The 72,089-nt window shown below is 41.9% G+C and overlaps 1 protein-coding gene and 1 long non-coding RNA gene across 2 annotated transcripts; one reads left to right on the forward strand and one right to left on the reverse strand.

Annotated features, from left to right (window-relative positions):
* Positions 1-2,672: 2,672 nt before the first annotated feature.
* Positions 2,673-20,723, reverse strand: col1a1a (collagen, type I, alpha 1a). The gene is made up of 49 exons (XM_044050160.1): positions 20,462-20,723; positions 18,238-18,429; positions 18,030-18,052; positions 17,718-17,753; positions 16,677-16,769; positions 15,177-15,242; positions 15,039-15,083; positions 14,238-14,291; positions 14,096-14,149; positions 13,939-13,992; positions 13,786-13,839; positions 13,622-13,675; positions 13,099-13,143; positions 12,945-12,998; positions 12,807-12,851; positions 12,458-12,511; positions 11,838-11,936; positions 11,630-11,674; positions 11,363-11,461; positions 11,071-11,124; positions 10,817-10,924; positions 10,166-10,219; positions 9,969-10,067; positions 9,802-9,855; positions 9,619-9,717; positions 9,445-9,498; positions 9,287-9,340; positions 9,048-9,155; positions 8,896-8,940; positions 8,225-8,323; positions 8,026-8,133; positions 7,620-7,781; positions 7,452-7,505; positions 7,222-7,329; positions 7,068-7,121; positions 6,850-6,903; positions 6,591-6,752; positions 6,304-6,411; positions 5,982-6,089; positions 5,816-5,869; positions 5,446-5,553; positions 5,254-5,307; positions 5,060-5,167; positions 4,921-4,974; positions 4,691-4,798; positions 4,307-4,586; positions 3,943-4,133; positions 3,510-3,752; positions 2,673-3,391 (listed from the first exon to the last, which is right to left on the reverse strand). Exons 1-49 carry the CDS (start codon positions 20,541-20,543, stop codon positions 3,245-3,247), a joined length of 4,341 nt encoding a protein of 1,446 aa, XP_043906095.1. The 5' UTR covers positions 20,544-20,723; the 3' UTR covers positions 2,673-3,244.
* On the forward strand, positions 18,423-23,499 carry LOC122784806. Its single transcript, XR_006362223.1, has 2 exons — positions 18,423-18,484; positions 23,449-23,499. It is a non-coding gene; the product is annotated as an uncharacterized LOC122784806 (long non-coding RNA).
* Positions 23,500-72,089: the final 48,590 nt, after the last annotated feature.

The raw sequence follows: 72,089 nt of genomic DNA on the forward strand, positions 1-72,089 counted from the left end.
ACGTATCCTCTGTTCCTGGGTAGGTGGCTCCCTCAAGGTGGACAATCAGTGTCTTTGTGAAGCCAAACTGATGCCAGCAGTCTGAGGCTGAATGCAGGTCCTGATCGCAGCCCCCCGGCTCAGCTCAGCTCAGCTCAGCTCGGCTCTGTTAGAGCTGTGCAGATGCTCTGCTGAGCTGCGAGAAACATATGGATCATTTGGGATTAAAAAAGCATCTCCAGGACAACTCAGGATGCTTTAATGAGAGTTGGATTGTCGCGCAAACGTGTGTTTTCTTGGTGGATTAAAGGATTTTTCCATGTACTAACTGGATCTAATGGCGTGGAGGAAGAATCAGCAGCTCTTTGAGGATCGCCTGACGACGACAGAAAGGTAGGCCTCTGTTCTGACTCACAGACGCGAAGGTTTTTACACGATTGACTCGTCACTCTGGGTGATGTGGTTCAAATGTCAGTGTTTCCCCGTCCTGTCATGTGTCCTACGATGACATGAGACATTCATCATTACAACACTGTGCAGCGACGAGTATCATGTATGTGGACTGTACGATGATGATAAGACTTATTAATCACAGGCTACACTTCAAGTCAGTTCCCCAGTTTCAGACACTGTCTGAACAACAGCTATGTTAGGTTGCAAGACCATAATAATGGGCATCTGTAAAAAACAACAACATAGAGGATACAACCACTGAAAGAACCACTGTTTTTGTTTCATATCTGGTATGAATATGATCTATCTTTCTTCACTGGACATTAAATGGCAGCTAAAAGGAAATCCATTTGAGATCATTCTCACCACTTAATGTACAATTTGCACCAACTTCCATTCCATCCATACACAGTTCACTACCAAAGATGTTCTGTCACCTTATTCATGCACTTCTGCACAATGCATGCAAAAGAATGTGTCACCCTGAAACACACACACACACACACACACACACACACAGAGCTGCTGGTGCTTCAGGTTAAAGCAAATTAAATTGCATTCTCTTAAAAGCAGGAGCAGTTAAAACAAAGAATGTTCTTCATCATGTCAGAGGACATGGGAAGAGGTGAAGGAGGAAAGAGAGGAAAGAGGCAGAGGACGAGGAGGAGATCTGACAATCGTGTCATCGGGGCGGGGTGCGACATGCCAAAAGATGTTTCCCTTGATTTCCTGTTTTTCTAACTCTTTTTAAACGTGTTTTTACTGCACAGTGGATTCGGAGCTGTGTTGGAAGTTTTTGTTTCATATTTATCTATTTATACTTTCAGAGATAATCTATTCACTGTTCACGTCCTCATCTGTGTTTTTATGTAAATATCAAGTCTTGCAGGTCTTGGTGTTTAGAATGATTTACATGTTAACACAGTTTTGATTGTTTTAGAAGTTGCTTGTGCAGGTGATTCAGTGAAATAAGACATATATGGATTTTTTAGAGCTATATTAACAGTGGTGAGAATGTTTCCTGTGTGACTGTGAATCCTGATTCTGCTGCGTTACAACAATCCAACCAATCACTGTGCAGCTTTTCCACTCACTCACTCGCTCAGCTGTGGAAGAGCGCTTCAAACTAAACTCGAGGCCTTTATCAGTCAGTGCAGTGGTTTAAAGGTGCAAGTCCCGGGAAGGGAGGGGGCAGTCAGCCACTCACTCAGGGAATTAGGCAGAATTCAATGTTAGACCACTTAACATGCTTTATTTCAGCATTCAAAATAATTAGAAACATCTCAATTTATTATACATATACAAAATAGGTACAGATCCTTGTGGTGTTTTGCCCCCGTAGGTGTGTCTGTCTGCCTTCTCTCACAAATGTTTTGCTGATGGCTCTCTTTATGTGCATTTTAAAAAAAAAACAACAACAATTCTCAAATTTGTTTTTGTTTTTTTTGTTTATGAGAATTTTTACCCTTCGCACAAGAAAACAAGAAACTGACCACAACAGGTGTGTGGATGAAGAGGAGGAGGAGCAAGAGGAGGAGGATATGAATGAAAGAAGAAAGGTGGACAGCAGGTTCAAAACATAAGAAAAAAAAAAAAAAGAAAAGTCGATCCACTTTTCACTCAAACTCAACACAGCTTGAATTTCACTGCCAGCACCGAGAAGACTGAGAACAGAAGAAGTCTGTTTCACTCTGGACACGAAGAATAAAAGCTGTGGTTCTCGTTTTTAGCACCAAGAAGACTCCGCCCACATCACAGTAATCTTTAAACTACAAAACAGTATAACCATACTGGATGGACAGGAGAAAGAGTAGCACCTCAGGTTTTTAGCTGTTTGTGCTTCTGTTCAAGTGTTAGCAAACATGGACGACCCCCCCGCACACCCACCCACTGCCGTAACTACCTCAGGTGCTTCTAAAACACTGGGCCCTTTTTTTTTTGTCATCGCTGGCATTTCTTGCTTGCTGAGGTAGCCATATGATTTTCTTTTTCTTTCCTTTACAAAAAAGAGGTTTAAACCCGTGTTTCTCTGCTGGTGGTTTTAATGTGACTTTTGTACGTAGATGAAAAAAAAAGGTGGAGAAATAGATCGGAACAAACAAAAAGAAGCTTCTGCGACAACAAACAAATCACAACAGTTGCAACATCAGTGGATGACGAGTAAGGAGTTGTCAGTCTTGTCTGGGGCAGATGGAAGGGGGGGTGAAGGGGGGGCAGAACAACAGAGACAAACATGGCTGTCAGTTTCACCGTTTATTCATCATCACCTGAAACGTGGTACAAAGCAATTGGGTTCTGTCTGTTGGGGCTGTCCTTTCAATCCTCTCACCGCAGTGGTGTATAAAAATACAAAAGTCATCTGTGTGTTTCAGTTGGTTTCTTTAAGCTCCAGAGAGGCCTGGTTTGGCTGGATGAAGAGGGGAAGTCAATTTTTTTTACACTTTACAGAAGCATATATTATTTTCTTGTTGCCAGTGAAACAAAATGTCTTCTCTACAGGATCCTTGGTGTTGGTGATGGTAAAAAAAAAAGAGAGTCAGAAACAAAAAAAAGTAGTGGTCCCAAAAACGATGATGCAGACACTGCCACACCACCGCCATCTTGCTGAAGTGCAGGTTTTAGGCAAAGTGGACCATCGGAACAACGGCCGAATGGAAGCTCGTAGAATCAGGAGCGAGGGGGGTTTTCAGAAAAATGGCATTTAGAAGAATGTTTTGGTGAGGGGTTTTTTTTTTTAGAGAGAGATGACTGTTAGAAAAAAATAAAACACACTCACACACACAACAACAATTTCAAGTCCAGATTTCTCTTTTTACAAGAAACAGACAGGTCCAACTTCAAGCCCAAACTCTTGGTCTGGAGCACCAACGTCCATAGGAGCAATATCAATGATGGGCAGGCGAGATGTTTTCGTTGTCTTGTAGTCGATGACTGTCTTGCCCCATGTACCGGTGTGTGACTGGAGGAAGAAAATAAAAATACAATGAGTTCCAGACAAGATTCAAGGACAGGAAGACTTACAATATGTCACTTCTGGAATCTAATTCCTGTCAGAGCATCAACTCAAGACTCCTTACCGTGCATCCATCCTCCAGGACGCTGTAGGTGAAGCGGCTGTTGCCCTCGGCTCTGATCTCGATCTCGTTGGAGCCCTGGAGGAGCATGGCCTTCTTGAGGTTGCCGGCGGAAGCGTCCATGTAGGCGACGCTGTTCTTGCAGTGGTACGTGATGTTCTGGGATGCCTCAGTGGACATGAGACGCAGGAAGGTCATCTGGATGTTGACATCCTCGGGCAGAGAGCCTTCGCTGCCATACTCGAACTGTGGAGTGGAGAACAGTAGGGAGACGTTACAGAGGGACGAGAGGCAGCGGCGGAACTGAGAGGAAAGGTGACCTTAGGTAGGGCCAGAGCCCATGATTGCACTACAGGTAGTGAGTGGATTTGACAGGAGAAGGCAATTAGAAACGGAGAAGAGGTAAAGAGGACAAAACCAGATTTAGCCCGTTTACCTGGAAGCCGTCGGTCATAGCCTCTCCGAACCAGACGTGCTTCTTCTCCTTGATGTTCTTGCTGACATACCAGTTCTTCTTGGCAACCTCGCTCTGAACTGGAGATACGCAGGTCTCTCCGGTGTCCATGTTACAGTAGACCTTGATGGCATCCTGAGTGCAGCCCTGGTCGGGGTCAATCCAGTACTGTCCTGAAGATCGAGAAGGTCAAAGAGGAAAAAGTCAGGGGGGAATTCACAATTCTATGTTGCTATTTGTCTAAATTCCCTAATTCCTAAATGACGTCCTAAAGCTGTCATAATCCGCTCATTTCATTTCCTCTAAAGGTGTAGGACAACAGCTATTCCCCAGTCCTACAACTTACCGCTCTTCCAGTCAGGGTGGCACATCTTCAGGTCACGGCAGGTTCTGGCTGGGTTTTTACGGGTGCCGTCAGGGCTGCGGATCTGCTCGATCTGCTGGCTGAGGCTCTTCAGGGTTGTGTCGACCTCCAGATCACGATCACGGAGAACGTTGGCATCATCAGCGCGGTACATGCGGAAGGGATCGGGTGCTTTCTCCTGGGGCTGGGCAATGAAGCCAAGGTCGAATCCACCACCAGGGGCACCGGGAGGTCCAGGTGGTCCAGGAGGTCCAGGAGGACCCTGAGAATGGAGAGGAAGGGGGACAAGGGAGGAGAAACGAGAACTTGAGTTAGGAGACACAAATTATACAGCTGATGAATGGACAGTTGGAGAATTTGACTTACAGCAGGTCCCATCTCTCCAGAGCGTCCACGAGGTCCGGGGGGTCCAGTAGGTCCAGGCAGGCCAGACATACCATCCTTACCAGGAGAACCAGCAGATCCAGATGGGCCCTACACACAGCACAGAGGAAAACTCATAAGATCCCACGTACCACTTTGACACGGACAACAGCACATATGAAACCTTTGAACCTGCACTAAATAGTTTAAGGTTGTGTGGTGTAAGAACTTACTCTAGGTCCAGTAGCTCCGGCAGTACCAGCAGGTCCCTGCTCTCCACTGGGTCCCTGGGCGTTCACACACAAAAACAGGAGTTAGAGGGTTGAAGTGGTTACATGAAGTACATGTGGACTTGAGGACGAAGTAACCTACAGAAGGTCCAGGAGGTCCCTGCATGCCAGTGAATCCTCTGTGTCCCTTCATGCCTCTCTCTCCAGCCTCTCCAGTCTCTCCCTTGTCTCCACGGAGTCCATGAGCTCCCTGTTTGTAGGAAGAAGGGTTTAAGGTGTTTTGTTTTGTCTTTGTCTGTGTGGTGTTTCATCGGTAAGTGTAGTGTTATTACTTACAGCAGGGCCACGAGGTCCAGCAGGACCAGCAGGGCCAGCGGGGCCAGCAGGTCCCTGAAACATGTAAAAAAAACAGGCAGGTTGCAGTGAAACACTGGTTCATTTTCATCAACACAATGTAAGATAGATTCACATCAAATAAACAGCACAATAACTAAATTAAATATAATTCAGGGTGGCTTCATTACTCACAGACTCTCCACGGTCGCCTGTCTTGCCAGCGGGTCCAACAGGTCCAGGGGCACCAGAGGGTCCAGGGGCACCAGGAGCTCCAGAGGGGCCAGACTCACCACGGTCTCCCTAAAAAACAACACACACACACAGTACTTCACAAGCTGTAATCTTTTCCTGAATCATTGGACCAGTTTTAGGTCATTGACTTTGGTCTAATGAGCGTTTGTAGCACAGCTTCTTTTAGCCTGCTGACCACAATAAATGGTCAGTTACAATCGTATTATCTTGTTAGTTGTTAAATTCCTACAATGAACTGAACTGATCCTTCCGAATGTCACTTTTGTGCAACGGAAACAGTCTAACGCTGCTCAGATTGTCCCGCACTCACCTTGGGTCCGGCAGGTCCATCGCGACCAGCTGATCCCTCGTTTCCGGGGGCTCCCTGGAACACACAGGAAGTTAACAGTTTATAAATATGCACTGTTTATATAATTATACACACATTACTATGTAAAGAAACAGATTTGTTTTTAGATACAAATGTTTTGCCGTACCTCGCGTCCGGGCTCACCAGGGGCTCCAGCCAGTCCAGGGGGTCCCATGGGTCCAGGGGGTCCACGCTCACCACCGGGGCCTCCATGTCCCTGCTTTCCAACCTCTCCCTGTGGGTGACACAGACATTTACGATACAATTCTGTAGATGCTAGAGTGGCATGACATAGGCTGGGCTTTGCCTTGCAGTGACTTTTAGACTTCCCTTTCCTGGATTTGGATTTTTGGTTCTATTACTTGACTCACTAAGGATATTAGAATGTCCAATCCTGTTTCTATCAGATCAACTCTGCACAGCTTTGTAGTTCAGTAAACAAAACTTACGGAAGGTCCAGGCAGACCGGGGAAACCTCTCTCTCCCCTCTGTCCGGGCAGACCAACAATACCACGCTGTCCAGCAATACCCTGAGGTCCAGGCAGACCACTGCTACCCTGCAGGTGGAGACAGAGACAAAAAAAGAAAACAAATGTTAGATATCTAGTTGCAGCAATAGCACATGAAGCTCTGGTTGTAAAAAGGAAACTATAGAGACATTGAATCTCACGTCAGTGTCATCATTGCAATGGTATTCCAGTGTGTTCTACAGGTTTTTGCAGCAAAGATAACTTACAGAAGAACCCTCAGCACCGGGGCTACCCTTCTCGCCAGGAGGTCCTGGGGGTCCAGCAGGTCCAAGCTCTCCAGAGCGACCAGCAGGTCCAGTTTCACCACGGTTTCCTTTGGGTCCCTCTTTGCCAGCGGCTCCAGCGGGTCCAGGAGGTCCAGCGTTGCCCTGCGGAAGATGAAGATGAATTACAATGTTCCTAAAACCGTCCTGGACACTATTTATCTGCATCAGAAACAAGCGCTAACAGAAGAGAAAGACTTACAGATGGGCCAGGGGGTCCAACACGGCCAGCAGCACCAGGGAAGCCAGTAGCACCCTAAACAGAAAGAGATCTATTGGTTAACTGAGGCTGAATAAATGGCTGTATTGAGTGCAAACAGTATAAAAACAAAACTAAATCATACACAATAGTAGATTGTTGTCACCTCAGACAAGTTGGTATAAATGTAAATGTATTAAAGAGAGGGGGTGGTCACTTACAGGAGGTCCAGCAGGTCCGCGGGCTCCCTTGGCACCAGTGTTTCCAACGGGACCCTGAATGGACACAACACAAGTCACGAGTCAGTCAATGCGGGAGAATAAGACTATTGCATCTTGTATGGAAAAATGGGTAATGATTATATAGTTTACAAACCGCAGGTCCAGCGGCACCAGTGGGTCCAGCAGCACCAGGGGGACCAGCATCTCCCTTAGCACCATTATCTCCAGCCTCTCCCTTAGCACCAGGTTGACCCTCATTACCCTGAGTTGTAATGGTGGAGAGGAGAGAAAGAGAGATTAATAATTCTGTGTACAATCTTCAAGCAGCAAAAAAAAAAATCAGTTGTAAAGAGAGGCCAGGGCATTCATGGAGAAATGACTTACAGGGGGTCCAGCGAATCCAGCAGGTCCGGGTGGTCCAGCCTCTCCACGCTCACCCTGAGCAAGAAAAGACAGGAAAGGTCAACCAAGAATTCAAAGGTTTCAAAGTCAAGCAGATCTGAATTGAAGGTTTATTGTCTCCTCGTCTGAGGGACAGTCAGAGTCTCTTACAGGGGCTCCACGGGCTCCAGCAGGTCCAACAATACCAGGAGCACCAGGCTCTCCCTTATCTCCGGGAGATCCAGCAGGTCCGGGAAGTCCAATGGGTCCAGTCAAGCCACGAGGACCATCCTTACCAGGAGCACCATCACCACCCTTAAGTCCTTGGTCACCCTATTTTGGATTGTGAGAATACAGGAGATGATCAAACATCAGATACTGTTATGTTGGAATGATTCTGTAGATGATTCTACAGAAGACCAGACTTTAGTCTTGATACTGGGGAGCTATTGTGGCTCTTGGTGTTTGGTTTAAACTGGTGAAATCCATCATAGTAGAAGGTCTGATCTAAGCGTATATAGCATTAAAGGTATAGATACTGAGAATATTCGGTGAAAATACTGAGGAAGCGACTCACTCTGTCTCCCCTCAGTCCTGGAAGACCAGCGGCACCGCGCTCACCAGGCATACCCTGCAGGCCAGGAGGACCCTGAGCTCCGGGAGCACCGGGAGCACCAGCATCACCCTAAAGGAAGAAGGCGAAGTGACACAGGGTTAAGGATAAATAAATAAACATGGCAGAATACCCACTCTTTTTGATATCTGCCAGGGTTTACCTTAGCACCCTCATTTCCAGCAGATCCAGGGGATCCACGGGCACCAGCAGGTCCAATTGGGCCAGAGGCACCGCGCTCACCGGGGAATCCTCTGTCACCCTGAGGGATTAAGAGGGTTTGCAGAGAGTTAGAAGTGTTTAAGTCGAGTGCAGGAGTGGTCAAACCAAGTAGCTTTCATCTGTGAGTACTGAACTCCTAGAATTACTTCTCATTGTAGACATTTTATGATCAGACAGTTAACAACTGAGTGTGTTTCTTTTAAGATTTATCTGGAATTGAATAAATACTGTGAGCAAGGCTCTTTCAGTAACAGTCTTAGGACAATCTGGGTTACCCCATCTTTTTTTACATAGCCAGCAAACATCTCTTAGTATTAGCCTGTTAACCTAGCATTAACAACACTTTGTATGCTAACAGTTCTTTGCCTTCAATGCCTTCAATCAAAAGGACTGGGTTATTTCACTGTATTATTATTTACAGTCACCTCCATTTTAACTTTAACTGAAAATATAAAAGCAATAATTTATACAAACAATATGGCATAGCTTTTTAATGCCTTGTAGCCAGGTTGGTAAGCATGGATTATTTATCACCTAAGGTAACTCTCCAATGACTCTCTCTCTCTTGGGGGATAACCTGAAAGTATTTGAGACGATGACAAAGTGGCTTACTCTAGATCCAGCGGGTCCAGGGGCACCGGCCTCACCAGGCACACCCTAGATAGTCCAGGAAATGGAGAGGGAGGCAATACAATATGTCAGCTCATTAGAAAGTATACATTTGACCAGTTTATACAGGTTGCTCATATTTTTTTGATCCGTACCTGCTCTCCGGGCTTTCCACTCTCACCAACAGCACCCTGGGGTCCGGGAAGACCCTGGAATCCGGGACCTCCAGCAGGTCCTTGCTCTCCTCTCTCACCAGCAGGGCCCTGATGATGAGTAAGAGAGTGACCATTAGAGAGTTGTATTTTGCTTTCTCCATGTAGTTTGAAGAGACCTTAAGCCTTATGGGTGACGATGCTACAGAGCTGGGGCAAGAGTGTGACTTTGTTGTACTTACAGCAGGTCCAGAGGGTCCCTGGGCTCCAACATCGCCGTCCTTTCCAGGGGCACCCTGCATAGACAATAGATAGGCTTTTAAACACTCAGGTTCTACGAAGAACAAAAGACTTGTAGAGTGCGGCGGATTTATAGAGTAGCTAGTGGTAGACAACTTACACCAGGTCCAGTAGGTCCCATCAATCCTCTCTCGCCAGGCTTTCCGGGCTCACCCTACAAAGCGGATTGAAAAGCAGGATTACCAGACATGTGGAGACCATTTCATCAGTTGCTTGATTTCAAGCAGTGGCTGAATTACATGCTACTGTGTAGCAGTTGTGACACATTACTCACAGCAGCTCCCTTGGGTCCGGGGAATCCCATAACTCCAGGCTGGCCTCTAGCTCCAACAGAGCCAGGGGGTCCAGGGCGGCCATCTTGTCCAGGGGCTCCCTGGATGATTATTTCAGAATAAGTCAACATGATTTATGACAACATATATTGGTAAGATTAGGATCCATGTGAACATGAACTTACAGAAGGTCCCAGTTTGCCATCAGGTCCAGGGCTGCCAGGGCTTCCAGTCATACCCTGCAAATCAGAAGTCAGAGGTCAAAGGAGTGGCTATGCAGTAATAAATGATGTTGTCAAAAAGTATGTAATAGATAGTTGTCATTGATTATGTAATTGATAGGTTATCTCACCTTGGCTCCGGGCAGACCAGGCTCACCAGTGCGTCCAGGCTCACCAGTGGCACCTTTAGGTCCAACAAGACCGGGGGCACCGCGCTCACCGTTGGCACCCTGTGAGTGGCAGGAAGAGGGCGAAGTACGTTTAATTTTTGGTACACCTGAGCTGTGTGGAAGCTTCAGAAAAAACAGAGTTTGGATGTTATACTTACTCTGGGTCCAGCAGAACCATCAGAGCCAGGGAAACCACGACCACCAGGACCACCCTGTACAAAGAACCAAAACATCTTGCTTAGTCCTGTGAGCAGAAGCTAATGCTGTTACATGAGGACGGGCTAAACATTAATATTTAAATTCAAGTCCACTTCAATATAATTGTCATGATCAAACCCCTCACTGAAGCTGCAGCACAACAATGTTCGTACTTCTCCCTTACTCAGATATCCACAGTATATCCAATATGAGCAACAAACACAATGTTTGCATTAACAACTTCTATCTTTACGGACTCAAGCAATGAATGGTTGAATGGTCTTGATGAGATACAAGGATGCTGTGTCACATATGAGTATCCTATGTATCCTTGTTCCAGGTGTTTGCAGATCATTTTATCACATTTTGTTTTAGAAAATGTTTATGATGTTAAGTTTGTGTCTGCACAAATGTAAAAGGGTGCAGCAGTTGCCTTCATATAATAATTTAAAAGAGAAAAAATGAAATTAAGCGTATTGCATATGGACAATCCAAGCTGTAGTAACAAGACACCACCAGAGGGTGCTTCTCTCACTTTTCCTCCATTATAATATAGTAAGTGATCGATCATATCTCATAGTATATAATACAATCAGGTAAATTTTACATACACGCTCTCCGGGAGCTCCACGGACTCCTGCAGCACCAGGCTCTCCTCTGGCTCCTCTCTTGCCCTCCTCACCAGAGGGTCCGGGGGGTCCTTGAACTCCTGGGGCACCCTGGAGAACAGACACACACACACACAGTATGAGCTAATGTGTAGACAATGTACAGTATATACAGTATACATTTATGATACTGTATAATAAATAAAATACACATATGACAGAGAGCATTTCCCAAATGCTGAATGTGGGGAACTTACAGCCTCTCCCTTGGCACCGGCCTCTCCCTTGGCTCCAGGGGCACCAACATCTCCCTGAAGGAAACAAGCATATGGTTGTCAAACACATCACTCATTCAAAACAAAAGATTAAATAAATACTAGCCAGACTAACAACAACAGCAAATACTAAAATGAATAAGTCTATATATGTATATAAAAGCAACATAAATAGCAGACATTATGAAAGCTGTAATGCATTATGTTTGCATTGTATTTATTTTCAGTATGTTTGGACTGCAGACTTGTAGTTTAAAGAGAGAGCTTTACTCACAGTGTTACCCTTGGGTCCGGGGGCACCACCAGCACCCTGAGGTCCTGAGGGTCCACGAGGTCCGGGGAAACCGGGAGCTCCGGCAACTCCAGCAGCACCCTGCAGGGGGCAGCACACAACAACACAATCACATCATGTTGTATTATCATGCCAGTGCAGAGTCTCTGCAGCTAGCAAACCCCAGCATTGGCTGATTTCTTAATGCCTTGCTCAACATTTTAAACTACAATGATTCAAACCCTCAACCCTGTGATCAGAGCTACTCACATTGTTTCCCTTAGCACCAGGGGCTCCATCAGTTCCGGGGTTTCCCTGGGAGGAGAAAGAGTGGAACAGTTAAAACAATTTTGTTTGGTGAATGATTTAAATATCAGTTGTTTGAGGAAAATGACCGTCTTTGACAATTTTTGTGTCAGACAAACAGTCTGTGGCCTAGAATCCTTACAATAACAAGAATGTTGCTGTGATTACTTACAGAAGGTCCAGCGGGGCCAGCAGGTCCAGGGTTGCCAGGCTCACCACGGGCTCCACTGGGTCCCTCGCCTCCACGAGCACCCTGAGGTCCGGCATCACCCTGGGTAAAAGAGGTAACAAAGAACAGGAATAAGAAAATCATGTCTAAAGCAATAATAAAGCAATGATATGACATAATCAAAGATGTGTAGAAAGAAATGCAAATGCCAACATCAAATATCAATGCCAATATAAAAAACATAAAACGAGAAGAGATGATTTTAATTTGCGGCATGCTTTTATGCTTTTGTCTGCGCGACTCATCGATTGTTGTGTTATCTTGTGTTGTCTCACTTCTAAATATAGTGATACCAATGTTTGCATACAAATAATACCTAAACATTCTCTATGATCAGGAAACTACTTGTTTTTATTATCAACTATTCTTTTCTAGCATGAACACAGTACACTACTCGCTAACAAGTAGTACAGAAGTTCTCACACATTCCTGTATGTGTGACCCCTGCTGGGTCAAGGTTCAGAGTTTCAACTGCCTGCAGACATGTTGGAAAAAACCTCCAAGGCACTGCAAACTCAAGACAGTGACTTTCTAATTAGTGTCATGTTGAGCTTTAGGTGTACCTTGGATCCAGGGCCACCAGGGAATCCGGGGGGTCCAGCAGGGCCAGTGGGTCCCTGGAAAACAACAACAACACGTATGTTGAGACAAACATAGAACTAATGAAAACATATACATAGAAATAACAAATGTACACTACACATATACACTTCAAAGTACTGTATCGTTGTAGTCTCAGAGTTTTATTTGTTACAGAATTTAGGTTTATTACAGCTAGTTTTTGTATTTTGATTACTTTGACATTTAGAAACATAAGTACACTTTTTTTTGTAGTTTTATGTTTAGATAAATGACCGAAATGTTGGTTTACTCCACTACAAAAACTGAGGCGTCAGTAAATGACAAACTTACAGGAGGTCCAGCAGCACCAGCGGCACCATCGTTACCACGGGCTCCCTACAGCACACGGACAAGAATGATCAGTTGATATGTTGACTCACACGAACGATTGGATATACGAGGAAGTTACATGTGTATGTGTGGACTCACAGCAGCTCCATTAGCACCAGTGCGGCCTCTCTCACCAGGCAAACCACGAGGTCCCTGCGACACAGACAGAGTCAGTAACACTTCCCAAACGGGCATCATGAAGGGAGAGATAAGCCGAGATGACAATTTCATACAGAAGATGACATTTACTCACCATAGCACCAGGGGTTCCATTCTCACCAGGAGCGCCAGACTCTCCCTAAACACACATAAGCACACAGGCAGGTCATGTGATGAAAATTAACCAATTAACTCAACTAGCCAACATAGCTGCTACAAGCTAATGACTAGCTACATGGCTGCTCTGAGCTAATAAATCGCAAGCATAGCTGCTATGAGCTAATGACTAGCCAAAATGGCTGCTACAAGCTAATGACTAGCCACTGTGACCTGTGATGACCCGATGATTCTGGGACCTAATATTTCCTTTGAAATAATTTGAAGTTTGAATTTTAGAAAGAACTCCATACCATGAGTAGCAGTTATATGTCTGCTGCCACTACATCATCACAGTTACAACTACTGACACTGCTATTGCTGGTTCTATTATGTGCTACTACCATTAGCACTGCTGCTTCTGTGGTAGTGCTATTGAACTAGACTTGTGTTGGAAAGACAGTTTTTCTGCACTGGGAAATGGTGTGGGAGAGGAAAACAAAGGCAAAAGAGATAGTCACCTTGGGTCCAGCAGGGCCAGACTCTCCCTTAGCGCCATCCAGACCACTGAATCCCTAAAGACAAAGAGAAACATTATTTTGTAAGTCCACAAAAGTCTGTCAGGAGATGTTGTGCTGCTGATTGGTGCTGCGATGAGTTGGTAGACATTGAGTTTGGGACTCACTCTGTGTCCCTTGATTCCGGGCAGACCGGGGGTTCCGGGGAAACCACGGGCTCCCTGAGAGAAAGATAAGTTAGGGAGACACAATTTAGTAATGCAGCATAGGTTTTGATTTCACACTGTACGATTAAAAAGTAGGCTGATATGGCAGCTTACCTGTGGGCCAGAAGGTCCACGCTCACCGCCACGACCGGGCTTGCCAGACTCACCCTGTAAGAATGAGGCAGAGAAAATGGCGTAAGCAAAGGCCTGATGTGATTTTGTAATTTACTGAGACACAGCTCGTAGATAGAAGCACGTCCAGTAGACTTACATCCTCTCCGTTCTTGCCAGGGGGGCCAGCGGCGCCACGGGGACCCATGGGACCCTATAGAGTAACACACCAACATGGTGAAAATGCTGTAGACTAATAAAGAGAAATGTGCATGTGTGTTTAATGTGGCCTTGACACTCACAGAAGCTCCAGCCTCTCCAGGCTCACCAGGGGGACCAGTGAATCCCTGAGGTCCCTGTAGGGGGAGCCACACACAAACAACATCACTATTGCAGTCATACCAAAGCAGTAAAAATACAATACGGTGCACTTCAGTGAGTCAGTTCACACAGGATCATTGCTGCACGACTGCTATCAGCCGTGGCCACGTATTGTTAATGCTGCAATGCTGACATTCAGACCTGAGGTCTGGCTGACTTGAGGTGCAGTCACAGATCTGCTCTCATTGGCTGCATCACTGTTAAGATGTGGTCCAGCAGCCCCACAATGTCTCTTGTGGTTACAATGGAGAATTTCAGAATCTAAACATCATTACAGACTCTAACGTTCACTGCACTGGACTTTTTTCTTGCCAGTTCAACTTTGAAATTAACCAAAGGATAACTGAAGGCTTATCTGTGAAAGTAAAATAAATGAAAATCCAACTGATGACAATGTCTAGTGTGTTTGTGTCAGCCATTGACCAAGCTCTATTTATCTTAAGTTTGTCTCCCTGTACTTCCGCGATGTTGACTTCCTTGCTGAAGTGTTCACAGGACCTGCAGCTACAGCTTATTTGCATCAATTCCAGCTGCTTTAGACAAATGTTGGTGTTTCAGTTTGCACTGCATTCAGTTGCATCACCTCTAAATCTTCCTTTGTTTTCTGAGCGAACATGCAGTCGCGGGAAGTGTGTTCATGTGCACGGCACAGAGTCTTTTGAGTATGACTCAAATAAATCTATGATCGTTCCACTGTGGGGAAGAAGAACTGTCATACTTACACTTGAACCGGCAGGTCCAGGAGGTCCACGGGGTCCCATTGGGCCCTGTCAGTCAAACACAGGCAAGGTCAGATACGTCATGGTCATCAACCAGAGATCAGAGGTTACTGATGGAGTGTATGTGTGTATGTGACCTACCATGGGTCCAGGCACAGGCATGGCAGGAGATTTGTCGTAGCCACCGGACATCTGAGGAGAGAAGTTCTGGGGAAAAAAGGAAACAAAAGATTAATGCATTAGACTAGAAGAAGACTGATTCATCCATTGGGCAGATTAATCAAGGCACTTTTTTATTTTAATAACTGGCTTTGTGGCAAATTATTATTATTTTTATTATTTATTATTTTTTCCGCCCAAATGTTTTTTGTTTACCTGTTTCATTTATGTAATATTTCATTAAGACATTATGTTCTATTGAAAACACTGTACATGATTGCACTGCAGTGAAGACACTGAATGTAGATTGGGGAGACAGACCATTGGGATTCAATCACTGGTTATTGAAGTTTGTATATTTGTTATCATTAAACAGTGATATTGTATTCGAGGGAAGGAACATCTGCTAACTACTGCAGGCCAAAACATTCAGCATCAATTAACGGCCTTACTGCATTGACATTGGCCAAAAGAGAAATTGCATTTCTTACTGTAACGAGCGTCTTCAGAATGATCATGTGGCATATTGTGTGGAAATATCTTAGCATTTTCAAGACTAGGAGTTCAACAGCTCAACTCCAGGTTCATGGTTTTCAAACACTGTTCAGCTATGTTTACTTGTCGGTTCTAACACTTCCTGTCTCGTCGTGACACGTCCATCCACACTGTCCATTGCTTGTGGATTGTATCAAGTATTTCCAGAAATTTGGTATATCTGGTATTTGACATTAGTAACATAAAATGGTGGATTAGGGGTCTGACATTGGCATGTTGATGAAATTAAACATGCTAAATTAGACCTTTAATAGCAGCTTTATTTGTGTTAAACATTTAGTTTGCTTACCATAAGGATGGTGCTGAACATCATATGTTGTGTTTGCTTAACATGCAGGTAAGTGATACAAATCTTTATTTAGTCTGGGAATTTTAGCACAGTAGGCTAAGGTAGGAGGGCCGTCAGTGTCTGAGTGACAAACTGATTCATATCACACTTAGCGTGATACAATGAGAACTGTGGGTATGAGATTATATTCCCATGATTAATATATTCCAACACCGATATCATGCATATACCTCTGCTCCTCCTCCCTCAGCAGCTTCCATTAACACAACTGAACTCCTGACCTCACTCATTTTATGCAAACACTGGATTATGGGATGGATAATTACTCACACTCAACATGCTCTGATAGGTTTACACTCATCCATGACATTTTATGCCTTTCACCAAACAACAGTACTGGTCATTTTTGGATGATACGATTATTTGTTCCATTTTCTTGAAGGCCCACAACGGGACATTCTGGGGATTATGGGTAGTGAGATCTGAGTGCTGTGCAACCAGAAAGGAATGTTTATTTGCCTTGTTGTAGTTGAGAGCAACGCAATATCACACTACTTAAGTTGAGTGATATCTGTTTCCAGCACCAGTTGTGTAAACTGGTTAATTTTAGACAAAACACAAAAGCACAGATTACTTACTCCACCAAGGCCGGGGGGTCCAGGGGGGCCGGGAGGTCCAGGAAGTCCGGGCTGTCCAGGGATACCATCGTTACCAGGGGGACCAGGAAGACCCTGCAGGTGAAGAATGGATGGGTCAGACTCAAAGAGTCAGAATAAAAGATAGGCTGCACATAGGAGGCAGGGCTGTAAACCACAACATCCATCCCTGAATCACATGATGTCTGCAGAGCATTTCTGCGTACGTAACATTTCATTTCCTACGTGTCCCCTCACAGGATCCCATGGTGCTGAAAGCAGCATTAAACCAAGTTTATTTCCCTACAATGCTGATCATGTGACCGACCAGGAAGAGTCGGCAGTGGTCATGTGACACAGGACATCAGGATACAGGAACTGGGTAAGTATTTGTTCTCCCAAAAATTGCAAAAATAATAATAAAATATTAAATAAAATAATAATAAATTGCCCAAAATAAATTGTATTAAACTCAATATAACTCAATAACATAAGGGATATTTTACAAAAATCTGAAACTGTAACTGAATGAATCCTGTAATTGATTAAAGATAAGTCATTCAAAATCCTGGACAATTAAACACTAAGTTTTTGTGCCTCTGAGTTAGTTTTACCCAGTGTTTTGGGTATTTGAAGTTTCTAAGTTTCCTTCAACCATGCAAAGTTTCAACTTCCTGTCCCACTTCCTGCTCAACTTTACCCTTCACTCATGTACCACTATTTAATTGCTACTGCTGTAATATGATGCGTACAAATGACTTAACACCGTGAAAGTATGACACTGTTAAAAGCAATAGTTTGGTCACATTACTGTAAGCGTGACAGTCACGAGTCAGACTTGTTCCTATTTGGACTTGCAAACATCTTTGACGTCTCTACTTACACTGTATTATTGCTGCACTGGGCCAACAATGTAAACACATGAGGCAGAGCCTCAGCTCTGACATGAACATACAGGCCTCAAATGCACCTCACAGAGGCCCCCAGGTGAAATCATGGGAGAGAAGAACTGAGGCGTGGAAGGAGAAAAGAAAGTGAACGTACTCTATCTCCCTTGGGTCCACGCTCTCCCTTGGGTCCCTATGACAAAAAAAGAGAAAGACAAAATATGATGTTAGAATAATATATTAGAATGTGGTACCAAATCAATACACTCCTTCATCGTGGATATGAATGAATCACACCTGGTCTTTTACACCCAAAAAAATCTCTTATGCCTCATGATCATAGTTCACTAATATACACAGTACACAGATATTAAATATACTGATGTATACATGAATATCTAAAGGGCATGAGATGACAGGCTAGCTTTAATTTCAATGATTAATAATCAGGTAAATAATCAATATTTACCTCAACTTGAGCGTCCTGGAAGCCTGTGGAGATGGATGGAAAACGTTAGAAAATAAATAAACAAGAATAAAACAGCAATAAACAACATGATATATGATATCATTAATAATTGTGTGGTTCAAGCTGTTAATCCTGGAACCCTGATGGAATTTGTGCAGACTGTGAATAAAACACGTTGTGTTTGATGCTGTGAGAGAGAAAGACTCACTGTCATCGGGGCAGATGGGGCAGCACTCGTCGTGGGGGATGATAGGGTTGGGGCAGTCGGTTGTGTCCTCGCAGATGACCTCATCGCACATCACTGTGCCGCTGTCGCACACGCAGATCTGGCATGGCTCAGGCTTCCACACATCCCGGTCCGCAAACACCTGACCGTCCAAGGTGCAACTCGTACTCTCACCTGATGGGGCGCCAGCGAGCGACAGAGAGAAAGAGAGAGAGAGGAAGGTGAGCAGGTGAGAAGATACTGGCATACACAAACACACACATGCACACACTCTATGGTCTCGCTGAGCTCAACATTATATGAAAAAATTCAAATTACTGTCACTATTGTTAGTATTAATAGAATAAAAAATAAAATGTGATAAAATATTAAAAATTGAGAATTGAAAAACTAATTAAGAAGAGCAATACACAACGATATGTTGTTATTTAAATATTTAAGCCCTTAATAAATTATAATAACCATAGTAATAATTATAATGTTAATGTTAAAGAAATGAGAAAAGTTAACAGGACATAAACACTTAGTTTAAGGCTTGAAATGAACACTGTAAGCATTTAAAAAAGGGACTTAAAATGACATGAAACAATGAGCATAAGAAAGATAAGACAGAATCTTTAAAAGCTGGAGAGGTGAATGTTGTGAAGGTTTGGAGCTGAACTGACACAAGTGAGAGGACAAGTAGAGGTGAGTGCTGTGTCTGGGTACAGACACATAGTCATAGATTGTGCATTATTTAAGTTCCCTTTAACAACAGTTATTAAAATCACACATTTGCTTTAACAGAAGGTCACATTTTCCAACCCTGAGCTCCATCACTGCTGCTTTCCCAGCAAAGCTCAGCCCAGACTGGAGGCCTCTTTTTAGGGCTTATAAATCTCCCAGCGTGCCAAAGCGCTGAGCTCAGTGGGGAAAGCAGCAGTAAGAAGCTGCAGACTGTCGGCTTGGCAGCAACTGGTGGAAACACTCCGCACATGTGTTTGCAATTAGAGGAAACAGGGACGGAGAAAAAAGGACTGGAAAGATGAAGAAGAGGTGGAGCAGGAGGAGGAGGAGGAGGAGGAGGAGGGAGGTTGGGGGACGTGGCGGCCAGATGTGTCTCGCAAGCCGCAAGAGAAGCCTCTGGGTGGCGCTGTGAGACAGATCAGAGGTACAAAACCCACATCTGCCTCAATATAGACAAGCAGCCAGACAGCCGAGCGGTTTCCAGATGAGAGGAACATCTGGAAAAATAGACCCTCAACTCCTCGGTTCTTGCTTCCAGAGCAGAGTCTGCCAGATTCATTTTTCTTTGTCTTCTCGCAGGAGGAAAAAGGTTTGTCTTTAAGCACCAACAGATCTCTCTGTTTCACTGAGAGGGATCTCACCCCGCCGTCGCTCTCTGTGCTACATCAGGTACATTTTAAATAAATTTGAACTTTGTTGGAGAGCACAATTAAAGAGAGAGAATTCAGGGAGGCTGCAGAGGTCAGATGTTTCCAGCAGACAAGACCATGCCTGCTTGCCTGATTCTCTCTCCCCATGATTCTTCCCTATAGCCTATGACTCTCTCTCTCCCTCACCTGGCCAACTCATCACTTGGCCTCAGGCAGTGAATTACACTGCCACATCAATCAGGCCTCAGCCAGAAACTTTCCCTCGATCTGACGTGCGTCTGCTAGAAGCAGAGTAGTCCTTGTGGCTGATGTCTAGCAAAGGCCGATTATCCTGGTCGAGTAAAGATTTCAGATTAGCTAGATTAGATAAGATTAACTCTTTGGAGTCAGGGCGCAGGCTTTTACAGATGGAAAAAAATCGTAATTTTTTCTATATTCTGGTTGGGGTTCCGAGCTTACGACCATCTTTTCTGTTGCCTGGAGCAAAGCCTGGAAAACCTGCAGCAACTTGCTTTGCATGCATGTGGAAGAAGTGTGGGGAAAGACATAGACAAACACAAGGAGAGGGGGAGAGGGAGGCCTTGAGGTGCCCAATGCATTACGTACACACAGTACTATGTAAACCACGTCTGTCTGTCTGTCTGTCTGTCTATCTATGAAGATTGAAGGGACAATACACAAAATTCAGATTTCTACTTCAAACTTTTTTCCTTTCTTCTACATCTCAGCAGCCATCCACCCACGCAGAGAAAATCCATTTAAAAAACCAGGGGAGAAAAAAAAAAAGACAAAAAGGGGTTGAGAAGCTCCAGTAAAGTGATGAAACTTACGGTCTTCCTCGCCCTGCGCTCTCACCAGGAGCACTGCTGCGCTGAGCAGCAGCGCTAGCCGCAAATCCACAAAGCTGAACATGTCTAGATGCCACTAGACATGTAGACTCTTTGAGGCAAGAGAGGAAAAAAAGTTGGGGATGTTTTCTCTTTCTGCTACACTCCACTCATACACTGGTGTTTGGGGCAGGGTCCGCTCGTCTGATCACAGTCCTCCTGACCCCAGCAGAAAACTCCCTACTGCCTCCACTCACTTTCCACCAGAGTATTTATATGAGAGCCTGAAGAACTGGGAGGTGCCGGGGACTGGACCGACCAGGGACGCACCCTCATTACCCTGCTGCTGCTGCTGCTCACGTTTAGGGAAGACAAGAATGGACCCCTCCTTCAAAGAGAAAAAAAAAGAGAAGAAAGGAGAGAACGACAGAGAAAAAAAAAAAAGCTGGTCCCTCCTTCCATATAATTCAAAGAGTAGGAGTTTGGATTATAGAAAGAAGACAGGGGCTGAGCAGGAGGAAACCTGATCCTGAAGAGCATCGGAGGGTTGGAGGAGGATCTCCTCCTCCAGAAGTACATGGGTTTAATCTAGATTTTATTTCTGAGACTCATCTACTTCCTGGATCACTTTGATTTCAGCTTCTGGGATCTAGCAGGTCTAGATGTATTCAGGTCAATCTCACAAACTAATGGAGATATCTTCATGTGTTCATCCCTCACTGTTGTTGTTGATTTTCCAAAGTGCTTTTATGGCTTTAGCTGACATAGTGTTGATATGCGTGAGGGCGCAGGCATACAGGAGTTTGTTTTAATCTGTGCGTTCAGCGTTCCTTTTCGTGTGTATTGCTAATTTGCTTCTGATCAGATCAGTGTGGAGGTTTACAGGCTACAGGGTTCAGACGTTTTGTTATTTGGTAAGGAAAGAATTTCAAAAAGACAGGTAAGTGGAGAAGAATGGGTGAACAAATGGACACAGGGAAAGATGTGTCATGGGAGATGTGTTATTGTTCATTATTGCTCGTTTAACACATAAAAAGACATGGTGTCTCAGCCTCCAACTGTTCAGGTCCGATTATTTGTCCAAGTGAGCAACCAATGTGAAAGTGACAATGTAATGCAAAGCAACTTGATTTTACTTGAATCTCTTGCCACCATGTGAGGTAGAAAGCTTGTTCTAGAAAGACAGTGAGAACAGAAATGTCACGTTCAATTAACACAGACACATAAACTGATTACATGACTTGGCCCACTGTGAACTTAAAATGCCAGTTTTTGCTAAATATTGTAACCATTCCATTAAAAGAAGATTCTTCTAATTATTTATCATGGTGCTTATAAAGCATTATGAAGTATATTATGTATAACAGTTGCTTGATAACATTAGTGTGCTAAGCTAGTAGCAACTAGCGTAGCCTCGAGCAGAAATGAACAGCACAGCCGTAAAGCTCAACACCTTCAGAGTTCTTTTTTTGTAATTCTTAGCTTCAACCATTGCTGACTCAAGTCTTGATACGTGGAGCAGTTTATCAGATTCTACACAGCTGGAGCTAAAAAAAAAAAGGCTACGCACAACAGTTTTTGTTCCACCTACGTAGTGAGCAGAGCTGGATGTGAAAAATCTCCCCTTACAGCACAGTATAATTACCCTCACCTGGAAGCCTCATAAGAAAGCATAAGATAAACCAACACTCATTCATTCATTTTCTACCACTTTATCCTACATGAGGGTCACAGGGGGGTGCCGGAGCCAGTCCTAGCCGACAGGTCGCCAGTCCAGCACAAGGCAAACAACCATTCACTTACACCTATGGTCAATTGAGAGTTTCCAGTTTAGCTGTGCATGTTTTTGGACGTGCGAGCCACGTGCTCCACCGTGTGGCCCCTCATGGAAATGATATGTCAGGAAATCACGCGTTGTTTCCAAAGGCAACGTTTTTCGCTTGTGAAAACCCACAGTGTTCAAAAAATGGCCGTCAGCAACGTCACCTTTAAGCTAAGTTTTAGCTACCCTTTGCTACGTCCATCCATTTCATGCTCCAGGGAGGAAGATGAAATGAAGATGTGGTGGGGGGGGGAAGGGGGGCATTTATTCCCTGACAAACACCCTGACCTCCCCAGCAGAGAGGGCTGCCGCTTTGAGGAGTTCTGCCTCTTGGTTGGATAAACTGTTGTGGGATTGTGGAAAAGCTGCTCCGTGGTCAGAGTTCTGAGACTGAGAGACGAATGTCACCGAACTAACACTCTAGATCAGTCAGTGCTGCCACAATAGAGTGCTATTTTTCCCCGGGCGCCACTCAGTGTGGCAGCCCACTGCTCCTAATTCTAGGATGGGTCAAAATGCAGAGGAATACTTTCCCTAAGGGGATTAATAAAAACTAACTTTAACTTTATTTGACACTAATTTGAACACTACATAGATAGATAGATAGATAGATAGATACCTGGCTGAGTGATGCAGATGTCTGTAAAAAAACTCTTCATGGTCTTTCATGAGTGAACCAGATGTTTGCATTTTTCAGAGCGAGCAGCCGCAGGTGGCTGAAATACTGTTCCTGCACAATTGTGGGGTTTGCAGACATTATGATTGTTATTGGCTCTAAATAATAAAAGCCCTTTTTTAGTGGCGGCCCCCCCCCCCACCCACACCCAACCCAGTTCAAATAAAGGTTTATAAAGGCGATTCTCTGTTGTTGTTGGTTTTTTTTTGTGTGCAGCGCCAGCGCGGCTGCAGGTGAGCTGTAATTAAGCAGAAAGCAGACATTATAGAGCAGATGAGCTGCAGGGAGACGCAGCGCAGCAGCTTTCTGCCATCTGATCCAGCAGCAGCAGACACGTTGCACAGTCTGAAGCTGGCCAGGCAAGCCTCTAATTCACTCCTCCTCTCTCTCTCTCTCTCTCTCTCTCTCACTCGTACGCACACATACACACACACTCAGATACCTTCACATTATCCATGTGTCTGCCTGTTCCCTTTTTTTTTTTTTAAACAGGGAAGAGGATGGAATGCAATCTGTCTTTCTGGAAGCTCGGGACATAGAAAAGAAGAGGAAGAAAACAGAAGAAGAAGAAGCGCCACCTCATCAATTCCCAGTTCAACCTCCAGTTCTAATCTGATCCTTAGTGTGTTACAGACCACACGCACACACACACACATGCACGTCTATCAGCAGAATTAAGAAGTTAAAGCTGCAGTGCATGACTTAGCACTCTTGTTTTTGCAGCAAGAAGACCCGGGTTTGCGACGCAGTTGGAACAAGGGTCTTTCTGAAGTTTTGCATGTTCTCCACGAGCGTGCGTGAGGTTCTCCGGTTTCCTGAGAACCTCACGCAGGACAGTGTCCAAATTAGACAAATTGAACACTCTAAACTACCGTGAGTGTGAGCGTGGATGGTTGTTTGTCTCCATGTGGCCCTGTGATGGACTGGCAAACTGTCCAGGGTGAACTCCGCCTCCTCTGCATGTGTGGTTCATGCGTGAACAGAAATGAAGTATCATTACTTATATGCTGCGTCCTCCATCTGCAAATAAGCTCTGTCAATCAGACCTGACTGAGGGAGCTCAGTGCTGCCGTTGCCTCCACATGTCTCTGGGCGACATGAGAGCTAAACACTGCTATACTGACAAACTCAGAGGAGCTGATAGGCTTAATCAGTATGTGATTATGATCTTTATAAAGTTCTTTGACAATGGTTTGACTTATCTGTATTCAAAGTACTGATTACTGTGTTTTTCCTCATCACTTATGGCATTATCTCACCTGCCACACCCCACCAGGTAAGCCAAATGTAAAGAAGTCTAAGGTAAAATCCATTACCATGTGATAAAAAGTACTTTCTGTAAATCCCCAGCTGGGTTCATGAACAGCATTTCTTCATTCTGGAAGAGGTCTGCATTGGGTTCAGGTAGAACATTCTTGGGTCTTTTCTGTTTTAGGTTTCTGAGCCTTTATCTTGGTTGAAATCTAAAACCACCTTCCAGCTTTTCTAAATGCGAAAGACGAAAGGGTTCAAATGAGATCTCCACTTGTTGTGCCATGTGGAATTTAATTGGAGTAAATGAACCTCAAAAAGAAAAGGCTCCAGCACAGCTGATTCTAAAATAGTTGTAATTGTAGTTCCTGCAGATGCAAATGTTTAGTAGAGTTGAGATGTCAAAATGTGAAAAATGTTACAAGTCTTATTTCTATCGTTCCTTTACAAGCATTGTAACCCTGTACCAAAAAGGTCATGTTACTCAATAAAGCACACTAAACCATCTACGACATGTTTTTGCATCCATGTATTTGGAACCAAATATGTTGTTTACTCAGACTTGAAAATTGAGACTTTTTTCCTTAAGCTTAAAAAAAGGAGTGTGACCAAAATTAAAGAGTAAAGTAATGTATAGATTTTCTTTTTAGCTTTCTAAACATTACAAAAGAATGACTCTAAGACAGCTGCCAGGTATTAGCTCTGTGCTGATTGGCTGCTTCAGGATTTCAGTGGTGTTTTTCTTTAACATGTTGGGTCAAATCAGTTCTTAACAGCATGTTTGACCACAAGGACGTGAGGACACACAGCTACACATGCACAATCTATACGCCCAATTAAAGCGTATATGCAATAAAGTCGGACTCATTAGTGGTATAAAAACAATCCACCTCTGTAATTTTCAGCAATTTCCCTGCAGAGCAGAGCTGGAGACAAACCATGGAAATCTTTAAGATTCCTGCACGGGAAGAACAGAAGAAGAAACTGAGATGATATCATCCCCTACAGTCTGAGAGAGACACTTGAATGAAAAAGAAAAATATTGTCTCGTTAGCATTGGTGGTCACTCTGAAATTCAAATTTGCCTGATTTGACAGCCTTAGGTTGTACATAGAGGGATGGCTGAAAAGACGGATGGACAGAGGTATGGATGACGTTAATGCCACTGAATAACTTCGTCATTCATGTCACTCATATTTTCCAATGAAGGTGAAACCTTTTATGAGGAGAAACAGCTTTCAGAAACCTGAGAATGTCTTCATATGTCGATGATTTGCTTCTTTATCTTTATCACTGACAATGCTGGGAGTTTTATCTGAGAGCAAAATAATGAATTGACATTATAGTTAAAATTACGATTTCAATTGAATATGCACTTTATCCTGATTATTAAGTATAACCATAGTGATTTTACACACATACAAAATACAAGTTGAAAAGTTTCATAACACAATATGAGAATGGAAGTATTAAAATAGTGTAGTTACTGCATAAATGATACATGCAGTACATTAGGTATAATATAACAATAAACAGAGTACAACCTTGACAAATGACTAATTAATTTCGTAACTAAGATTTCTAATTTCTCTGTGTGTAGATAATACGTTGCCTACTGTTTTCTGTATGATCTGCACAGTGAGCAGAGAGGTGCTCAGTGCAGTCATCATCATCCACAGGTTGAATACTCTACGAAGTGAGGCGGAGAAAAAGGGAAACGTTGGCCGAAGGCATTTGAAAGGAATTAGAGTCAAATTCTTTTTAATGGAAAAACCTTTGAGAAGGAACCTGAGGAAGGAGCAACTATTTTCCCTTTAAGAAAGTACAGGACAAAGACTGAATATATGAATGCGACTGGAAACCCTTTCCTGGTCTTTCTTTTGATTTAAAATGGTCTGCTCTGTGCTGATTCTCCACAGAGTGCAGTTACCTGTAGGCACATGTGCTATAGGGCTGACTGAATAGAATGATGCAAAGTAATAAACCTAAAAAATGTCTGGTGTCTTTGTGATATCTTTTCTTCTTAAATAAAACGTCCTTCTCCATTAGAGAGGAAATGTCCAGTTATCAATTTTTAAACCAAGATACAAGACACTTTTTGTTGTTGTTATACTACTCATCTTTTCTTAAGATATATACAGTATGTCATGTCTCTTCAAAAATGCACCAAAGTAAATGTGCACAACTGTCCTAAAAAAAGTGGAGTAGATGGAAATACTTAAACTGCATCGTAAGTACTTGAGAAAATGTACTCAGTGCCACTGCACACAGACACATTGACACGTTTATTAGTACTCTAGAGAGAGGGTGAGAAAAAGACTGAGACAACTATGAACAAGCTGTTAAGTTTACTTTCATCTGTCAGAACATTTGACACCGGTGCATCAACACACACACACACACAGAAAGAGTGTGTGTTTCTACCAGAAAAGGTTCTAATGAGGTGAAAACCAAAATGCAGCAGTCTTCTTAGCATACTCCAATGACTTTCATCTATTTGGATCAATCATCTTATCCCTGACCTCAACCACAACCAGTCAGTGCCTTATCCTAACCTTAACCTAACACATCCAACATTACCCAGGGCCTCAGAAAAAGGATCTAACTCATTAGAACCAATTATTACCATATCATTACCATATAATCCAAACCCATACCTCTTTATTTCTCTCTTTTCTCTGTATGACATCATATCATCTCCACATCGGCTGTAGAGCAACAAACAAGGCCACACATAAAGAAAATGGATGTCTCTGAATTTGTCCTACAGTGATACACTGCAGGAGTCGAGGTCAGGACTCTGTGTGGGTCAAGAAAAGGGCCTTCCTCAAACTGTTCGAAGCATAGAACTGTCCAGAACGTCTTAATATGCTGAAGTGTTAAGATTGGAGATAAGGGGCCCAAAGCCTGATTGAAAACCTGAATTCAATACTTTTCTCTATATGATGTATCTCTGCTGAGTTAATCCTGATTGTCTTGATTATAAAATGTTAAAACTTTGGCAAAAGAAGGTTAGAGTCCCAGTGTCAGGGATGCTTTGAATATTTTGTTATGCTTATACAATGTTCTCCCCTTTGACAAATGGACAAAGCTCCAAGTTCAGGTGTTTTTGGTTCAGGTCTTGTATTAGTCAAGCAAACACTGGGGTCATTAGGGGGTCCTTCTGGTTTCTGCTGCACAGGAAGTGGCCATTTCATGGCAAATATCTGGCTCCTTAAAAGAGGTCAGAGATCCAGTGGGCAGAGGTGATAGTCACATGATAAAACATTTAATTACACAGATTTAAATTTTACTGTAAAAGCCCAAAGATAATCATGTAACTTCAGGATTATGTACTGTATAAGTGGGCCATGCATCAGAATTCCAGAAATGCCTAGCTTTTCGGGAAATGAAGGGGTTTTGTTTGACAGCAGAGAGTAGTAATAATAGTACTGAGTGCCACAAGTCATAATAATAGTAATCCAGACTTTACAAGCTTAAAAGGGTCTCACAACCATCTGAGACCTGTTGTTATTTATCCTACTGGAGATGCCATCATCTCATCATGGAAGGTCAACTCTTAAATATGCAAATTCCAAATATTAAGTTCAAGGACACAGTGTGAAGCCTCTTCTCCATTATAATACAACAGGGCAGGTTGTATTGATTATGAGGATTTGTCATTATTTGATTTTGCTTGTATGCTGTGTTTCACAGAATTGGTTCCTTCAGCAGAAGCGGATACCATCGCCTTTGTGGGCAGTGTAGACCACACTGCCGTACTGAAATCTGCTCTACGGAGGATTTTCCTGTCCTGTCACCAGCTCGGCACAACCCTGCCACTGTCACCTACAGTAACAGTGCTGCAGTTGGAAGTGACACATATGTATTAAATGTTTGAAGCAACCATGTGGGCCATACAGCTAGCATTGTTGCCTCACAGCAAGAAGGTCACAGATTCCAATCCCAGTTGGACTGAGGGCCTTTCTGTGTGGAGTTAGCATGTTCATCTTCATGTGCACACCGGTTGTCTCCGGGTATTCTGGGTTCCTCCAATCGTCCAAAAATATGTCGATGTTAATTGGAAACTCTAAATTGACCGTAGGTGTGAGTGTGAATTTATGATTCAGTCCGGTGCTTCCATTGAAAAGTGTGTTGGATATGCCGACATGGTTTTACAACAGTGTAGTAAAGGCAGTGCCAGTATAAACTTATAATAAATGAATTATGTATAAACTATTTTATCTGGTAAATTTGAGAGGATATTCAGTATGAGGTTTTCAGTACAACCATTAATTAGACTCAACAATCGCAAAAGGGATAAGGGTTGTTGTTCTAGAAATTAGCAATGCATTCATACTCGATATTCCATTAGAGTGGCGTCAATTTCTCGCCAAAAGTCCACACCAAAAGTATGTCCTTGTATTCTTTGAGCAGAGTGTTGTACAGGTGTGGCTGCTAATGGACCTCTCTTCAAAGCAAGTGTCTATGGTCATGAGCTTCTTCCTCGTCGCCTTGTTCATCGATCAAAAGAAGAGCGCACATCCAACTGGACTGGAAAGCGTCACCCTACATGAATCACGTACAGTCTGCGAGTGTGATTCTCATGGTTGGGGTGTTACATCGGTCAGATGAGGGTCCACACATTATTTATTACACATTACACATTATGTTATGCTGACTTCTGCCTGGAGGGTACGACGAGGAAGGTATGAATCTGGCCTGAGGCAGCATGTGTTTGTGTGTGGTTGTGTGCAAAGGGGTTGCATTACAGAGGGGGGCTGGGAGGAAACTAAACCTTTCTTCCAGCTGTTTCCCCCCTGGGAGCAAGGCTCTTCTTCACTGTAGCCCTTGACGGTGTCGTTAAAAAAAACAGATTTTGGGTGGAAGAATGTGGGTGGAAGAATGTGGAGAGGAGGGATGGAGGGAAGACAGCAGGATGCAGGGAAGGTGTATGGAAGAGGAGGAGGAGGAGGAGGAAGAAATAGTCAATTGTTCTCAATAAATCACAGTTACAGATGGAGATGTCAGGAGATGAACACAAAACAACTAGCCTTGTATCCAGGGTATAAAAGCAGAATGTCCTAACACCTGTCACCAAATCTGATTGACTGGATGAAATATCCAGTTGTGTGGTCATACATATTGTGCAACCTTCCACAGAGACTCAATGGGAGCTGAGAGGAAATCTTTTCTAGGTTAGCATGACTAAAATAAAAATGAATGCACCTCAGAGTCACTATAATCCACAGAACAACACAACTAACACAGCTCTTTTAGTCAACGCTTGGCTCCGAGTCCTTATTGGCTCGCCCTGAGAGGAAGCTGTGCTGGTGGGCCCCTCCTTCAAACATTTAAAACTGCTCAAAAATATATTTTTGTCTCACTCGTTTGGATCCAAAGCGTGGAAAATAATGCAGTGCACGAACAGAGAACCACACTGGTGCATGTAGAGCATGAGTGCAGGGGAATTTTGAGGGTACAATACATACAACCTTTTCTCTTTGTGGTTGATTTGTGTGGTTTTGTCATGGAAAATAATACACAAAATATGTCTAAAATCTAATTATAAAGGGTTCACAATAGTTTTGTTAAACAGGCCAGAGATTTCCACTCGCAGGCCACTTTATTAAGTACACTGGAGAGTGGCCGGTGAGTGTACACTGATTTAACTGAAGGCTCAGTGATGACATGTCTCTGCCATGACGATACAGAACGATGGAATGTGGGTGCCAGGTTACAGTGTACGGGCAGTGTCATAACTCTAAGACATTTTCTCTGATGAATTAAACTTTCTAAAAGTAATATGTAATACTAGAGTATTTAAGGTATTATAAATCAATTTTCACAGCTTTTGAACCCATTCAAACCATTTTCCTGGCTGTAATGATGGCCACTGTGACGTGACGTGACAGATGGACATGATAAAATGATTGAGAAGTAATGATACTGTATGGTCAGTGATAAGATGACTAATCAAATGGTGGCCCAAGACTTTTGCACAGTATGGTAGTTGTTGTGTTAACCAACCAACTTAATCTAACCCTAGTATGTTCATGAACACATCATAAACGGCAAAATCCAAATCAAACACGCCAGATTTTCTTTTGGTCTTGATTGTCTTTCACTATTAACAACTAACAGGATAAAAACAAACAATACTTCAGACACACATGAAGTCTGACCTCAGCATGAGAGTTCAAAAATGGCTTCTAAAAGGGTCATTAAGTACAAATTTAACACAGAGGAACTGGTGATGATGGTGAATAGAACACTGAAGCGCAGGGCGCAAGGAAATAAAAAAAGTGGACGACGAGACAGGGATGAGGGTGAGGACAGGATAAAGGGGGATGGGAGGGGACGGGGGAAGAAAAAGACAACAAGAATGACCAAAAGATGTAAAGCAGAACAGAAAGAGAAAAGGACAAGAAAGGGAAAAAGATGGAGTAAGAAAAGGGCGTGTGTGTCCTTGGCCTGGAATCAGTGTGTTGTCCAAACAGACTGAAATAGAAGCAGTCATTACTCGCTGCAGCGCTGTGTGCTGACTGACTGACTGACTGGCAGTCTGTCTGTTTCACTGTACGTTTTTCTGTCTCTCTGATCGATTATCTGACCATCTGTCTGTCTGTCTCACAGTCTGTCCCTCATCCATCTCTGTCCAGGTGTCTCTCGAACTGACCCCCATGTTGCATTCATAATGTAATGTGGTGAATTAGCAGGCAGACACCCAGACAGAGCAGGGTGGAGCTGCCTTCACTGAAACCACACACACACGCAGCTACATCCACTATGGGAACAGGACACTGCAGCAAGTCTCCAAGACTCCACATGTGACAACACTACAGTATGTGGCACTAAACTGGGGAGCGGTGGCAGACACACTTTACTGTTCAAATGCACACGGAGCGTAATATCTGTGTGTTCTTCAGGCATTTGTTATTATTGGCCACAACATCTACTTTCAAAACATCTGTAACGTGAGGGTTAGATTTGTTGACGCTCACCTGACTTTACAGCTGCTGCACATGATGCTAAGTCTGTATCTTGCTAGTATTCTTGCTGTTTGTAAATTTTTGTAAATTTGTAAACGGCTAACTGTTAAATTTGTAAACGGCTAACTCTCCCATACAAAAGTCCACAAAAGAAGAAATTAGAAGAGATTTTTCACCAGAGTTTATAGAAGCTATTAATCCACTGTTGCCTCCATTAGTAACTACAGATGTGTTATCTTGGGACTGTGGGTATTGTTTTTTTTTGTTCACATTTATTTCACTGGCACAAACTTACCAAATGAAGCAGCAGTAGACCAGCAGCTCCTGTGTCCATGCGAGCAGAAAATGCCATTTTTCTCTATGGACTTTGGTGCAGGACAGTGAGCAGTTAGCAAAGTTCAGTTTCCTGCAAGAAAAAAAAGCAAACATATTCTTACAATATCATAGACATATTGTATTAGGTGAGGCTTTTGTTAAGTTGGTTTAACTCAGTGTTTTATTCGGTTGCTGACGGCAGCCATGTTATCAGTGACTGAGGGCGTCCGGCTTCCACGGAAACTTCTGCACACAGGGCAAAGTCAGTGTTGATAATGTGCCAGTACCTCATACAACCACAATTTACCCTACACAAGCAGCGATTCCTGGAAGAGGCTTTTATTTTTTTATGGCATCCCCTTTGTTTCCAGGATTATATGTATGTTGCACTTGTAGTATCACACCAGGATATCCTCACACGCGATGATAGGCACACGTTTTGGTCTCCACCTTGTTTTCAAAGTCAAACACAGTTCGCTTTGCTAAAGACACAATTTGGCAAAACGTTACATTTAAAAAGGTACAACGTTTTACTTGAGACCAGGGTGAAATACTTGAATTTCCTTCAGGATCAATAAAGTATCTATCTATCTATCTATCTATCTATCTATCTATCTATCTATCTATCTATCTATCTATCTATCAAATGTGATGCACACAATCGGTCTTTAAATGCAGCTTACAGCCAACAGCCAACTACTGATGTGGTTCACTATTATCAACATAATTGTCTGTTATTCCTAATTCACATTTAATGGGGACAGAGAGGAAGAGGCCAGTCGGAGGTTAATTAGAACTCTTCCTCCTGCCCCAAGCAAAGACAATAAAGCCCAAAGTACACTTGATACTATAACACTTCCAGATGTGTGTGTGTGGCTTTGTTTGTGTGTTTCTGTGCAGCGTATACTGTATGTTGTACGTATGTGTGTGTGTGTGTGTGTGTATGCCAAGACCGTCGAGAACCATCAATTGACGTTCAGCCTAAACTCCTGTTGACAGATTAGCGTGAAATGAAGTTGTCCCTGAGACGACAGGACGGCAGCACGGTGCAGAGGTTCTCCACATTTACAAGTTGTCAACACAAACAGCATTAGAGTGGAATTACACAAGTGAACATTAGTGTGTTAAATTAAACTGTACTTTACTGTACAGCCACTTTGATGTCGCCCGCTGTCGACTTAGCACTTCCTTTCTGGTTGTAAAACCTGAATACGCAGCTGTCTATCATCACACACAGCAAGACAGGCTGTGTTTCTACGTGTGTGTGGGGGAGAGAGGGATAGCGAGGGAGAGAGAGAGAGAGAGAGAGAGAGGATGAAAAGGTAAGCCTACCTGCTGCTTTCTCATTACTAGCCTTTGAGAGCCTCTGTAAAAGTTAAACATGCATGTGTGTGTTTGTGTGTAACGGGCTCTTTATGAACGGAAGCCACTGGTTGTTTGAAGTTTACGCTACTGGCAAAGAGGAGGTCTGTGTGTGTGCATTTGTACGTACATGTTTGTGTGAATGAGGGCGCCTCCTCCTATTAATCATTTATGGCAAGTGTGTGCATTGAAGGAACAGGAGGTTTACATGTTTCACCTGCAAGTGCGAGGAACTGACCAGCAGTGTCTGTGTCCACCCATAAAGGGCACTAGGGCGCCGCCCCACCAGTCTCACATGAAGAAGGAGATAGGAATCATCTAAAATAATTGATAAAAACATGGAAAATTTAAATAGACAAGCTATACATTATACAGTATGTGACGACCGTGTGTAATCTGTATTCAAATGTGGTTTAAAAACGTTCTCTCGCTCGTTAACAGTGAGTGCCGGTCAGCTGCAGATTTGTCAGATGTGTACACCTTCTGGGAGCTATGTACTACTTCTCATGACAGAAACTGGGACACAGATACTATTATGTGAGCTACACTGCTACACAGAACAATACAAAAAAATATATATAGGAAGGGGGGTTGCTTATTCTGTTATCATTTCTTGTCCTTACACTAGTGTAGTCATATTTCCATCATCTGTTTCTGTTGTTGTAGAAATAACAGTTTGCAGTGTAGTTGCAGTAAATATAGTTCCATTGTCCATTTTAGTCAGGAGGCTACTAGTCAGGACTGAGACAAAATCTCACTCTGAACTGACTTGTGAGAAAAGGAAATAAAAGAAAGGTAATATACTTAAGATAGATACATATTTCTAATATTAAATGAAATAAAATACATCCAAGTGGCTCTGTGCTGGTGTGGATAGTTCAGCCTGTTACTGAATGAGCTGAATGATGATGATGTGCTCATGGAGTTGCTAAATCATTAGCATCACAGACTTCATACACAAAGCTGTGTCATTCACACATTATTCAAGCATGTCAAGTTGGTTTGTTATTCATATTAATAGCAGATGCTCACAGTTTATAATACGATCATCTGATCAAACACAAGTTTCAATGTGTGTAATATTTGCATTTTAAAACAACAATACTGAGCTAGCGAAAACCAATCTAGCCACATACATTCTGAAACACACTATTGGACTATTAAAAGACAGTGTCTCACATGAAAAAACATGTTTTAATCCCTGTATGTGACTGTAGATTATCGACGTTAAGGAAAACTCACCCCATAAGAAGACAGAAGATTAATAAGAGGTTTGGGGTACTTCTTAGCTGGCGTCATGTAGTCATCTTAGAAGTAGTCTGTTCGCCTCAAGGTGTCCAGTCATTTTCATGTCATGCCGCTCTCTTTCGGCTGCTAAATATTCCATCCGTTTGTGTATGAACTCTGGAGAAAGTTCGCTAGCTTAAATGCTAACACGTTAGCATAAAGTTCGCTAGCTTAAATGCTAACACGTTAGCATAAAGTTCGCTAGCTTAAATGCTAAAGCGTTAGCATAAACTCTGGTAGCATAGCAGAAGTGAGATTGGCGCCTCTGTCTTCCTTAAGAAGTACAGCCACGTATTTGCACTGTGACAGCCATGATGTAGTTCTTCTGCAATGTGTTTTTCCTTGTCCATCTTCAGCAGGAGTCACAATGAGGAACCTTCACAGCAGCAGCAGCTGCATTTTAAGTAGCCAAAAGCACCTGCGCTCAAACAACCCTAATTCAATTACAACGTTTATGGTTTTAAGACTCACAATACTGTGATTTGAAGCATGTAGTGGCTTCTTTGAAAGTTCAAGTTGCATAATTTTAAATAAAAACCTAAAATCCCTTATTTTGAATATAAAATCCTTTTTCTTTGTTTACTGGGTTTGGGCTGGGCCGACTTGTTGCTACTTTTAAGCTGGTCTAGTACTCCCAAGCTGTTGAAGGCGTCTTCTGACATGTCTCCTCTTTGCTTTCTTTTAGTTTAGTTAGCTATTAGTTTAGCTTAGCTTTACAGTTAGTTATACTAGTCTAGGGTGGAATTTAGCACCTTTGAATAGAGTCAGATGCAGTTTTCCCCCTTTTCCAGTCTTTGTGCTAAGCTAAGATAACAGCTACTGTCTCTTATCAGTGGGCTATTTTATGGTACAGACTCTCCTCTTATAAGACAGAAGAAAAGCAGATAGCCAGAAAATGAGGAATAAGGAAAAAAAATAAGGAAATAAGGAACCCTAAATGTTAATTTAGGTTTGTACCTGACATCCTGTACTTTACATAGTCTACATTACACCACAAGTTTCCACTTTCACAGTTGAGTAAAATATGCAGTTCTGCTGTTTTATAACAGTATTTCTATGTATGTAACTTTCTATGAGATCAAAACGTTTAAATTGGGGTCCATTGCACAAAGTGTTGGATAGTAATGAATGACAGAAAGGGAGATGGCCTTTATTCCTTTTTAAAATAAGGAATAAAATGTGTTATGGAACATGTCTTTTAACTTTCAAATACAAAACAAATACTTTGCAACCCCACTGCCATATCACGTCCTTACATTTTTCCCACGCTTTGCTTTTCAACATGCAAATCAATTTCATAACATAAACAACTGAAACTCTTCATATTTAGTAATATTTCCTCATAACAGATCTTATCCTTACTCATTGGTCACCAGACAGACGTTTTTTTTCCCTTATTGTGATGGTAATTACTATTGTCTTAATTAGACGTTTCTTGCCATGAAATTACCACAAAGTTTTCAGTTAATGTATAACCCGCTGTGCACTTCAGCCACAGCAAGATGAGACGGGCCTTTATTAAAGACGTTGCTGGGATTTGAACCGTTTAACCAACTAAGCCACAGCGCCTAATTGCTTACCTCTCAGATGTGTCTTTGACCAAAGGATGTGGTGCACCTTTATGCACACGAGCCTTTGTTGGACATGATGTCACCTGAATTAATAGTCCTTCATTGGAGCCGAGGACACACTTGTCTCAGCACTGGTAAATTAATGTGGCTACATGTGTCCCACGTCTGAGTGGGATCTAAGTGATGGGATCTCAAATACCTGTTCAATTGGGGAATACTAGCGCTGATTGAATAGAATATTGTGATATGTAGCTCTTGGATACCGATTGACAGCTGATTTCATCCAATGGCTGCCCGGCTGCAGGTGACGCCCCTGACCCTTTTGATAATGTCAAAATGGTTTAAAACAAAACACATTAACTGCAAAAGTCCTTATCAGTGAGCTGTGAAATGAAACTGACTTCAGGAAACCCAGATATACAGATGATATGAAAGCACATGTGGTAATTAGCATGGATTTATAACACAATCAACATCCTAGTTTGGTAGTAGGTTGATACCAAAGGCCAGCATGACAGTCAATTACTCCTTTATGAGCCAACAGTTGTGTGTGTGTGTGTGTGAGTGTGAGACGGACACTGACCCACGTCTCTACTGGCACTCTACTGCCACCTGCTATTAATGCCACCTCCTGGAATTACAGCAGATCAGTTTAATCTCAATGGACATTTTAAAGGAATTTCCTGGATAAGAAGATATATATATATATATAGAGAGAGAGAGACATGGGGAAGTGCTCCCGCCCACTGCTCTCTGAAAAGCAGATAATTGGAGGTCTCACTCTGGTTTCGGATGCAACGAGACGCAGTGATTGAGAGCAGAAGGAGAAGAGACTGAGTGAGAGAGAGAGAGAGAGAGAGAGAGAGGGAGAGGGAAGCCACGTCCACATGTATGACTCACTCTCTTTCCCTCCCCCTGCTCTTAAACTCTTTGTTTATGTCACCTCTCTCTCTCTCTCTCTCTCTGTCAGTGAGGTCAAACTGAACCCAGAGCTGCAGTACGACTGCTGCTGCTACTATTTATGTGTTCAGAAAAGAAATAATAAGGTTCATATCCTGAGCAATAGCAACAGTTATACTGGTAAAACACACACACACACACACACGCACACACACACACATGCCACATGCTCCTTTGATTTGAAAGAAACAAAAACAAAACAAAAAGTATCTGGAACGGAGTGAGAACTTGACAAAATCCTGCCAGCACATGTGAGAATGAAATAAACTCGGAATCAGAATCAGTGCAGCAAAGGAAGTGGGTCAACCTCAATTACTGCCTAAAGCTTCTCGTTTTTTTCAGTAAATGAAGCTCCGTGTTCTTCTTTAGTCTCGCTCATGTTGCAAAAATAAAAAACATAAAGTCAATAGGTTCATAAATTGAAGTCAATGCAGAAGTGTCTGGAACATGTATTCTCCTGTATCACCATCAGGGGGCAAAAAGACGTCAGCTTGTATCAACGTCTGTTCATTTAATTTGATTTATATTTTTATTTCCACATGCAGTTTAAATCATGTCTTCTTCAATACGTCCATGTTGTAAATCATGATCTCAGTGAGGGCCAAATGAATGATAAAGTAGGTAATACTGTATATTAGGACATGGACACTGTGATTTCTAAACATCTGGTTTCAAAAAGCCATTATGGTTCCGGACAAAATGCTGAACCCCGAGGCTTCAAAATTGCAGCTGACAAACGCATGTCTGATGTCACGGTGGTTTACTACGTGCATGTGCCCTTGAAGTGACGACGCCTCTGTGTCTGTAACGTCTCTGCGCGCTGTAGCGTTAATCAGCCTCATCCCGGCGCTCCGTTTAACTTCTGCATACTGAAGGTGTTTATGGTGGAGACCAAGCTAATTATGTACGTGTGATTACAGGCTGTCACGCTAAATTTGTTTCTTCACAAGTTTCTGAATCAAAATGAAGTTACTTATGTCTTCATGGTGTTTTGCTTTTGGCTAAAAAATCTTGTTGATTTTATTTTGCCCTTCTAATGAGAGTACATTTTCATATTTGCATAGTATTATATGTGATTATATATATTATGATATTAGTTTGAAGGAAGCGTGTCTTTTTAGCAAAATTATAGTATTGTATTGAAACAAGTTAAAAGCGAGCAGTAAGTAAAAAACAGCAATGAAGAGGAATGACTCAATCTTTTTATGATTGTGTTGCATGTTCCAAATGTAAAGCACTTTGAGCTGCGTTCTGTGTAGGAATATTATTATTATTATTATTATTATTATTATTATTATTATCATGATTGAAGTTTGTCCATTGACAAAAACAGTGTCGGAACTGTACTATAAGACTATACTGTACTGTGTAATGACATTTTACAAAGGTGGGACACACTCTCTCACCACCACACAGTTAATTGAGGAAAAACCGCAGACAGACAGACAGACAGACAGACAGACAGATAGATGGGGCACAGTTTTTCTCACGGCCTCTCGACGTCAGCAGAGAGACCCTCTGGACAGAGTGTACCAGCACCTTCTGTGTGACGTCACCCACCGACAGCCAATCACATGCTTGCAATAAATGTTTAGAATATTTCTACATTAGCGGCGAGGGGGGGGGTGGGGGGAGCTTTGGCTGCGAAGCTGAGTGGTGATTTTGGCGATCATGCAAGTAAAACGTTTGCTTGTGTGGAAGGGGAGAAGTAGTGATGGGGGAGTCAGGGATAAGGATGGGTTGGATTAAAGTGAAACAGAGGACGGAGGCCAGCTGAGAGTGAAGGAATGGAAAAGCAGACGGAGGAGTGACTCAGTACAGCCAGAGAAAAAAGAGAGAGAGGGAGGAATGTTTAGTAGCCTTTATGTCTCTCTGTCACACTTTACTTTCTCTGTTTTCCAACATGCAAAGAATATCAAACCCATCCCCCCACCCCGTCTGCTCACACACACACACACACACACACACACACACGGGGTAGACGGGCTGGGGATGGAAAGTATGAGCAGTGAGCTGCTGCCAGACAGCAGAGAGAGAGACAGAGAGAGAGACAGAGAGAGAGAGATGATCAACTGAAGAAAATATCCTGTAAAGCTGTGTTTTATTCTATTCTATTCTATTCTATTCTATTCTATTCTATTCTGAATGATGAAGGATTTCCATAGAGTTTTGTCACGTTTATGTTTGTGCATCATTCAAAGTGCGGACCCTCATAGACATAATCTATTCCCTAACCCGTTACCCTAATCTTAACCATCACACAACAGGGAATTATTATTGACAAACCTGTGTGTTTTTTTACACTGATAAAATGTAGTTTGACCACAATAAACGTGATGTTACAACAATCTAATAATTCTGCTGTAATAATAAAACAATATAACGCAGTAGGGAGTTGAAATACTATCTTCAGCTGGACCTAAGATGGTCTACAGGAGCTCTGCGCATGTTCCACGGTTCACTCCCGCAGACTCTGACCTGCTAATAACAGAAAAGGCTGGTACATAGTAGAAGAAGACAGCAGTGAGGAAAACCAGGGCGGTTTGTTTATGGACTGACAGCGAGACTTCATTTATGCTCTGTGAGGTTCAAAAATTAAGTCAGAGGTCTCAAACCTGCAGCTACATGCAGATTATATCTATATTTTCTCTCCTTCTTTAGGCGTCGCCACAGAGGAGGATCCATTTACGCGCCAAGTTTCCCTCCCGCTTGGCCATGGCTTTATCAGACGTTATTTCTGTCTGTTTTGCATCATAAGTATATATTTTTTAATTGTGAACTCGTGCAATTAAAACAAACTACTTTGAAATGAACTATGTAATAGAACAATTATTTTTTCTTTACTTTTGACTTGACTAAGTTATTCACCAGCACAGTTCATGATATTGATTTAACTAGTATAGATGTACTTGTGATCAGATCTCACTGTGTGTGTGTGTGTGTGTGTGTGTGCGTGCGCACACGTGTGTTAATGACATGTCATAACCTCCTGCTACCCTTCATTTCCTGTGCACTAAATCCACAGTCACACCTGTGTGTGTGTGTGTGTGTGTGTGTGTGTGTGCATCTGTTTTAAAAGGGTAATCCTCGGTGCGCTGACTACAGAGGCCTGGACTTACCTGATAGAATTACCTGGAATAACCACACACTCACAACAACAGCAACCAAGAACCAGGAAAAGAACCTACAACCTTTCAGATTCACTCTACCACTGAGATATCATCGTCCTTTAAGCATCTCCTCCACCAAAAAACAAAAAACACCACCGTTATCATCATTCACACCCACTGGACACTTTCTTAGACACACATAAAGTCACTTAAATCATATTTCTTCTTCATTCTGAACAACATGTCTAAATGCAATGAGTTGCTGCCATGTGATTGGCTGATAAGTCACATGTGGTGGGTGAAGAGGTGTACCTAATAAAGTGGCAGATCAGTGTACACCTTCACCTCACAGACAGCTCTGTGCATTTAGTCACTGAAGTGGACCGTGTTCCTCCAGGGATTCTTGGACGTTTGAAGTGTGTGGCCGTGCAAACTCTGCTCGCTTCTTTTTTAAGATAAAAAAAATAAATAAATCAGACGCAGTAGCAGCAGAATTACATACAGTGTGTGGCTGAAGCGGACACGCCCCTCAGGGTTGTCGATGTGACCTGATGAGTCTGGATCTTTGAAGGCATCTGGGCCCTCAGCGCTCTCAGTGAAGGGCACGGCGAGACGAGTGGGAGTGGGCGGGGCTTAAGCATTGAGATCAAGTGACTCGTCCATGGTCTGAGTCTGATCTGCAGAGCGTCAGCTCTCCAGCGCCCCACAGCTCTGTTCACTGGTGCTTTCTGCTGAGGAAGAGACTCTGAGCCACGTTTATCCTCACTGCCTGTACTCACACACACACACACACACACACGCACACGCACACACACTGTTAACTTTTGTCATTACTGATTCATCTGTATTGATTGATGGATGCTATTCAGTCTATAAAATGTCAAAAAAAAAACCTGTTGTTGTTATATATGTTGTTTTTGTTAGGCAGCCTGTGGCCAAGTTTGGCAGCCTGTGGACAAGTGGAAAGGGAACTTGACTTGTAACTGGAGGGTCGCCGGTTCAAATCCCCACCCGGCCAAAAAGGGCTGGGGTACCCCTGAGCAAGTTACCCAACCCCCAATTCTCCCTGGGCGCTACTCAGTGTGGCAGCCCGCTGCTCCTAATTCTAGGATGGGTCAAAATGCAGAGGAATACTTTCCCTAAGGGGATTAATAAAAACTAACTTTATATACAGGAGCAAATAACCCAGAACATTTAAGAGGCCACATAACAGTAAAACACCAATGTGTTCTATTTCCATCAGGTTCCATTTAACATGTTAATCTACTGTGTTGTTCAAACTGAGGCTCTGGAACCAGAAAACGCGTTAAATCGATGCACAAACTTGTCATTTAGAGCAAGAAGGACATGGGATGAGCAGCGTGAGAGTGACACTCTCCATATCTGCTTCCATATCTACCACGGAGCGGGTGCAATTCTCCGTGTTAACAGGTCACAGAAACTCTGCACCTCATTAACCATTAACATGGTTAACTAGTAAGCAAGACGACGGCATATGGAAACGCTCAGTGCCATGTTTCCAGTTAGGTGGACAATCTCTAATCTGCCCTCGTCCTGGTGGGACGAGACGGGAGAACAGAGGTTTTGGAGCTCTGGTTTTAAAGGGACAGTCACACATTCTGACCGTGTGGATGTGTTGAAGTGTCACTGCTCGTCCCCCGGTAAAGGTCAAAGGTCTGATGTGGTAAGTGTTGGCGGGGGAGGACCAGTTGCTTACGTTGACACGGTAAAAACTTTAGCAGCTGCTTTAGCTCCAGGCTCCGGATGCCACTGTGCGTTCATTTTACCACCACTGAAGTGTCGGACGGGTGGAGCTTAGGCTTCACTTTTATATGAAGTCTAACTGCTTTTGAAAGTCTGACCTTGTTTCTGCTTTTTCTCTTTTACTCTCAGCCAAACTGTAGCATAATGTTAATTTGTCAGGGCCTTGGCTTATGGGATGGCACGCAGTCTGTCCATCTGTGGCTGCTGCACGTAAAGCCCGCCTCCTGTTGGCCTCACAGGTGTTTTCTCCATCACGGTCGAACACTGCGCCTCATTGGCGGAGAGGTCGGCGACCCCGGCAGTGTGAGAAAACACCCAGTAAAGAGTAACATCGAGGTTTGTCTCCTCGCACACTCACTGAGTCTGAGGCCCTCACTGTCCAGACGTCCATGATAATGAGTACACAAATGACACTAAGGTAAGAAAAGAAAAGAAAATGAACTAACAATGAAAGAGAGAATAAATGCACAAGGAGAGGAGTCATTCATTACTGAACAAGAACTGAGTGGCGTTTGCTGTACACGACTATTTGTTTTACACATATTTCAAATATTATTGGGAATTTGTGCAACTAACAAATGTGTCCTTCCATCCATATTACAGCAGGATCGCCTCAGTGAACACTCGCAGTTTGTGTGAATGGAAAAAGAACTCCTGTCAATCTGCCTGGCAGGTGACGCCATCTCTCCTTAGACCCTCATGTTGAGTGAAAACCAAAAATGACACATTTTCAAAGAATAGAGAAATATGATTCACATACATGTAAACTGTAGACTAATAGAAAAGAGGTCATTAACTGTGATCATGATTTGGTCTGTAGAGGGTCTATGGATTCTGAATCATGTGTGATTAAGGAATGAAAGGTAAACTAGTAAAGTTTATAGTATGTAGTATATTTCTTTAAATTCTAAAAGTAAAAAATGCATAAACTTTAACTCAGATTTAAAGATAATATCTATTTGTGCTTGTGTCCTTTCAGGAATCTGTGGATTTAGCTCTCAGATCCAGTGGCTCCACTCCAATAGGTGCAATGATCAGATTTGTAATCTGATATTTCCACAAGCCACATCAGCAGCATCGCCGTGACGCTGCCCCCTCTGTCATGTGACTTTCATCATGAGTGTTTCCATCTACTTCCACTTTACTTTCCAACTAAATTCTGATCTCTCAGCAAAGTCGTACCAGCGTTAAAGGTGAAGGAGAACTAACTCTAAAGGTGTGAGAGCCACTGCATTTTTAGGATCATAATACAGGAATTATCACAACACGAGCAGAGAAAAAGAGAATTAGTGATGACAGTGTAGCAATTTAAAGGTGCAATCTTTATAATGTAGGTGGAAAACACTGATTGATGCTTTTTATGCCTGTTGATGCAATCTTTTATTCTACATCTAAATATTCAACATTAATGAGTTGTAAGACACATAAGACGGTAGTATGTATGATAGTGCATGAGTATGATGTAGGAAATGATGTATTACCTGTTTATAATAAAAGGAAGGTATTTTACTTTGTAGGAAAAGTTGCATAATATGTTGGTTCAACTTCATCATGCGATTCCATGCAGCACGCCACTTAATATCAAGTTATAATGAGTTATTTCTGTATGGTTTTTGTCTCATAAATACATTTATATTGAACTATTTATCGCTCATATCAACACTTTTATTGTGAAATGATGTGAACTATCATCATAAATATTGGCTTTTTTTGTTCACTCTTTGGACACCCAGCTGCCCTTAAGTCATTAGAGTTTGAGTCACCTGGTGTATGTTAACCTGTTTAAATAAAAATAGATGAAAACACACTCGGCTAAAAGTGAACCAGAAACATCTTAATCTTTTTCTCTATAGTTTCTATCACACTAAACACTTTTCTAACAACACTAAACATGGGATTACGGAGGTTTCCCAGAGTTCTCACAGATTCAGCAACAACTCCAACCAGTCAGAGACGAAATAAGTGAAGCAGGTTTATGTACTTTTGTTATTTGATGCTATAAAAGCAGGGTGAGACGTCATGATTGACAGCTGCGTCTGAGCTGTGATTGGTTGGGTGTAACAGAGGCTCTCGTACCATTTACTCAGCCATGATTATTGAGATGTTTCCAGAACTGTTAAACATAATATTTCCATGTGATGACTGTAACTGTGTCTGAGGTACGGTATGTGGCTAGCACTGACGCCTCGCAGCAAGAGGGTTGCTGGTTGAAGTCCCCGTCCGGGTCTTTCTGTGTGGAGTTGCATGTTCTCCCTGTGTGTGGGCGTGGCTTTAGTCCAGGTCCTCCGGTTTCCTCGCACATGTCCGAAAACATGTTCATTAGACTAAGATATATGGACCCTGAGTTTGCCCAATGTCAGGTGGGATTGGCACCAGCAGCCCGCGACCCTCACGTGGAGGATAAAGTGGTAGATGATGGATGGATGTGTGTGCAACCAACAAAAGTGTCCTTCCATCTGTGTTGAACTAAAGCTTTTATTCTTCACTTTCATGCCGTTATTAATCTGATACCACACCCAACTGTTGCTAGGCGACAGTAATAACGCGATAGGGAAATCCTCTGTAGACCACAAACTTCCTGCGTCCTCTGAAGGAGACAGCCCCTGAGTTCAGACACTGTGACCGTCTTGAGAATTTCAAGCCATTTAACTACAACAGCAGAGAGCTGGACTCGGCCTGTGGTCACCACTTCTGATCTTTAGTAGTTTTCTTCTCCGTGGAGGTTTTTTTGTTTTGTTCCCAGAGTAAATGCAGAGTTAACGTGAGGTGATGAGGACGTCGGGAAGTTTTCCAGGCCGCCCTGCCCATGCAGCAGAAAGCGCGCTCCATATTTTGAGTTCTCTCTCGTTCTTCCTTTTTTTCCCTCTGCTGTCGTCTGCTCCAGCTTCACTTCTTCTTCTCTTTGTTCTACCGTTCACTCGCTCACAGATGATCGGGGTGTGATGTTTGCTTTGTTTGTGGCGATAACATTTCTGCCGCGATGTTTGACGTGCAAAGGATTTTTCCTCAGGACTTAAACGCTCACATCTTCAGACCCCATCTATTCTTACTGCTGCATTACCTCTGTTGACCTCTGTTCTCTGTGTGTGTGTGTGTGTGTGTGAGAGACACACACGCACACACACACACACACACACAGAGAGAGAGACAGGCTGCCCATCCTCGACGTGGCAGGGTGACGTTGCAAAGCTGTTAGACGAACCCTGGGGCTGAGAGACAACCACACACACACACACACACACACACATAGAGACAAGAGGAGGAGGAGTCTTATGTTTTTTTTTTTCCCTCACTATGACCAAATGCAACTTTCACTGATACTGCTGCACTTGGGGGAGGAAGAAATAAACAATGAACGAAAGAAGTGTGGTGAAAGAAACCTGATAAACTTCACTAAAGTTCATTACATGGGTTGATTGACTGTGAAAGGGTGAGACACGTGACTGAACGAGGCGATCGCCGCGTCATGAATCGTTTCCCCTGTCGTGTCTGAGAAACACGACCGGCGTGACAAAGTTTTCAGTATCGCTGACAAAAAAAGCATCAGCGCTTCATTCACTGAACGTAAACAAACGCTTTAAAAACACGTTACGTTGAGACACACAGTAAACAACTGCTGTGTTTTAAGTCCACATGGAAACATGTTTGTTTATATTGTTCCGTAACAAATCAACCCCATTGAAATCGTGCAAAATGTTATTATCACTATATCACGATGGTAGATTGAGATCTAATCTTAATCTCATATCGCCCGCCCGCGACACAACAATAGTTCCCACTCATTTTTTCACCTGAGTGAGCAGATGAAGTTTGAGACCCATGTTTTACATGAATATTCTGTGAATATCTGCGTTAAATATGCTGCTGCCACTTTCTATGTGATATACCTTAAAGAAAAGAATCTCCAGACTTCCTTTTATGCATGTTTTATTTGATAATTCTTAAGTAAAATGCAGAAAAACAACAACAAATCACTCCTGTATTATTAATATAAACTTAATAAATCTGAAGTTGTACTAATAGATTTATAGTCTGCAGTGCTGCAAACATGCAAAGTGTTTATAATAATTCAGCTCTCTGAGCTAAACTGAGGGAGAAAAGACGAGTAACATGAGAAACAGAGTCTGGGTCAAAAGTAGGAAAATGGAATATTCTCTCGCTCGCTCGCTCACTCCCTCTCTCTCTCTCTCACCGTGGCAGTTTAATCTAAGCAATATGTGTGTGTGTGTGTGTGTGTGTGTGACACATAAGAGGAAGGAGTTGCAGAAAAAGACTGAGAGGGAGAGCGAGGGTGTGCATTCTTCTCCATTGAGGTCAGTGTTTTACAGCCTTTGACCGCTGCCTGCAGAGTGTGTCTCTCTCTCTCTGAATATCATAACACAGCCTTTGTCCCAGCAATCAATAATCAATAACCCGTAATGATGTGACATCACCAGTGTCTCACAGTTATGACATCACAGGCTGAACAGCTCAGATCAACTCATTTAAGGGATTATTTTGAATTCAGCTGAAGTTGAAATCGTTCCCCAGCTTTAGATTACTGATCATTTTACAGACTGTACACGGAGCTCAATGACGTGTCTGCTGCTTATTTTGATTTCTCCACACTTCCTGTCCTCTCTCTCTCCTCCGCCAGTGTCCCCTTTACCTCTTTTTTTTCCTCCCCCCTCCATCTTTTCTTTCCTGCTTTAAAATGTCCCACTTTATTCACATTAGGATTTTCACGACTCCTCCTTCTCTCCATCTTCACGTCACTGCGTCGGTTTATTTTCTTTGGTTTTCGACACACTTTTCCCCCCTGCTTTCCTTCCTTCTTTTCATCTTGAGCATTTTGTTCTGTCTGTCTGTCTGTCTGTCTGTCTGTCTCTGGCCTCTTATCCACCTCGTTGCCTCCTTTTTTCTGCACGTATCAAACTAAAACCTCGACTTTTCGCCTCCATATCTCCGTGATCATGTCGTGGTGGAGTTATGATCAAACCTCTGCAGGGAAATCACATTTGTCTCTCCATCAACTTTTCCAACCACTTCCAAATGTAGCCTGGATCTTCCCCTCCAGCCTTTCTTCAGTCAAACGACATATAATCTCACTGTGTAAGTCAAATGTGTCTGGTCTTAAGGTCCCTCACACACACACACACACACACAAACGTGCGCACACGCGGGCACACGAGCACGTTTCATGCACACACACTATTTTTATCAGGCGCCCTGTAATTTCACTGCATGTGGTCAGTGTGGATGGAACATGAAGAGTTAACCTCCTCTCTTCTCTGGTTTCTCTCACACTCTCACCACTCCCTAACATGAGTTACAGTCCACCGTGTGTGTGCGTGTGTGTGTGTGTGTGTGTGTGTTACAGCAGTCCTTCCTCCCACAGCTGGATTCAGAGACTTTTTGGACTCAGCTGTGGAATCAGCTCAGAAAAGAAAGAAAGATCCAGACGACGCTCCTGATATTTTCCTGAAAGACACTTCAGTATTCATGAGCATTCACATGTATGTGTGTGGGATCATTCACACCACACTTGTGTGTGTGTGTGTGTGTGTGTGTGTTACCATAAACTCCATAAACTTCTTTACACGGAGACTTTCATGGAAAGGCAGCTCCAGTCACATGATTCCACCAATTTTTCTTCCTTCCTTCTTTCATCCTTTTTCCTTCTTCTTCTTCTTCTTCTTTTTTTTATAAGATTCCACATGTGCGGCTCCGTCTGTTGTCCTGGGAGAGAGAGGAAAACAATTAGTGTTCATATACAGTATGACTACTTAACTCTGGTTTTCATTATCACTTTATCGACTGTGTCTTTCCTCATTCCATTTGTGGTGATGGCTCATCCTCATATCACCTCAAGTTTCCATGGTTACTATCAACGACCAAAACAGGAACCCCCCCTCAAGTGGGAGCAGCCACACCAACCTGGACAAAGGTCATTAAAGAAATGAATGATTTCAATTTTCCGTTTTGTAATATAAAGTTTTAAATTGCAGTAAAATACTGTACGTACGATACGCTTTCAGAAAAACTTATAAGGAATAAAAACAACGCCGTGACTGATTATTCATATTTGTGTCCTAGCACTTTGTGCTCACCTGTTTTTACACGTTGAGACATTGTGTTATTGTAAATATGTTTTATACTGTGAATAAATGCAGTGTTTTTTTCTCCAAAACTTAATTTCAAATTGTAAAATGGAGTCAATTCTAAATAACTACCAGATATTCAAAGTTATTCTGCAAAAATAGAGCATTGTTAGATTCTGACCTGAGTGCATTTATCACAGTAACTCGGACTCAGTCTTTCTTTAAACACAAAACTGTTTCACAGCAACAAGAACAACAACAAGGATTCCGTTCATTTCATGTAATGTTTACGGATCCACTGTGATCTGTAGCTGTGACCTTTGACCTCTCAGGTTTTACACAACAGCCAGACCGACCACGAGTACGATGAGCAGGAGACAGTATTCCTCTGACAAAAAAATAATTAGAACCTTTTAAACACATTCCTGGGCCAGGCCTCACCTGTCCTGTTAAAACACCTACAATTACATCCCCTGAAAGCCTCCCCCCTTCTCCCTCTCCATCTCTCCCTCTCAACGTACCACCTGTGTGCTGTGAAGCAGGTGTTTCCCATGATGCCATTTGGTCTGTAATGTGTGACATTATGGAAGCACGGGAGAGAAATATGTGAGGTTTTATGATCGACCTGACACCCCTGTTATTTTCTTATGATTAGAGGTTCACGCACTGGAGTGTGTGTGTGTGTGTGTGTGTGTGAGAGTGTGTGTGAGAGAGAGAGAAATGGAGGACAAAAATAACATCTTCTTTCTTTTGTGGTCACCGTTTTCCTCCTCTTCCTCGCTTCAGAGTGGACGTCAGGAAAGCGCAGACCTCGTGTGGGTTCATGGAACTCACCTTCTCACACACTGTTTCAGTCGAATATTTGACTTGTTTGTGCTGCGTGTGTGTGTGTGTGTGTATAAATGTGTACACGTTTACATTTATAATTAAAAGCATAGTATGGGATTTCTGCCGCTAACAAAACAAAAAGACCAAGTTTGAAGAAGTCAGTGAAAGTTCTACCTGTGATGGTCTGAGTTCACAAATGACATCACAATTTAGTTGATAAATAAATAAATAAATAATTCACCTGATGTAAATGTAAAATTGATGTGTTAAAAATCTCCTGTAATAGATTAAATGTAATGAGTTTCATGTCTGGAACTAATGTTTTTCCACTACAGCGTAGTTTTAAGGGACCGTATACAACGCAATTTATTCATTCATTCATTCATTCAGTCTGAAAATAAAGGCAGACAATTAATGGACTTTCAAGAGACTTTCCAAGGACTATAAACCTCTTTTCACAGTCTTGTCAGTTTTATTTATATTTTAAGGCAGCAGTTTTACTTATTATAATATAATAATATATGTAGTCTCTCTCATCTTTGCTTTGCTTTATTTAACAGGAAGTATCTTCATCAGGCTTCTTTGGAGTCTCATCTCCGCTGCTGATGAATGATATTCCTTTCTATTGTCTTCAAAACGTATCTAAACATCTGTCAGTGGTTGACAGCTGCTGCACCAGCCCTTTAATCCACAGCTCTGATGGAGCAGAAGAGCCGCTCTGAGAAATTACCGAGCAATTTACTGAAACGGTGTATTTGTGAGGTGTTTTGAAAGATGTCTGTCATGAAATAACACGGTAAACACTCTCTAATTTGTATTTGTCACCTTAAATATGCTTCAGTCATTCAAGAGCAATAAAGAAATACTGTTATTTAACTGCATCAGGAGGCAGGAGAGATGCATCAGGCCTTTTAAAATGAGTTTCTCACAAACATCAGATTAATGACATGTAATGAACTGTAGTGTATCTTTATTTTAAAAGACCAAAACTAAAATAATGAACACAAGTGTTAGTAAATGGTAAACTATAGCGATAATGTAAATACAGTGATATTATACAACTGCACAATTAAAGAAAACATGATAACTATTCAGAATCTTTGTAAAAAAAAAAGATAATGCATATGTGGGTTTAAAGAGGACATTTTAAAGGTGAAGTTTTGATCAATCTGCACCAATATTTCTTTCAAGAGGTTTAAAATGATTGTGAAACTAACACAACCGACGCTCTCTACTTGTATTTTAAGTCATGGAGTTGCTAGAAATGTTCAATTCAAGAATAAAATTTCTGTTTCTGTGTCCAGACAATGAGAAGAAAGAATTAATGCTTTTACATTCCTCTGTGCAACACTGTGCAAGTGTGTGTGTGTGTTCCATATAAATGGTATAAACTAGTATAAAACCAGTAGTCGTATAAAGCAGAGGGAGTGTGGACATTTTTGACTGGTTATCACTCCTGAAAAGGGCTTTTGATGGTTAAGACTTGGGTTTAAGTTAAAGTTAGATATCAAATCTGTTCCCACGCTCAGCAAAGCAGAAGTGTGGAGCCAAGTGTGAATCACTCGTCACGGCCTTCACACGAAATGCATTCAATGACCAAAGTAAAATCCATGAACTCTGCTCTTGTCTGTCTGCAAAACACATTTATTTTTGAAATGCCAACACAAATCAGTTAAAAACTAAAGAGACTGATGGGGAATGGGATTATTTTGTAGTTCACAGTGAAATAAACAAATGAACTGTGTTTTGTTGGTGACACGTGTTGATAAAGCAGAATGTGTGAAGCGTTAGTTTTGATCAATGCTTGTTAGCAATTCAAAGAAAAAAGCTGAAAAAAGGTTTTCCTCATGATCACTTCCCTTCCTTTTTTAAATCACTTCCTGTTCCTGTGAAAAGACACAGACACACACACACACACGCACACACAAACACACACACTTTTAGAAATTTCCCTTGCTTTCTGTTTATGCTGGAACACAGTGTGTGTGTGTGTGTGTGTGTGCTGGCCTCCTGATTGAAAAACCTGCTGATATTTTTTCACCAGGACTCTAGAGCTGCTGCTGTGTGACTGTGTGTGTGTGTGTGTGTGTGTGTGTGTGTGTGTGCCTATACATGTGTGTTTATGTACAAATACAGTTGAGTGTTTGTGTGTGCAGAAAATAATGGACAGATAATAAAAAACAAAATGATCAATGACTGGTGTTGACTGATTATTTCATGACTGAAGGTAGAAGTGATCACAGTAAGCTGTCAGTGTTTATTGTTATGAAACTCCAGAATGTGACAAACTTTAAAAGGTCACAGGGTCATTTTTCAGGCCAAAGTTGTGGCATGTTAAGGTTGTCGGTTCGAGTCCTGAATCAACTTTATACGACTTTATAATAAAGTCGTAAATTTTTGATCATAAAGTTGTAAATTTACGATAATAAAGTTGTAAATTTATGATCATAAAGTTGTAAATTTATGATAATAAAGTTGTAAATTTACGATAATAAAGTTGTAAATTTATGATAATAAAGTCGTAAATGTATGATAATAAAGTCGTAAATTTATGATAATAAAGTTGTAAATTTATGATAATAAAGTCGTAAATTTATGATAATAAAGTCGAAATTACGATAATAAAGTCGTGAATTTTCTCAGAATATAATAAAGTTAAATTTTGATATAAGTTGTAAATTTACGATAATAAAGTCGTAAATTTACGATCATAAAGTTGTAAATTTACGATAATAAAGTCGTAAATTTACGATCATAAAGTTGTAAATTTACGATAATAAAGTCGTAAATTTACGATCATAAAGTCGTAAATTTACAATCATAAAGTCGTAAATTTACAATCATAAATTGATTACCCTGCAGTCGACCAGTTCCTCCAAGTCCGCCTGTTTCCTTCTGCGGAAAAGATGTGTTTTCTTGCTCTCCTCTTCCATAACATCAGGTTATAATATTACGACTTTAATCTCATAAATTTACGACTTTATTCTGGTAAATTAAGACTTTATTCTCAAATTTTTCTTCCCCTCAATGTAGCCCTAATGCTCCGTCGCACCAGATAAATACATTTAAACATAAAATAAGTGCATGGAGTGGGCTTCCTCCAGGTATGCCAGTTTCCTCCAACAGTTAAAAACCATGCAGAGGTTCATCAGAAAATCCAAATTGACCGTACTGTAGGTGTGTGAGAGTGAAGGGTTGACCCTGTGATGGACCGGTGACCATTGTGACCCTCGTGTGGAGGATGAAGCAGGAAAGAGAAGCGGACTGCCTTTAAACGCAGGGAACGTGTACAATTATGTCACCACAACCACAAACAGACAGCTGATGGCAACCCTGTGACATCAAGTACATATGTAAGGAAACGAGCATTCCCTGCACTCACACACTTTAATTCACCGTCCTCCTAAAAGACGCTGGCAGAGAAGTTTGCAGACATTGAGACACGCGACAGCATTAGATGAACTTGGTGACTTTCTCACTGCATAAAGGGGGAGATAGAGTTTTCCACTATCACTGGAGGTTTATTGGATAAAACTGTGCAGAGATGAAAATGTCAGGGGGAGTAAACGGCTCAGGGTGAAGGAAACTGAGAGGAAATATGCGAGGAATCGATCCTACAGTCGTTTGGAAGGAGAAAATGATGGATGCAGAGATTTTTGTTTTTTTCTTCTTTTCTTGGAATTTCTCGCTGTGACGTTTCTGCCAGTATACGTGGTCACACACACACACACACACACACACACACACACACACACACGCACTGAGCTAGAGGTTAGAAAGAGTTAAAACATCATAGGAATCTATGGCCTTCGTTCAGATTTACCAAATATCTCATCATAATAAGATGACTGTGCATATTTGTGATGACTTGAACACATGGAAGAGTTCACCATAACTGTGGATTTTTGCAGGCAGGTCGACGATCAACAATGGAAACCACGCCCACTCTCCTCCACTCCTCTGGCTTTAGAAAAATAACAGGTGTTTAAATCAATTTCTCTCTCACACACACACACACACACACACACACTCAATGTGATTAATACAATCTGATCTCTATCTTTGTCCTCCAGTATTTTTAACCAACTTTAACCAATCTTTGGTTAAATCCCTGCTTGATTCAAATATTGAGTGTTTTTCTTTTCTTATCCTCTTTCTCTTCTATATACATGTATATATACATATATATGTATATATATGTATTGGTCATAATTCATTTGTATACTTTGGTGACATATGCAGAATATGCACTGTCATTCATTAAGTGAAGGTTAATTCACACAGCACAGATCAGTGGTAAATTGCCACGGGAATAACACACAACTCCTTATATGGACATCCTGGCGTGTGTGTTTACAGGCAGGCTTTACAAAATGCATTGTCATGTGTTGTTGAGTCAAAGATATGATTAATTTTAACATGAATATTTTAAAAATGAAAAAAAAAAGTGAGTAGCAATAATTGTGCAAAAGTCATGAAATAGAATGTTTTTCTTTTATTTTTTATTTTTGAGTGTTTATGTACTTTAATAGTTTAAGTTTTATATAGTTTATATAGTAAAAACAACTACTAACAACTGTGCTTTCTTCCTTTCCTTTAAAAATGTTGCTGTTGTGACTGGAAGCAGAACTTTGAGCGTTAAAATTGCAAAGTTATGGCCTGTAAAACCAAAACAACAGGACTAACTGTTGGCACTGAAAATCAACCTGTTTCATATTTCTTTTTTAAATTAAATGAAAATAAAGTTTGATTTCAGTTCTAACTGAATTTGAATCCACCCGCTGTTCATTTGTAGAACTAATCACCACCACTGTGCTCGTCAGTTACCATCAGTGGTGGTAAATAGTCACAGTAAATCACTCAAATGACCTTTAACACTCAATCATTAGTCACATTCTATTGTCCATCTGTGTAGTTTGCACTGTTTCTGAAACTCTGGCGTTTAAATCAAAGTTGACTTGACCAGAAAAGTAGAAGAACAAAGACTTGGTGAGCTGGTTAAAGCGGGGGGAGGGAGGGGAGAGAGGGGAGGGGGTGAGGGCTGGGAATAGTAGTGTGTAATCACGCCTCACACAATCAATTAGAGACTGTGTGTGTGTGTGTGTGTGTGTGTGTGTGTGTGTGAACTCATGGTCTGATCTTTCTTTCTTTCTTTCTTTCTTTCTTTCTTTCTTTCTTTCTTTCCTCCTGCAGAAACGTGGCCTTATTTCAAGGCTGAACAAAAAGCTTTTCCATTGTGAAATGACGTGGCTGCCGTGTGTCAAACCCTCCAGTGAGCAGCAGAGCGCCGAGCGTCCGTCATCACCGAGCTTCCTCCTCTCCTCTCTTTCCACCTCCTCCGCTCTGCTCTGCTCTTAACATACTTTGAGTTTCGCAGCAGGTGTGATGAGGCTTTTAAAAGCGTCCGACCCTTTGATTTACAGACAGAGTGAGGAGAGAAGAGACGACGATTATCGTTACTACCAACACAGTGTTTCCGTGAGGTTTTCCTTTAATAGAGGAGCACAACAGCTGTTTGTTGTGTTCTGCTCATTCCTCGCATTTTGTACAATTCTGTGTATTTCTCTAGTCTGTCTGGTTTGTTGTGTCACATCAAAGAAGAGTTATTGTTCATCAAACGTGACAAATTGATTTTAGAATTAGAGAACTGCTCATTGTTCTCGGAGCCAAAGTGAAAGCTAAACTTTCTTGGTTTGAAAAACCTGATGTAAAAGTCACATTTGTATTTGCAATAAAACAAATGAACAAATACCCTTACACCTCCACGTCTCCACTGGACTTGCAACGTTCAGCCGGTCCGAGTTTGCGTTCACACTTTCACACTTTCATTAAACGAACCTAAACTTTTGAATAACGTATTCCCCTCCTCGCCTGAGGCGGCGCTGCGTCAAGACGAGACAGACAATGACGAAGAAAACTCGCTCATCTGTCGGTTTAATGCGGGACAACATGGAGCTGCATCACATCCTCTGGTTTTCTGTGAATATACGACACGGACAAACTAGGATTGGATTTAGACGGGCCGGTGTGAACGCGCCCTAAAGCAAACCTGAGATACTCAAGAGTTTAAAAGCTTTTAATGTTTTCATTGGCATGGAATCATATCGTCAGTGAAAGCACGGGAATGTTCTTACTGTTCATATGATTCACAACATTTTTATCACCTCAGTTCCTCAGATTTATCCAAGAGTCCATTGTGGTTCTCAAACTCTGGTACGTGTACCACCAGCGCTACCAAGAGGAGGATGATGATGAGAGAGTAGTAAATGATCTTATTGGGAATAAATCTGCTGTATTTTAACGCTGATCATGATGCTGTCACTGTCACTTCTTGGTATTGAAAACCACTAAGTATTTGAGTATTTACTTCAAATGTTAACGTCCTAATAATGAATTAAAAGATGACTTTATCTCCTCTCATCCCTGACCTGTGTTTAACATTAAGAGCTAGTAAATATGTATACACTCAGGAGGATATAATGAATGAATAATTGAAGTAATTCATGTCCAAGTCATGTTAGTTTTTAGACAGTAGATCATGTTAAGACCTAAACTTCCTATTGAGACATCGTTTTGACAAATGTTACTGTCAGTTTTGTGGTCAGCGTATTAAAGAAAACGTGACTTTTATTCATTGCTAAGTAAAACATTCTGTAAAATGCAGAGTTGTCGTCCCAGAACATGCAGGGTTCTGGGATGGGGGGTCTTTTTCAGATTACTGCTACCGTTCTGTTAATGTTAACACAAACCCGCTGTTCAAATGCATTGGAAGTGATTTTTACTGCGCCGCGCTCTCACTGCGCCTGCTGTTGCTGGCGGCAGCGGATTTTTACATGACAGAAGATCAAGGTGGAGGAGCAGAGAGCATGGTGGGATACCTGGTGTGTGCTGAGTTTACTGCTTCCTTAGAAACCAGAGCCACACACCGGTGTGTAAGAGAAAAAGAGAGTGAAAGAGAGGGATTTCAAAGTTTACGCACTCCCCGGTTTGTTCTATGTGTTGCATTTATGCAGCCTTTGTTCCCTGAATGCATTTTGTATTCATGCATTATATGTATTTATGGATTTTGATTTATTTACAAACACATTTCTTGCTAGTGTGTTAGCATGGATGCAAACGACAGCTTTGAGAGCTACAGAGGTAAAAGTTCATGTCCATGAGGATGCAGCTCATTCACGTCTGAAGGACACACAGAACACGATGAACTCATTACATCATTAGTCAGAAGCGTCTCCTCCAAGTACTTACAGGAAAGTGAGTAACACAGTGTCTCCCCAAATACTTGCTTTGATGGAACTTTTATAGAGAACTTACACAATAGAGAAGCCCCAGAAACGGATGCTCTCTGGAGTCTGTTGTATACATTTAAACCAAGGTTGTGCCAAACTGTATATATGTACTGCATATGAAAATGGACTAAGTCTTGTGTGAAGGGTCAGAGAATAAGAAAATGACCTGAATTCTCACGTGAAAAATAAGATCACGTCACAGTGAATGTGAATAGAGGATAAAACCTTTTCTTTTTTCATCTTATGCTTCATAACAGTCGGTCATAGCTCAAACGTGCACACACTTAACAGTGAAAAAAACAACACACATTCCCCCGGTATTTCCATGCAGCAGTGCACGCTGATGATGCTCAACACCGAGTATTCAGGGAATTAAACAAAACTCCAAATGAACACACAAGTCTCACGTGTGTCTCACACTCTGTCAAACAGTGACCCGTGTCCTTTACAGATCCCCGACATGGAGCTTTCCTTAAACCTCTGCAGTTGTGATGTGTCCTGACATCAGCAGCCAGCGCCATCGCTGAATGTGTGGTACCTGGACACGTAAACATGGAGCTGAAAGATCAGCAGCTGCACCACGCTGGCACCCCTAAACTCCTAAATGTCTTTATGGAGCACTTTTAAAATGCTCCCCTCGGCGGTTTCCAGTATGACATCGGAGGGGGGCCACAGGTCACCTCTTCCTCTCCTTTCTTCTCCTCTTTTTACGTCCGTCTTTCTATCCCTCTCAGCAATTTCCAACAGTCCTTCTTTCCATATTAGCCACTCTGAGAGCCAATTAACACCCCACCTCCCAACGCCGCTGCTGTTTTGTGTTTGCTCGTAGCCACAGTAGCAGGGGGTGTCATGGATTAAGAGGCTGCATCTCCACACCGGGATGGAGACGAGGAACTGCTTCGTTTTTGAAGTTTTATGGTTTGTTTTTTAAAAGGGTTTTACATAAGAACATTCCGTTTATAGCTCCCTCCGTTCAGCCTCACTCGCTTTCTCCCCCCCCCCCGCCGGGCCGCGGTGTTTCTACGAGATGACAAGATCTGGGCCTGAGGTCAGGGAGCGTACTGTAGACTGATAATCCTACGCAGCTTCTTGAAATTTTAATCTTAACTTTACAGACAGCACCGTGTTGGATTAAGGGATTCACAACATCAGAAATCTAGTTTAAGTGATAGTGCAGGTTTTTTTGTTGTGTACTTGTATGAGACACTCAGTAAGCTTATTATCAAACGCATCACGTAATAAAATCACATGTGTTTTGCCATAGACACATTGAACATTGAAGTTAATTTACTGTTAGTTAACTAGTTTAAAATGTGTGTTTCTAGTTAGCAGGGACACAGGAGCTGCTAGTTTACCGATGTCTCCATGAGTAAACTGAACAAAGTAACACAAGAATTTAACACAACAGTCCACTGGACGCAAACAAAGTCAGCTTCTCAATCACTACAGTTGGGTCTTCTTCAATAAGACATGTAAGAGACATACAGGCTGAAGATGAGCAGCACGGTGTGTTAGAGTGTGTGTGTGTTGCAGAGGGCGTGGTTCACCTGGGAGTGGGCGTGTGCACGGTGCGGAAGTGTGTGTGCGTAAAGGTGGGCACTCACCGGTGACGCAGAGAGAGAGAGAGAGAGAGAGAGTCAGGGTTGGGAGTAGCCGTAATTTTTGTTGACCGCTACCGCTACTCATTCATTCATTTATCACCCTTTTTTCCTGTTTAATCCGCCAGTCTCATTTTTATGTTTATCCATCCTTGCTGCGCTGTTTGTTACAATAAATGCACCTAAGCATATTTGGATCTCAGCGTATCTTTATCATAATCTACTATAGCGCGTTACAAATCTACGTACCTGAGGACCCAAACCTCATAGACTCTCAGCGGCTAAAAGGTTTGTGTTTGGAAGCCGCAACATTTGTCAACAAAAAATCTTGGCGTTTAATGAAAATCATCAAGCCGCATCAAAGAACCAAGTCGTCCCGCACCGACTAGCCCGAGAACAAAGGAGCCACAGCTAAGTGCCACACCACGCCAAACATTTACCTGGGAACAGGTAGGCCTGAACCTGTTAATGTTTGTGGATTAAGGAATCCGCTTCGATTGGAATGCATTGAGTCAAATGAGGACAATGTATTAAATGGATACGCTGGTTGCATTGGCGCATTGATGGTGGCGCATATTCTCCGTGCTTTAATGGATTGTGATGTCGGGACTTTGTGGCATGTGGCGGCTGATGTTGTTTAAAGACCTACTGCTTGTTGAAATGCTTGGATCGAATTCGCTCTGTCAATGAATTTAAATACCATGTCTATGGATGGATTTGAATACGCTCTTGAATGAAATGTGATTGTGTTGCTTCATACAAAAATACAATCTAACGAAAATGAGTCAAATAAACGCTGATGCTGAATGTTCAAACATGGAACGTGAAAAGAGGGAAATCAAACTGACGGCCAAAGCAATGGAAAATAAAATTGAACGGTCGCAGCATGAGCGCAAAGGTGCCGTTAATAAAATCAAAGAGCTTATTCCGCAAATAAAAACGCACATGAAATCAAAAGAAAATGTAACTGAAATCCCCTCACAACTGAATAACTTGAATGCACTGTGTAAAAAGGCCACTGACCTGCACAACGAAGTATTGCAACTTCTTCCTGATGATGAACATAAAAAACAAAAAGAGTGGTTTTCTAGCATTATGGATTACAGTGATGCATTCAAGGAACAAGTGGAAAAATGGATAAAGGAAAATCCGCATGAAAACTCAAATGAATTACCACTACAGACAAATACTTCTGAGCAACCAACAAAGGAAATAAATTATGCAGAACAAATTCCTGTCGAAAAAAGTAAGGATTTGTCTGTTGCTGACCCTCCAGTATCTGTTTCCACTGGACAAGATCCTCAGGATGAACTACAGCCCTGTGACAGCATCTCAAATGCAACCAAGAAATCACGCTCACATCGTTCCTCATCCTTGGCTTCACGCTCATCTGCTCGCTTAAAAACTGAAACAAATCTTGCAATTTTGGCAATAAAACAAAAGGCATTAAAGGAAAAACATGCATTGGATGAAGAGGAGTTAAAGCTACGCAAAAGAAGAGAACAGCTTTTACTGGAGAATGAAATCGCTGAGGAAATGGCAAAACTAAGTGTTATAAAATCACAAAGCAGTGTTGGCAGTAAATCAAAGTCAAAGGTTTCAGATGGGATGAACTCATACTATGAAAAGACATGCTCAAAACAACAACTTAACAAAAATGCTATGGAATTTGTCCCATCACTGCCAGTTAAACTAAAATCCAACGCAATTGAAACCACACAGACAGTTGTGAAGCCTAAAGTCACTCACTTACCTGACATAAAACATCTCCCAGGTCCTTCTTACATGCTCCAACGTTATCTAACCATTCCTGAAGATCCTGTGACCAATGTCACACAAACTGATGCATCACAAAATGACAGTGTGCTGGACATAATGAGAAAACAAAATGAAATTTCAACATTCTTGATGCAACAACAATGCCTCTCAGCACTCCCAAAAAGGGAAATTCCCATTTTCGATGGTAACCCACTCAAATACCATTCGTTTATTAAAGCATTTGAAAATGGAGTTGAGCGAAACACCAGTAACAACTGTGACAGACTCTACTTCCTTGAACAATACACCAAAGGGCATGCAAAGGGACTAGTGAGGAGCTGTCAGCACATTGAGTCGAGTAGAGGATATGTGAAGGCGAAGGCTCTATTGAAAGAGCACTATGGCAATGAGCAAAAGGTGGCAGCAGCATACATGGAGAGAGCTTTGTCATGGCCCACTATTAAAACAGAAGATGTGAAAGCCCTCCAGGAGTACAGCCTCTTTCTGCGTGGATGCTGCAACGCTTTGGAGGATGTGCAGTATTTAAGTGATCTGGACACACCCACAAACATGGTGGAAATCATTAAAAAACTGCCGTACAAACTCCGAGACCGCTGGAGGTGCGACGCATGTGACCTGCAGGAAAGGTACAATAGGAGAGCAAGGTTTGTGGATATTGCCAACTTTGTTGAAAAACAGGTAAAAATCTTGACAGACCCTGTGTTTGGAAACATTCAGGACACTGTTATAACAACTAAACAAATGAAACACAAACCTCCCCCTCGCTCCAGCATCAGAGGAACCAGCTTCGCTACCACAGTGAATCGTGTGGAGAGAACAGCTCAACCTGTGAAAGCTACATACATAAAACCACCAGCCAAGAAGATCTGTCCCTGCTGCACCGGAGGACACACATTGGATGTGTGTGCGCGGTTGGAAAAAATGGCACACAAAGAGAAAATTGACTTCCTGAAGGAAAATGGTGCTTGTTTTCGCTGCCTGTGTATAGGACACATAAGCAAAAATTGCCAAAGGAAGATTTCCTGCTCAAAGTGTGGCCTAAGACATCCAACTGTGCTCCATAAGGATAGTGTGGCAACGGCAGAACCAGCTGAGAGAAGCATCCAGGTTACAGTGGACGACACCTTGGTTTCCAGTGGGCTTACAGGGGCTGGTGAGATGGATTGCAAGCTTCCTATCGTGCCAATCCAAGTGAAGGCGAAGAAGGGCAATAAAATCATTCTGACATACGCCTTTTTGGACCAGGGAAGTACTGCGGTGTTCTGTACTGAGAGTCTGAAGCAGAAGCTCAATTTGTCTGGGAAGAGAGCCAACATTCTTCTCAGGACCATGGGGCAGGAGAAGGTGGTCAGTAGCTACATTGTGCCAGAGCTGGAGGTGGCAGCACTTGAAGATGACAGCTTCATTGAGTTGCCAAAAGCGTATACTCAGTTGTCAATGCCAGTCCACAAAGCAAACATACCCACAAATAAGGATCTGACAAGGTGGCCATATTTAAAACACATCTCCTTACCACAGATTGAGGCTGGAATTGAGTTGCTGATTGGAACGAATGTTCCACGAGCCATGGAACCGCTGGAAGTTATCCGCAGTGAGCACAATGGACCCTACGCTATAAGGACGGCGCTGGGCTGGACGGTAAATGGACCACTGACAGGAAACGGTGGAGAGGCCAATTACTGTGAGCAGCCAGTAACTGTGAACCGTGTGTCCATTGTAAATTTGGATGAACTGTGGCAACAGCAATTTAAGATGGACTTTCCAGAATCTGCTGTGGAGGAACAAGTGGGTCTGTCCAGGGAAGATCTGAGGTTCATGGACATGGTCACAAAGTCAGCCAAACATGTCAATGGTCACTACCAGGTCGCCCTGCCTTTGAAAAATCCAAACGTCAGCATGCCAAATAACAGGAAAGTGGTGGAACAGCGTCAAACCCATCTGAAGAGGAGGCTCCAGAGGGATCCAGTGTTTTACAGGGAGTATAACACCTTTATTAACGATCTACTTGGTAAAGGTTATGCTGAAAAGGTTCCTGATGCAGAGCTGGAAAGAAGTGATGGCAGGGTCTGGTACATACCGCACCATGGTGTCTACCACCCGACAAAGGGAAAGCTCAGAGTTGTTTTTGATTGTGGTGCCAGTTACAAAGGACAATCTCTGAATGAAGAGCTGTTGCAAGGGCCCGATCTAACCAGCTCACTGATTGGAGTTGTGACCAGGTTCAGGAGGGAACCTGTGGTCATCATGGCTGATCTGTTCTGGAAGCGCTGGACAAAGGAGTACCTGCCTCTGTTACAGGAACGACAGAGATGGACTGGAGTCCGGAGAAACCTTGTCGCAGGAGATCTAGTTTTGCTAATGGACAGTACTGCACCTCGTAATTCTTGGATTATGGGACGTGTCTTGCAAACTTTTCCAGATCGCAAGGGATTTGTGCGTCAAATTCGGATTAAGACAAGAACCAGTTGCTTGGACAGACCCATATCCAAGGTGTGTTTGTTGCTGGAGAAGGAGGAGGCAGCATGAGGACGTTGCTGACCTCTATATGGACTTTGTGTTTTCGGACGTCAGATGGACTTTGCACTAATCGGTCATGACGACCAGAAGAAGGACTATTCGTTGTAATGACTTCATGGACTTGAGCAATTTATTAGACATTTTTGCATTATCATTGAAATTGATATGATGATTTATTATGTCTCCTATTGTGTTTTGAAATGTGAATTATTATGTGAGACCTAATAATTAGGGGCTGGTGTGTAAGAGACATACAGGCTGAAGATGAGCAGCACGGTGTGTTAGAGTGTGTGTGTGTGTTGCAGAGGGCGTGGTTCACCTGGGAGTGGGCGTGTGCACGGTGCGGAAGTGTGTGTGCGTAAAGGTGGGCACTCACCGGTGACGCAGAGAGAGAGAGAGAGAGAGAGAGTCAGGGTTGGGAGTAGCCGTAATTTTTGTTGACCGCTACCGCTACTCATTCATTCATTTATCACCCTTTTTTCCTGTTTAATCCGCCAGTCTCATTTTTATGTTTATCCATCCTTGCTGCGCTGTTTGTTACAATAAATGCACCTAAGCATATTTGGATCTCAGCGTATCTTTATCATAATCTACTATAGCGCGTTACAAATCTACGTACCTGAGGACCCAAACCTCATAGACTCTCAGCGGCTAAAAGGTTTGTGTTTGGAAGCCGCAACAAGACATGATGTCCATTTAGTAAATGATGGTCCCATTTACAGTCAAATACACAATAAAGAAATGCAATACGTTTGGCTAATGGACAATGTTACTACTGTCACTGTCCAATAGGAGGCTGGACAAAGCGCTAAAGGCCTCAGAATGAGCAGAATGAGAACCATTATGACATCTAAAAGTCAGTCCTATGAAGCTCCACTTCATTTCACTTTCTTTTCCTCCATCTTCTACATCCTTTGTCCAACATAACCACTGTCCCTCCTCAAACCATCAGAACCTTGACTCTCTTCTAAACTGTTCAATCTGAGCTGTCCCTGGAATATGCTCATTTCTAATCCTGACCATCCTGAGTAGGTTGTTAGGAGATTAAAGTTGATATCATCTTTAATCTTCAACCTGTACCACACAACCACAGATTTCTGTGGTCTGCTTAGTTTTTTTTGTCCGGGGCGTGGCCTGTAACTGTATCATCGGATCGTTATATTATACACTATGTGAACAGTTGATCAGATTGTGATCAGATATGCTTACGGATGTGTGCCGCAGTCTAAACAAGGCCTTAGTTTCTTCAAAGTGGCACATGAACACGTTCCCTCTCAAGAGGAGGGAAAGACCAGCATGTGCAGAAGACTCTAAAAAAGAAAAACTGGATTCTGTGCAGTTTGACTTTAGAAAACGAGGCCTGATCGGATTTGCAGTGAAAACAACGGAGAGCTTTTAAATGTTCGGAGAGGAGAGAAAAAAACCCCTCAGAGATGAAACATCAGAGCTTCACCAGATGCAGCTACTGGTGGGTGGAGCTAAGAGAAGTGGGTGGAGTATTCCAAAAGGACCCGTGCTGATTTGTTGATAGCGAGGTAAGTCACATGCTGTTGCTGCACACACACACACACACACACACACACAGCAAATGTATAACTCATCACTGACAGCACTGTCACAGTCATGTGGCCTTTTTGCTTTTTCTCATTGTTTATCTGCGTCTTGTCCCTTTAATCTTCTCTGCTGGTGTGTGAACAGTCACAGAAATGAGGTCATTACTGTCCATCCATCCGTCTCCTAGCGCTTTGTCCTCCACATGAGGGTCACACTCTCACCTACGGTCAATTTAGAGCAGGGGTCGGGAACCTTTTTGACTCAGAGAGCCATGAAAGCAAAATATTTGCAAATTTATTTCAGTGAGAGCCATATAATATATTTTAAGACTGAATTTAACTAAATGTGAGTATAATAAGCCTCTGAATTTATTCTTTTAAATATTGTTATAATACTCACCATTAATGCGACTTCTGGTTCTTGTGGACCCTTTTATTGGCAGAACAGCAAGACTTTCTTCGCGCAGTGTGTCACCAGCAGCATATCTTGCAATCACACTGAACTGCGACAAATGATTTACGTCTGTTGACTCATCCAAAGCCAGGGAATAGAACGGTGCTGCATATATGTCATTCACTTGCGTTTCCTCCACTTCCAAAATCGATGGATGGATTAAAACAAGTGATAATATTTTATGTTTTATCTGAAAAGCCGAAATCTGCGAGCCAGATTCGTCAATCATCAAAAGAGCCACACCTGGCTCGCGAGCCATAGGTTCCCTACCCCTGATTTAGAGTGTCCAATCTACCTAATCCCCATATTGCATGTTTTAGGACTGTGGGAGGAAACTGGAGAAAGTGATTATTGTCATTTAAGCAAACTTTTGATGCACCTGCGACTCTGTTAAAGTCTTGTAGTTTATGTTAGAGGCTTTGTGTAGTTTCTCTTATCCTGAAAATGTTTAACTTCCTATTCATTTAGAATCCTACATTGGATAATGTTGTAGACTGGTGTTTTACTTTAATTGAACAATTATTATTATTGAGTTAAACTTGCTGTGACAATATGGGGGGTGGAGTGGCTCAGTGGTTAAGACCCTACCTTGTGTACCAAAGACATCATGGTCGCAAGTTCGATTCCACCCCTGGCTAATTGTACTTGATTCCATTGTAAGTCGCTTTGGATAAAAGCGTCCGCTAAATGACATGTAATGTAATATTTATTTATCATTTAATAGTATATGTAGGCCAGTTAGCTTAGCTTAACGACGGCATCAGTAACAGGATGTTTGTACATGTAGACAAAACACCTTTTATTTTGTGAATGAAGTAACCTATTTGTTAATTTAACATTTTTAAATTCAAACACAAAGATCTGGGTCTGACAAATGTCCCTGCACTGGACACACAGCAGACTCGGTCATTGCTGCAGAGACTTAATCAACTGAAGCATCTTTGGGGTTTATGAGACTCTGTGTCACTGAGTTGGACAAAACAAAAACACAAAAGACTTCTAATTAAAATTCAAGGTGAAAAAGTTGTTTGGAAAGAGAAACGCCCCCCCGGGAAACTAGATCAGAATCACCTGCATGAATAGATGAATACATTCATTATTGCATCGCAGACGGTCATTTATATTGTAAGTATTGTATGTATTATTATTATTATTATTATTATTATCATTATTATTATTATTACATGTAAGAGGGATGATGACATGCTGCACACGCTCAAGTCCTAACCACGTCCTTAGAAACGAGGTTGTGCTTCATTTGGTCCCCATGAGGACCAGCGGACCTGAGGTCAGAGTTTCAGGTCCGAGCGAGGTGACAAAAACAAGCACACACACACACACACACTCACACACTCACACACACACACACACAGAGCTGCATTACTCTCTGTTCTCATTTGGCTGCGTTGACCTTTGCAGATGACCTACACTCTCTGTAGTAAATCAGTGGACTCCTCAGGTCATTAGGTCCTGGTTCTGATTCTGGTCCCCAGGAGTAGACCCCCACCAGTATACCTTTGTGTGTCATTAACTGAGACAGTGGTTGCAAAAGAAGACAAATCTCTACTCGACACACACACAATTGTTCTGACGACCTCTGGTGGTCACTGTGGGTAACTGCACTCCCACAACCAGAACTCCCATTCATACACACAGACCCTGGGTCCCTTCTGTTCCACTTTGACGCCACGGTGCTTGGACCAGTACTGGTTCTGCAGGTGGACCGGTTTGACTCGTGTGAGAACAAGGTGAAGGAACACAATCGATTTTCAGGACATCGGCGTCAATTATTACATGTGGGAAAATGCAGATTTGGGGTGTCGGGGAGAGAGGGGAAGGAAAGGGAAGGAGGGAGGGGCAGATGAGGGTAGAATATTGAGGTGGAAAGGGGCGTGTTCTATAGGAGAAATGAAAGGTTGGGTATAGGAAGGAAGGAGGAGTCCCGCTTCCTCATGGAGAGTGAAGCCGAGCAGAACAAAACACACTGTTTTCTCTCCCACACACACTCATGCAAGTGTGAATGAGACAGGATCTGTAATAATCAGCTGACTTTTGCTCCACCTAGAACTGACGTAGTGTGATACGGCAGCGCTTTGCTGTTGGATGCTAGGGAGCATTAAAAAATAAGACTGAATCATTAACGGCTGTTTATTTGTCAATAAATCTGAGACCTTATGTAACAACACACTGGCTTCCAGGCTTGATTTTACCGAGCAATATAACAAATTTAATCCTAAAGTAGCTATTTAAGGCCCTAAAGCAGAACATTTGGTCATTTGACACCAGCGCTCACTGATAATAAACTGTGAATATGATCAGATGTCATTCAGGATTCACTTTAAAAGACGTTGAATCAGCAGCAGCAGCAGCTGGGTTTGTGACCAGCTGTAAACTCTGAGGAAGGATTTCTGTGTATGTGACTGTGAGAAGGCTGCAGGGGCGGATTCTACCCACCCCCCACTCCAACTCTGTGTGTACTGGATGAACACAGGCCTCAGCATGCTAGTTTATGTCAAAAAGAAAATATGAGTGTGTGTGTGTGTGTGTGAGGCTGGTCAGCACAGTCTCCGGATTAAATCCAGAGCAAAGAAAAGGACATCGACTGGAAGGTTTTTCTGCTTTTGTTAAAGATCTGTGAGCAACATCAGCAGGCCAGATGTGTGTGTGTGTGTGTGTGTGTGTGTGTGCGTTTGGGTGATGTGGGTGGAGGTTTTCTCTGATTGGCTGTCTGCAGGTGACGACGTGAGTCATGAACTTCCCTGCACTTCTCTCTTCCTCTTTTTCCACTTTTGGGAGATCTCTCTTTTCCACACACACACACACTCACACACAGATGTGTGCAGCTATTCTTCTCAGGACTCTGCATTGACTTTCAGTGAATCTGGACAAAGTGTTATCCCTAACCTAACCTCAACTAAAACCACTTATTAATGCCTAACTCCAACCTTGACTTCACCACAATGTCACGTCTTAGCCCTAAACCTCCAGTTCCTCACAAATTAAGACCAGGTTTTGCTCTCCATGAGGACGACTGGTCAGTGTTTAGCTCCAGAAAACGTCCTAAAGAGGTCACAAATACAAGAACACACACCGACACACACAGAAAAAGCAGATTCACCATCAGGTTGCACCATGAAAGCAACACAATCTGGTTGTGGTTGTGAAAAAAGCTTCAGCCCAACTTTCACACAAACTCTTCTCTTAGGTGGTAACACAATTACAAACCATAATATAGTAAACAGGAAAAGTATAAAAGTATATAAAGAATATAAGAAGATGACTTGGAGTACTTTTTTTCTTTACTTTAGTCCAGTATTGACATTTAGAGGTAGTGTTATGGTAATACCAATGTATTTGTAGTGCTAGTTACAGCAGTAGTAATTGTTAGTAATAACAATATGATAAGTAATATCATGTCATTTCCAAAGTAATATCCAGATAAAGAGGGTTAACTTCAGTGTAAATGGTCATTATCAATAATCAATAATCAATAATCTCACTTCCGTGGTTACTTTAGGGTTAAAGAAGATCAGACCTCGCGCTCTGAGTTTGATTCAAGAGTGAACTGCACATCAGCCGTTATTACACCAAGTAAGAGGGAGATAAGGAAGCTTTGTGTGAGCATCTGCATAATCAGGGATATGATATTGTATGTGTTATCATTATTATCATTATTATTATTATTATTATTATTATTATTATTATTATTAGAGGCATTGTTGTGCAAGTTAACAACAGTTCATGTCAAAAGCGAAGCAACAGATGAGACAAAAATGAACACACGTCATCATCCCTCCCTCCTCCTCCTCTCCTCCTCCTCCTCCTCCTCCTCTCCTCCTCCCTCCTCCTCCTCTGTGTCCTCAGTGCAGATGAGGAAAAATTTCAGTCATGGCTGAAGCAGAGAGCGTCCTGGAGGGACGGCTGAGCGTTAACACCACCTCCTCCCGACATCCCTCACTCCTCCTTTCTCTTCAGGGTGTGTCGTTTCACCCCGAGCAAGAGAACTCCCCTGGAATGTAGGATGAAAGAGAGAGAGAGAGAGAGAGAGAGAGAGAGAGAGAGAGAGAGAGAGAGAGAGAGAGAGAGAGAGAGAGAGAGAGAGAGAGAGACAAGTGGCTTCACAAGGATTTCATGTGTTTCTATTGTGGTGTCTTTTTGTCACGTGTCATGGTCGAGGGTGGAGGGGTAAAAAAAAAGAAAAAGAATTGCCCCATGAGATTATCAAGTTGAAAGATTCAACAGCAAGTGCAGTGGTTGCAACAACTGGACCTTTACAGACGTCCTATTGGACGATAACAGCTGTCAATCACACTGGTGTCCACTCATGTGTGCCATGCTCTATCGTCTACTTGACTCAAAATTGACACAACAGTCCAAAATTTGTGGATTACCCAAATTGGACGTTGGAGAGTGGATGGTGTGCCCCACCTTTTGGGATTGGCACCAGTGACCCCTGCAGCCCTCATGTAGAGGATGGATGGATGGATGGATGGACGGACGGACAGACATCGTGTTCTAAGATCTGAGACCAGTGATTGACACCATGAACTCCTCAGGGACATGTCTATGATGTCATAAATCAAGTGAGAAGTAGAGATAATCCTAATCCCGTGTGGAGCCTGCAGGTGGATGCTGGGGCGGTGGTGGAGCTTAATGAAAATGTGTCACGTCACACATTTACACGTGGAGAAGTCCATTTAAGATGAACTCAAAGATATACATGTTAGATTTCATCAATTAGAATTATGAGGCTTTATTTAAAGCTGTTGTCAGTGAAATCCTTTCATTAAAATCTGTGTTAAATATCCGTCTGGCCTGCGTTGAAGGTCCTTATTTAAAACATGATATACTTTTCTCTATAGATAAAAACAGTATACAGAGTGTGTATTTAGACTCCATTTGTACAAGAAAAGGCCTAAAAACTGACACTCTATGTTCTCTTATCCACTTACGGAGCAACATCTTATATTTATTCTGACTGTATATATATATATATATATATATATATATATATATATATATATATATATATATATATATATATATAGTAAAATGGTGTCTGCTCTTAATTAATAGAACATTATGATAAACCTATAAACACAGTTTATTCAGTTTAATGTCCATAAATCCACTGCTCCATCACTGCAGAGCAGAGCGACACTTCCGTCTGACGTCTTCACACGTCTTCCTTCACACCACAGCCTCGGTTTTCCTTTCTAAAATCCTCCTGTCTGTGTCTGGCCTCTCTGTCAGCCTGTCTGTGCCTGCCTCCAGCATACCTCAAGTTCCTCTGCTCCCCTGGGCTTCATGTCCTCCACTGTTAATGACAACCAAGTCACCTGAGAGTCATTTCTACTCAGTTCTTACAGTGACCTTACTTCATAACAAGGGCGGTTGTATATTATTATTATCATTATTATTTTTATTATTATTATTATTGTTAAGAAACACAGAAATATTCTGTATTAAAATTAGAATTGATCACACAGATGTGTGTGAATTTACATGACATATGTCTGGTTTCAATGTTAGTTACTGACTTCTTTATTTTTCATGTAAAATATGAATAAAAACAATTGGTTCTTGATGGTTTATTTTTTACAACGCAACCAATGGAAGAGACAGCTGGAAAATCACATGGTCCCACAATGCATCTGTGTCACACTCTAGGCCCAATAAAACACTCACAGACAATGTACACAGCATTATACAGTATATCATTGTAATGCAGTAATGTTAATGTCATCTTGTACACACACTGTTCAAATCTGCCTCTCTAGCTCTCACACACACACACACACACACACAATAGTTTGACCTCGGCCTTTACAAACACACACAGACAAGCCTGAACAAGCCCTCTGCTGTGGATATAGGGTTACACACACACACACACACACACACACTATTACACATTATTATTATAAGGCTTGTTCTGTCGGCAGATGAAAGACTGGGATCATACACATAATTATTGTTGGTCAGGAGACATTTCTGTAATATCGTCCACGTCCAACTTCAATTACATTCTCAGGAATAAACTTCAGCGTAAAGAGGAACTACTTCTCATACCACAATTATACCAAAAATTAAAAGACAAACTTTTATTTAACATATAATCAGGGAAGAGGTCAGAGGTCATCGTGTGCTCAGTTAAGGTCTGGTTCCAGGCAGATATAAAAGTATCCCTGTGTGTTAGGTGATTTCATTTTCTGCTCCACTGCCCTGTGTTCACTGTGCAGAGGAACATATTATATACACATATATATATATATATATATATATATATATATATATATATATATATATATATATATATATATATATATATATATATATATATATATACACACACACATGTATATATATATATATATACACATCATCAGTATCCAAGCTAAATCATTAAATCCTCTTTTACGTGGTGAGAATGTGGCGTCTAACATGTTTTTCTTCTTTTCTTCTTTTTGAAAAATGAACAATGTATCGACAGTGGTCACTGAGGGGATTGTCTGGAGGGCGCCCCCAGCTGGAGGAGTGCCAGAAAACACTGTTTACTGCAGCAAAGACCTGAGAGGAGACCACACAGTCTCCCTCCAACTTATGTTATATATTATATATATATGTTCACATTAAAGACAATAACATGACAGTTGGAGTAAAAACAAAGAGTTTCACACACAACAAATTAAAATGAAGGCGCACACACACAATAAAGAGAAGTAATTACTGTACAAGAGTGAGCCAAACATAACAATACAAGATGAAATGAAGCCTTAGATAATATGATCATCTGTGCAGTACAGTACAGTTGTAAGTTTAGATATTTAAAAATGTAATAAAGTGTTTTTTATAGTATAATCAGAATAATCTTATGATTATACTTAGGAAGTATTTGACGCTGATTGACAGCTAAGATTCATTTACAGTTGGTGGAGCATGTAATGACAGGACTGTAACACCACTGCTCCATTCCTGTGCACACTGAAATCACTGCAGCACCTGGAATATTTTGGATTATTTCCAGTGTTTTTTTCACCCCCACATGTATCAAATGAAACATGTGTGAATACAGTCGACAGAGAACTGGGAAATCATACCTGACTGAATTGAATTCACCCATTAGAACAGCCAACGTTCTACATGGGGACTGCAATTTTAAAATGTGTGTTACGATGAATTCTTGTCTCGATCTGTAGACGTTATTCTACAGACTGAAGAGAACGTCTTTGTTTCTTACAGATCTGCACAAATATCACACAGTAATCCTTTTAAATATGCTTTTCAAATGAAAATGAGAATAATGACGTAAAAATGACCGTTTCCTCTGATATCGCAAATCACATCGCAATCACAATTAGATATTTAAAATCGTTCAGCCCTAATGGAGACCCACATGACATGCAGACAGGTTTATCATGACCAAACTCATAATATAAATCATGACAAGACAGTTTTGTGCATAATTAACGTATTTACAGCCACAGGGAAATTTGGTAAATATAGACATAAATCTTAACTTAAAGGTTGATCCAGACTTTGGGAATCTCTACATTATAATACTACTTGAGTAAGTCCTTTTGTGTGATTAATCGTTTGGTCGATAAAATATCAGAAAACCTTAAAAAATGTGGATCGGTGTTCATCAAACCCGGAAATGTCTTGTTTTGTCCACAAACCAAAATGATTCTTTTAATGATTTTTTTGTTATCCAGAGCAAAGAAATAAAGAAAATATTCACATTTAAGAAGTTTAAACTATGGGAAATCTGGTTTTAATCATCAAAAAGCTTCAAACCGATTATTCGATTATCAAAAGAGTTGTTGATTCATTTATTAATCAATTAATAACTGATTAATTGTTTCAGCTCTACATTAATGGTTACATTGGTCTGTTTCAAAGATCATAACCATGGGAGGACAAATACTTTATCATTTGAAAGAAATCTTTACATAAATTTGCATATCTTAATTGTGTTAATCATATTTTTTTTTCAATTCAAGTCCAGTTTCACCACAAACGGTGTTTGAAAGTGCAAATTAAAAGTAGGTCATGTGATTTTATTCTCCCCTAAAGCAAAAAAACAAAACAAAACCAAGAGTGACACTGGTTTGGAGTAAATAACATAGCTATGATCTAGTTAATGCAATTTATTGAGGTACATTTCAGATGGTGGGAGGGCCCCCTCCAAATCAAATTCAGCTTAGGGCCCCATAAATGCTTGGGCCGGCCCTAAAGCTAGTTAATAGCTCTTGAATTTCCTTCGGGATCAATAAAGTATCTATCTAATAACAATATAGCCAATGTTCTGACAGTTTCATACAGAATCATCCGAGCTTTTATTCTGAAAGAATATATAAACTGAGTCAGATTATGAGATTTCTGAATAATAATCTTCAAAGAATCTGTCTTTGATTGTGAACATATTCTTCAAAGTATAAAAG

The sequence above is a fragment of the Solea senegalensis genome, linkage group LG19, assembly GCF_019176455.1.
Source record: "Solea senegalensis isolate Sse05_10M linkage group LG19, IFAPA_SoseM_1, whole genome shotgun sequence".
Taxonomy (NCBI): Eukaryota; Metazoa; Chordata; class Actinopteri; order Pleuronectiformes; family Soleidae; genus Solea; species Solea senegalensis.

What these genes read in the sequence shown, in the direction of transcription:
- col1a1a (XM_044050160.1), bottom strand. Translation starts at nt 20,543, where the DNA reads ATGTTCAGCTTTGTGGATTTGCGGCTAGCGCTGCTGCTCAGCGCAGCA. An exon ending in CTGGCAAGAACGGAGAGGAT is followed by an intron (nt 13,993 to 14,095) that starts GTAAGTCTACTG and finishes TCATTCTTACAG; the next exon opens with GGTGAGTCTGGCAAGCCCGG. An exon ending in ATGGAACCCCTGGTGCTATG is followed by an intron (nt 12,999 to 13,098) that starts GTGAGTAAATGT and finishes TCTGTGTCGCAG; the next exon opens with GGACCTCGTGGTTTGCCTGG.